Consider the following 72,089-nt stretch of genomic DNA (forward strand, 5'->3'; position numbering starts at 1 on the left):
CAAAATGTACGGAGTGCATGATGCCTCTGCAATGGGGTTTAGAATCCAGCAATATGAAAGCTTTTCCACGAGTGACACGGTGCTCCGTTGAAACATATCTCACACGCAAGATGACCTGCAACAACATTCTTTTGAACGACGATGTCCAGAAAAACAATATTGTTTTTACAGGCTCAAAAAGACTCGTGGAGACGATGTAACACAAATCATGCACATGCTTGAATAAAACTTGCTGCAGGTAGGTTGATAGCCTCTCTGTATTATACCGCCTCCTTTTTTGTCTTACATCATCTGACATTTCTTGGCTCCAATCCTCCCAGGTTTCTGCAGGATCTGCCAATAACCCTCTTCTTGTCAAAGCTCCCCAAATCCAGGCTCACTGCACTCTCCCAATCTTTTTTTCCTCTTTCTCTTGCTTGTGGAGCTAACTTGCTCAATCTGTTCAATCCAATTTTTTCCCTCCAGGAGGTCAAGTTGGCTGTTCATGCATCATCAGCCTCGTTAAAGTGTTTTCACTGTGGAGCGTTTGGACATGTGAAAAGGTTTTGCCCCAAAGTATCGTGTGTGGTGAAGCCGGTCATAATGACTGATTGCAAAAGAGAAATAATCAAGGGAGGTGTAAAGCGCCCCCTCCCTCTACGTGGAACAGCTTATCTGTATGCAACTTCAGCACAGGGACTAAAAATTCGTTTCTCGACTTCTACTGGATGAAATTGACTGCAAATTTCAGAAGTAAATCCTTTGAACGTCGAGGTAATATGTTCCAAATTTCAGCAACGCCCATTTCCGCGTTCTTGAGTTTTTAACGAAAACCCTTGAAAATCACATTGGTGTCTGTCTGTCTGTCTGTCCGTCCAAAATGTGTTGGCGCTCATATCTCAAAGGCTATTCATTGAAACGAGCTGAAACTTGTAATATACATCAGACAATACGTCTAATTAATGGCTTTCGAAAGAAATTCCACCAAAGTGCCAAAGTGTTTGATTGTTTTTGCTCATTAGCTATTAGCTCAAGTTCTTTTTTTTGTGCGGTACAAGTATGCAATGGTGGTGTTGTTAGAAGCAGAGACTCCTGCAGCAATCAATCGAAGCACGAAGTGCCCCTCCCTTTATATAAAAGGGTTTCTCTGTGTGCAACTTGAACACAGGGACTGAAAATTCCTACCCGGTAGGGGGGGGGGGCAAAATAGGAATTTGTTTTCAGTTTCTTCTCCGAAACCACAAACACAATTTTGATGAAACTTGACCACAACCTCCAATACCCATGATATACCAAATTTTGTGCATATAAAAAAAAAATTCGGGTTCAAAGAGTGTACAGTGGGTTTGCCCCCCCCCCCCAATATGGATTTGCTCTCTTCTCAGAAACCACACAATTTTGATGAAACTTGACCACAACCATCACCCATGATCTACCAAAGCGTGTTCGTGCTATTTAAAAATTTTGGGCCGAAGAGGGTTTAGAGCAGTGTTTCTCAACCTTTTTTGTCCCATGCCCCACTTTGTTTTTCAAAAAAATTGTTCGCCCCACCATGATTGGAGACACTACAGTATATTCTAAATATGTATTCAAAAGGATTTATTAAAACTTCATTGCAAATATTATTCAATTGCTACTCACTTCAATGGGAGCCCTGCCCTTGACACTGGCTGCAGATTTGTTTGATTCGAGGAACCAATTTTGTCAGTTTCAGCCTTAAATCACCACGTTTCGTGATTTCCAGTCGATTTCTCTTAGCTTGCAGCAAATCGGTAACAACACTAAATCCACATTCGACTAAATAAGATGATGGAAAATTTATCAATTCTTCCCTTGCCAAAGTAGTCGAGTTTGGGTATTTATTTTCGCTCTCCTCAGACAGCGACATCATGGTTCCTTTGATCTTGAAAAGAGTTTTCACAGACTCATCTTGTTGCAACTCGCATAACTCCTCATGTTAGGAATAACTCGCATAACTCCGCATAACTCCTAAATCCTCATGCCCCACCAAAATATTGCCACTCCCCACCTTGAGAAACACTGGTTTAGAATGTGGAAGGGGTGGAGGGGTGGGGGTTTACCCCCAAAAAAGAGGTATTTGTTATAACATTGGTTTGTTGGTGCATTTTGCTGACTACCTCCTCAGTATCATTATTCTACCAGGTGAGCACCCAGGGGTATTGCCCCTATTTTTGCTCATATGGGTGAACCCCAAAAAGTTGGACAAAGAAAAATTTCGATCTGGTAGTAAAATGGTCAATATGAGGGCTCATAACTTATGAATTGTTGGATGAAAGTTTGTGAAATTTTGAATATAAATGGAGGGACATTTGTTGAGACTTCGAAGTTACCTGCAACCGCATAATTAGGGACAAAGCAAAAATTAGGGGCACCGTAAAAGTGAACTTCGGAAAAAAATATCGGTTTTTCAGGTGCTCTGATGCTGCAAGAAAACTGGCTGAAACATGGAATACCGTATGTAATAGAGAAACCGTTCCATCCTGCATATTGTGATATATTCCGAGCATTCTCTGGGTCTTTTGCCGATGCTTTCTCCAGGATACTGTACAATAGATCATTAAGTGGCTGGCTTTGCATGATGGTGCTTTATTCTTGTAAAAAACATGACCTGGTGTGTGTTCCATTAGCAAGCGGCTTGCTCTCCTTTGCCAAGCAACTTGCTTGATTTTAAGCACTCCAACGGAACGGAGTGCTCAGCACCGCTTAATATATCGGTCTCCAATGTAAACAATGCCATTGTGGTACTCCAACAATGCTGTTTTATTCAATCATTTTCCGTGAGTTTTTTTTAATCCGTCATTTTCAGTTTTATTCAACTCTCTTGTGACAATTTCCACAAACTAATTTACTGTGTTAGCAGCGGCTACACAGTATGAGGAAGAAGGAAAGAAAGATAAATAAATGAAGTCAGAAGGAGGAGCCCCCTGCCAAGCTTATCTATGGGCCCGACCATTGTGCGCATTTTGGGGTTAAACTTCATAACAGGGGTTAAAAATAAAAGTATGAATATTCATGCTCCCTGGGTGGGCCTTTGTTCCATTTGACAGTAGAAACATACACACCAAATATGAAGCAGATTGGAGGATGTTTAGGGGTTCCTCGAGTTGGCACAATATTGTTGAAATTTGCCAAACTGTAACTGACAACTTGCCATCGAATATGCACAACACAGTACACGTCACAATTAATATGGTTGTTTGATATTTTCAAAAACCACAGCAGTCATATAGGATGAAAGAATAGTTCTTCCACGGAGACCTAGATGAGCTTTTTGACATTGCAAAATGCCCTCTCCATAATGGACATAATTGTGCCAACTTGAGGAACCCCTAAATATCATGGAATTTTGTTCATTTTTGACCTATAAGTTCTTATGGGGTATTGGAACAAAGGCAATATCAGGGAGCAGCAAAAATCAAACTTTCCTTTTTTTGGAACACCCTGGGGGGGGGGGTGAAGTGGTTTTGCATTTTTGTTGATCTTAAAGAATTAGGATGAAAAGTGTAAATAACAATAAAAGTATGAAATGTACATTTCAATAATATTATTAGGATATTATATATGTGTATATATATATTTGTGTATATGTATATGTGTGTATATGTATATATATATATATATATATACACATATATATATATATATATATATATATATATATACACATATATATATATATATACCTTCCTCAGATACCAATTGTTTCACTGGGTCTTCCTTTTTCCCCCTTTCCCTATGTTGTGCAGCAAACGTCAATATCTTTGGGGTAATTATCATTTCAGCATCAGTGGAACCTGCGTATGCAATTGCCTCTAATCCAAGTCTTTTAGAGTCTACAACTTCCGTCGAAGCGAGCGTTTCTCCCATTGCAATGTTGATCAACTTATCAGCTGCAATGGTCGGAGCGAATGGATTCCTCATATTTTCTGTCACAGTGTCTCTGATTTTAAGAACTTTTGCCATGTCATCTTTATTCACTTATTCGTGGTGGTCGAAAATTTCGGTGATATCGAAAATCTTTTTGCTATCAAGTCGAGGCATTTCTCACCATGACCCATAATTTTCAAGAGCACTGCTTCCTCATTTAGTTCCTTTGCTTTATTGTGAATTGACAGCTGTCTTTCAATGGTAGCGACAGATACTAAAGTCCCATCACCCAAGCCATCACGATCCTTCTCACACAAAAAACACATGGATTTATAGTCAATGGTGGCAGTCCGACTTGTTCGAAGAAATGGTGTTTCTCCTGCTGATGATTCACTTTCTGTTCGCAAGCGTTTTGACTCTAAATGCTATTTATGCGTGTAATTGCTGCGGCAAGCGGTGTGGATTTCTGGGTTTTTTTGGGCAAGGAATGCATCTTCCTGCTGCATGCCTACCCAAAGCCTCTTATATACTTCATCGCACTTGTCTCAACGGTATCCTTGAATGTGGAGAAACCCGTTTCGTTAATTTTGACAAAGGTCCAGGCTCAAGAGCAGTGGATTGCCAAATCAAACATTTTGAGTAATCAGTTGTTAGCCGACCTTGGCAGGAACTGGACCGCTTTCGATTTGCTGATATAAGCGGTTCCATCTTTTAAAGCAAGGAAGCAGTACCTGCAAAAAGGGATTGAGCACGTGATAAGCAAAGTGAAACGAGTAGCATGGGATTCATGGGGGTGGGGGGAGATGGGATTATGGGGTGATTGGGTGATGGGGTAAACAGTTCCAGAACTCACTAAGGGTGCTGTAAATGGACTTCAATGTACAAAACAACTGTCATCGGAAAGTTAGAAATTTCCTCAAAAAAGTGAATTTTAGCGGAGTTTCAGATTTGCGACGAACAAATCTACGGTCGGGTCATTTCATGGTAATGCCACTTTTTGAGGTGGTTTTTGTCTGGGGAAAAAATGAGAAAGTTGAGAATTGTTTCATGTTCTATTATAATGAGAACACGTATCCGAATACTATAACTAGTCATGTCACATCAGCTGCTCGTTTTGTAACACAGTATGAAGCTTATTTTCCAAGACGTTATGGGCTTGTAGCATGGTATTGTGTACACTGTGGTCCTAAATGAGGAGAAAGCTTAGAAATTGAACCCAGTTTTAATCAGATAAACAATCTTAATGTTATATAATGCCCAAGTGTCTGTGCTTTCAGAAAATGTATACTTTGCTATGGGTCCTATGGATATAGTTGCTTACAAAGCATGTTTTTTTTTATGTCAAAACATATCAAAAATGTTAGGAAGTACGTAACAAATTTCATTTACCAAGCTGCTACAAAATTACTGGTCGCTATAAGCTTGATTTTATAACCATAGAATAAGTTTACCAAGATGGCCCTATGATATAAAAATCAATACCAAAGGCCAGTTTATGTTCAGCATACAGAACATCAAAGGTCGTTAGGAAGTACGTAACGTTTTTAGGAAATCTGCACTTTTAATCCTAAGATGTTAGTTTGGTTCATCACAGCATGTATTTCTATGGTTAAGTTTATGTGCATATATATTTATGACCTGAATGAACACTGATCAATTTGATCAATTTGTTAATTTCATACGACCTTGACCTCTTTCATATGACTTTCATTTTTTGATCCCCATGTCCTGAATGTGTACATAATACCTTGCTACAAGCGGGGTCAAAGATCGACCATTGATGATCGCCTCAATTTCTGCCATCAGGGTGCGGAGGCCGTTGTTGTCAACCACCTGTTCCTGCAACAGGCTTACCCTGATCTTTCGTATGGTATGGATTTGCCTCTCCCAGACTCCTCCATGATGCGATGCACCCGTAGGGTTGAAAACCCAGGTGATGTCACGCCACTGTAAATTCTGGTTAATAGCAGCTTCATTCCAGGCAGCTGTGGCCTCACGCTTGGCACCAAAGAAGTTGGAACCATTGTCTGACCAGATCTGCTGAACTTGACCTCTCCTGAAAATGAAATGACGGAGGATATTGATGAATGCATCTGTGTTGAGGGATTCTGCAATTTCAATATCCACAGCACACATGGCCATGCAAGTAAAAACTGCCCAAATAGCGCTTAATGCTGCGACCCCGCCACACTGTTAAGGGACCAAAATAATCCAGACCCACATGGGTAAAGGGTGGGTCATCTGCCTTAAAACAGTCAGCAGGAAGGTTTGCCATCTTCTGTTCCATGGATTTGCCATGGTATAGACGGCAATCATGAGCACTGATTGAGCAATCGACGAGCCAGCGAATTGGCATGTATAATCCAAGACTTCGACCTGGTTTCCCCCACAGTGACCAACTTCTTGATGAATCTTGTGGAACAATAGCTCATAAATTGGTGAATCCTTTGGTAAGATTACAGGGAACTAGACTCCTCTGGAATTGTAGCTTGGCGGATGCGTCCCCTGATTCTGAGGATGTAGTCGATAAGCACCTTCTTCTGCCTGGATGGACCGCCCCTCATCGATTCACCGAGAGATTAGATTTCCTATGGAAAGGCTCTCCACTGTACCAGCTGGGTGATAGCAGTCTGCCCGACAAAGCTCACTCAAGCTGACAGGTGGTACCCTTGCAGCCTTGACTTATGTCGACTTCTGATAATCTACCTGGACTGCTGTTTGATTCTTAAGTCTACATCTTCTCTAATATTGGAGTTGTTTTTTCGCCCTCAGCATGAGAGCCACAAAGCGCTTCAGGCGGTGCCAGCTAGAAATGATTGATGGCTGCATCGTCACTGCAGTGCTGAGAGTCTTCTCTATCTTGACTTCAGTATCGCCAACTGGAAACCTATGGAGATTTGGCTGTTGTGGCCACTCGCTTTCTGGCAGCCAGAGGAAGATTGGTCCATCCATCCACCTCTTAGCCTCCAAGAAAGCATGCACAGGTAAACCTCTCGAATAATCATCTGCTGGGTTCTGACAAGTGTCAAAGTGCCTCCACTGTTCCAACCGGGAGAATTTGTGGCTAATGGCTAGCCGATTGGCCACAAATGTGTTGAAGCGAGCTGTTTCATTGGTGATGTAGCCGAGAACAGACATACTATCAGTCCAGAAAATGACCTCATCAATCGTAATTCCTATTTCTCGCCGGATCAATTCATTCACTCGCAAAAATATAGTGGTGGCAGCTCCAGTCGTGGGATGGTCACTTGCTTGAGGGGGGCTACTCTTGATTTACTGATAATCAAGGCACAGTGGATCCGTCCTTCTGCATTAACCAGTCTAATGTAGGAAGCTGTGCCATAGCCACTCTCGCTCGCATCAGAGAAGTGGTGAAGCTGGTCAGTCACAACTCTCCCAAGGTCTGCAGGCTTCAAACATCTGGCAATGGAGTATTCTGACAATCTCGGGAGATCTACCAGCCACCATTGCCCTTTACCCAGTAGGTCTGGGGGAATGCTGTCATCCCAATCATATTTCTGTCGGCACAGCTCGTGCACAACGCTCTTCCCTAGCAAAATGAATGGTGCACCCAACCCGAGTGGATCGTAGACAGAGCTAATTATGGAAAGAATTCCATGACGACTGGCTGGCTTGTCACTGAGGGTCACTCGAAATCCGAGTGTGTCGGACTCTATGCTCCAACGTACTTCCAAGGCTCTCTCCATAGGAAGATTTTCCGAGTCAAAATCAACGTCTTTGGCCTCTTTGGCTCGTTCTAAATCTGGAAATGATGCAAGTACATCACAGCTGTTGCTCATCCACTTTGTTAAGTGGAAGCCTCCCTTGGCAGAGATCAATGAGGGCCTTAGCCAAGACAATGGCCTTGGACTCACTTGCGACAGACTTCAGACAGTCATCCATGTTTAAACGTCCTTTCACAGTATCCATGACCTCTTGCTCAAAGTTCTCCACATTGTCATCAGCAGTCTTGTGGAGGCATAGAAGCAGTTTGCTGGAGATGAAGTTGCCCCAAACAGATGAACATCCATGCGATGGTCTACAGGATCTTGATCTAGATCATCACTAAGCCACCAGAGGAAACGCAACATATTACGGTCATCAACAGGAATACACACCTGATGGAACATGGCTTCTATGTCTGGCATCAGAACCACAGATTCCTGCTGGGATTGTATCAGCACTCCCACCAAACTGATATTTCAGTCCGGCCTCTGTAGAAGCTGGTCATTCAATGACACACTGGCAAATCGAGCTGAGCAGTCAAAAACTACTCTAATTTTTTTTTCTTCTTTTTTTCGGATGGTAGATATTGTGGCGAGGAAGATACCAAACTTTGCCATCGTCACGGTCAATCTCCTTAATGGGTACCTTGCTTGCGTAACCCTGATCGATGATGTTGCTCACGAAATGTCGTGTTACCCTTCAGCTTCTTGTGCAATTGCTCCGACCTTTGCTTCGCATGACATCTGTTATTTGGAAATTGCATGGCTCTGTCTCTGAGGGGGAGACCAATTTCATCAGAGCAAAATAGCCATTTTGCAGTTTAACCGTGCTGTCAGCTGCTTTCATAAAGCGGCTGTTGTCAACAGAATATTCAGTCCATTATTACCTCTGCCACCGAAAGTGAAGGAGGTTATGTTTTCACCCTTTTCTGTCTGTTTTTTTTTTTTTTTGCACGATATCTCAAAAAGTTGTGGACGGATCTGTAGGAAATTTTTTTGGACAGGTTGGGTGTGTGACAAGGACAAACTGATTCGATTTTGGTGAAGATTCGGATCCGGATACTGGAATTTTTTAAAGCGATTCTTCACCATTGATAGATAGGGCCAAAAACGATATTTAGCATGATATCTCAAAAAGTTGTGGACGGATTGGGATGAAACTTGGTGGACATATTGGGTGTGTGACAAAGAAGAATTGATTCGATTTTGGTGAAGATCCGAATCCAAATTCGGATCTGGACACCATAATTATTTAATTTTTAAATTGATTCTTCACGATTGAGAGATAGGGCCAAAAACGATATAGTACTGCATGGCATGGAATTTCAAAAATGTATTGGGCGCGATATGTTGGGTCGACAAATATTTGTGGCAAAGCTCCTCTTTTGGGCTTGTTTGGCAGGGGGCTCCTACAAGCACCCTTTCCCTGCCAGGTCGCCTTTCTTGCATCTCCACAGCTTGATATCCAAAGGGTGGGTTCGCGGCTACATGGGTCTCCTTTTCGATGAATTTGAAGAGCTGTGTGAAAGAAACCTTGCTGCTCTGCTCGCCCATGAATTTTGTAGAAGTTCGTGTCCAGCGTGTGTGGACATGGAAGGGAAGTTTCTCAACAATCTTGCGAAGATTGTGCTATTGCTCTATCTCTCTGAGATAATGATTGCCTTTCATTGCATTCTCGAAGCAAAATGGCAGTCATCAAGTCGTTCCGCATCTTCGGCTTTTACAACTGGCCATTTCAAGGTCCGAGTGATGTATGCATTTGCGATTTTATATTATTCGCCAAACCTGTGTTCTATTAGTTCCCTTGTTTCCTTATAACCCATAGGAGGTGGCATATGAAGGCAACTTCACACTATGTCCTTTGCCTTGCCATATGTGTACTTTTCAAGATAATGCAGGCTTTCATTCTCATATGAAGTCCTGAAACATATCCTGGTCTCCAGAGCCTTCACAAATACCCGGTAGTAGATTGGGTCGCTCCCAAACTTAGGAATGTCCGACTGCGGTCGCAGATTCTGTTGATGATGTTCCGCAGTGAGCTTGGCGAGGCCTTCTTGGTTATTATTGGTTGCATCCATATGGTGGACAACTGACAACAGTACACTATCTCTGTCTGATTGTTGTGGCATTGTGTTCATCATCGTCTGCCTGTCGGGGCATCGCTCTGCCACCAATTGCCGGTTGAGGTATGTACACGGCTGCATCAGGTTTCATATTAGAGTCTAAAAGTTTTGCCCTTCGTGTTGGATGATCAGAGCCAAGGCTGCCAAACTCTTCCCGAGCAAGGATCTTCTCCTTAGCATCTGCTGCAGCAATAGCTGTTTCAATGGCTAATTCCTCCTTCTCAAGATTAAATTTGAGCTCCATCTCGTAATAATGCTCTACAAATATTAACAGACTCGATATTGTTACGTTTGAGGGGAGGGGGTATGCATTCAAAGGGTAATTAGGATGTTTAATTAGGTATGCCATGCTGTTCGAGTTTACCAGGATCTCGATGTAATAAGTAGCAATTCAGTGGTGATAAGTTGTCTAGTAAATGTTCATTTCTTCAAGGGGGAAATGATAATTGTCACTTAATTAGATAGGGACACGGGATAGGGTAAGTGTGTCTGCGTAAACCCCTTTTAGTAGTCCCTGGAGACTGGCCGTAACGTCACAGGACAGTGCTGCGGATGGCTCCGCCCCGTGATCACGATTGGCGGAAGGCGACGGCGGTGAGCCAATAAAACGGCTCGATTGGAAGTGACGAGGACGGGAGGATAAAAAGGTTCTGTTCGGGGTCGAAAAAGAAGAGGAAGAAGATCGGGACAAAAAGATCGTGTTTTTTTTGGTGTGGAGGCTGTTGCGCGGGGAGCATCCTTGTTGTTGTGCTGATTCGATCGTGTTCTTCATCGTGTCTTGGAGCCTTGCTGAGCCTCGTGCCTCACCTTGGTTGGCTCTGGGGTTCTGCTGACTCGGAGTACGGGGTTGAACGGCGGGCGGACCTGCCTCCCTCTCCTGCTCGCAATTTGGCGCCAGAACTGGTTCCCTGGCGGCTGTGAGCGGACTTGGGCCAGGACCAGGAGGTCGACAGCACCACGGTTTCTCCTGCCCCCCCTGACGAGAGCAAGGCCAGCTCGTCCGACGCTGATCCAGGGACAGTTGCGTCCATACCACGGTCCAGCCTGACCACCAGAAGTAGCTACGTTGTGTGTGTGTGTGTGTGTGTGTGTGTGTGTGTGTGTGTGTGTGTGTGTGTGTGTGTGTGTGTGTGTGTGTGTGTGTGTGTGTGTGTGTGTGTGTGTGTACTTGGCGCCTTAGAGGGTTTGAGAATTGTATATTCATTGGAATTGTCTGTGTTTTTCCCCACGCCCGATCCCACGCCCGATCCCACACCATCCCGTCGAATCCCCCCGGATCCCTCTTCTTGCCGAGTCTTGTTATTTCTGGTTAATAATAAAAACAAATAAACATCATCAACTCAGTGAAAAGTGACTCGTGCCACCTTCCTCGTCCCGTTTGCAGTAGAGCGATTAGAACCGCCATGTTTGGGTTATAAATAAATAAACCGCCTCCATCGTTTCGGCTCATTCTACGTTGGTGGGACTGTTCAAGTCCCGTGGACGTCACAATATAATAAGGAACATTGCGCAACTCCATAAACCTCATCCTGGCCATTAGGAAAGAGATGCAGGCCACACCAATCGTTCGATAATATAATCAAAGTTATCTGACGGGCAGAAAAAGTTGCTATCACACAAAATGTATGTACATACAAGATTGCGACCGCTTTAGGGTGACGTAACGAAGGTGCAACGCAAGGGCCGGATTCACAAGATTACAAACGGCATAGAAAAAGAGTCCCCTCACTCACGAGTGACCCTGATCCAAAATGGCTGAGGGTCATGTGATGGATTAAAGGATGTGACGCGCGATCATGTGTCGCGCAGTCAGATAAAATTGTGATGCCGCGCGGTCGGTGGGATTGTCCCTGGGGCATTGTCATTTACGGCGGTGGTTCACTTGGTGCTCGTTAAATGGTGAGAATTGAGAGTATACCGGACTCCGTGCTTATGCTGGCTAATTGCTGATTTATTTTGCAGTGATCGACTGCACGTGTATTCCTTGCTGCACATGTATTTCTCGCTGCACATGTATTCCTTTATGTTTCTGTAGAATCGGCTTCAATCAAGTGAAATAAAGCCTTACACTCCGAAGGTTTTTTCCTCGCACTCACTACAATTTATTTCACTTGATTCCTTCGGCTACCTCAACCGACTATGGACAAGATCTACAAGCCGGAGAGGTTCGATGCGGACCCCAACGCTACTGACTCGGAAATGAAGTGGTCGCATTGGTTCCGTTCCTTCTCACACTATCTGACCATCATTGAAGAGGGAGCCGACAAACTGGCCGCACTTGTAAACCATGTCTTGCCCAGTGTATTCAGAGTTTTCTCTGAGTGTGACACCTACGACGCAGCGATCGACGTGCTGCGGGCGCTCTATGTGAAGCGCAAGAACGAGGTATACATACGACATCTTCTCAACACACGCAGGCAAGCAGCCAGGGAGACAATCGATCAGTTCCTGCAAGCTCTGAGGCAGTTGGGCAAAGACTGCAATTTCCGGGCTGTAACCGCCGAGGAACATGGAGATGAAGCGACCCGAGAGGCTTTCATCCAGGGGCTCCGGTCAGCCCCCATTCGGCAACGCTTACTGGAAAAAGCACAACCCGCTCTTGAAATGGTAGCTGACCAGGCCCGAGCTATGGATATGGCTCAGCAGCAATCTGAGTCATATGGGACACCGATGCTGCTAATGAACGCTGCTACGGCGGAAACTCAAGGAACCCCCCGGAACACCTTCGACACTGAGGATGGAGATAAACCCGAGGAATTGGATACCCAGACCTCGTCAAACTCCTCAGCAACTACTTCGGTTGGTAAATGTTTCTTTTGTGGGTATAAAAGATACCCTCCGTAACAAATGCCCCGCCAGGGATGCCACATGCATGAACTGTGACAAGAAGGGGCATTATGCCAGGGTATGCAAATCTACTCTTAGAAGAAATAAACCCACTTCTGCGACTCTCTACTCACAAAAGAAAGTAACAGCAGCTTCACCGGGGAATCTATCCAAAGTTATCATCAACGTACGAATTAACGGGCATATGGCTGAGGCTCTGATTGATACTGGTAGCTCTGAAAGTTTCGTCAACAGCTCGCTAGTGAAGGGCAGGAAATGGAAGATCCACCCGACAGACAATGCGGTATGCATGGCCGCCACATCACTACAGTCCCGCGTACGAGGGTATTGCAATGTTGAGTTGGATGTAAAAGGCTACACGCATCAGGATGTAAGGGTACTGGTGCTTCGTGATTTATGCGCAGATGTAATTCTGGGTCATAATGTCCTCAAGCAGCACACGAGTGTTGAAATACCCTTTGGAGGAAGCAAACCTCGTCTAATTTTAAATGCTTTGACCACCGCAGAGGTAACGTCCCCCCAGCTGTTCGCTAACTTGTCGCCGGACTGTAAACCGATTGCGATCAAATCGCGACGATACACCGCCGCCGATATGAACTTCATCGCTTCTGAGACCAAGCGATTACTGGAAGAAGGAATTATAGAACCGAGCGATTCGCCATGGCTCGCGCAGGTGTTGGTCACCACCAACCAGAACCACAAGAAACGAATGGTTGTCGATTACTCACAAACGGTCAATCGCTTCACCCAACTCGATGCCTACCCTTTGCCGCGCATAGACGAGATGGTCGAACGCGTGGCCAATTACAAAATATTCAGCACCATCGATTTGCGAAGCGCCTATCATCAAATTCCCATTCGAGAGGAAGACAAACCTTACACCGCGTTCGAGGCAGGTAGACGCCTCTATCAATTTAAGAGGATCCCATTCGGTGTCACTAATGGAGTAGTTTGCTTCCAACGAGTTATGGACGACATCATCTCAGATGAAAACTCAGACACTTTTGTTTACGTGGACAATGTCACAGTGTGCGGTAAGGATCGGGGGGAACATGATATGAATCTGGACAGATTCTTGAGCATTGCTAGGAAATATAATCTGACTCTCAACTACAACAAATGCGTATTCTCGGCAAAGTCAATTGATCTTCTCGGCTACACAATAGCCGACGGCACGATTAAGCCGGATCCTGAACGATTGTGCCCACTCCGTGAGCTATCCCCACCTCATGACCTGCAGACATTGCGTCGAGTGGTCGGAATGTTCGCTTACTACGCCAGATGGATTCCCCAATACTCCGAAAAAATACATCCCCTGGTGCATTGCAAAAACTTCCCACCAGATTCCGCTGTTGTAAAAGCTTTCCACAGCCTCAAAGATGATATCAGTAATTCCGTGGTATTATCGATCGACAGCTCGGTGCCGTTCGTGGTGGAAACGGACGCTTCCGATCACGCAATCGCCGCGACGCTCAATCAGTCCGGACAACCCGTCGCGTTCTTCTCGAGAACTCTCTCAGGAAGCGAGCAGAGACACTCGGCGATAGAGAAGGAAGTGTACGCTATTGTCGAAGCCCTACGTAAATGGAGACATTATTTACTGGGCAATCACTTGACACTTGTCACGGACCAGCGATCCGTTGCCTTCATGTTTGATGGGAAAAAATAACGGGAAAATTAAGAACGAGAAAATAATGAGATGGCGGATAGATCTATCTTGTTATAGTTATGACATTGTTTATCGGCCCGGGAGGGAAAACCCTGCTGCAGACACCTTCTCTCGGGTCTACTGTTCGGCGACAATCAGTCGGGCTTTGCAAGACCTCCATGTGTCTCTTTGCCACCCAGGGGTAACCAGAATGGCACATTTCGTGCGCAGACAAAACCTTCCCTATTCTATCGATGATATTAAACAAATGAATGCTTCTTGCCCTGTTTGTGCTGAACTAAAACCCAGATTCTATGGCGCTGCTTCTGGCAGATTGATCAAGGCCACTTCACCCTTCGAGAGACTAAATATCGACTTCAAAGGGCCCCTGCCGACCGAGACAGACAACAGATACATACTCACGGTTGTTGATGAATACTCAAGGTTCCCATTCACATTCCCGTGCTCGGATATGACCTTGGGCACTGTCATGAAATGTCTCTCTGACCTCTTTGCCATGTTTGGGAAACCGTCGTACATACATTCAGACAGAGGACCGTGTGTCATGTCGGCCGAGCTCAAACAGTTCCAATATGAACACGGCATAGCAACTAGTCGAACGACGGGTTACAACCCACAGGGTAATGGGCAGGTGGAATGGTATAATGGAGTCATTTGGAAAGCCGTAACCCTGGCGCTGAAATCGAGAGGACTGGGGCCCGAGCGGTGGGAGGTTACCCTTCTCGACGCCCTGAATTCCATACGCTCTTTGCTCTGTACGTCCATCAATGCTACTCCGCACAAACGAATGTTTACTCACCAACGACGTTATGTTGACGGCCAGTCGGTGCCCAACTGGCTAACCTATCCGGGAACAGTGTTCATGAAGCGCCCGGTACGACAAAGCAAGTATGAACCAATGGTGGAGGAGGTCAAACTCATCGATGCTAATCCTGAGTATGCTCATGTTAGACTCCTGGATGGCAGGGAGACCACTGTGTCGGTTTGCCATCTGGCTCCCGCAGGTACTCCTCCTGCAGGTACTCCTCCATCTGGTACTCCTCCCTCTGACATTCCCTCCCCAGGTGTTTCCCCCCCAGGAACTCCACCCGAGAATGGTGGCGACGGAGTTACCGCATTCCACCCGAGAGCGATCGGGGAGTCATCCCCGGCACGAGTCGAGGCTCCCCAAGAGGATCGGAAGCCTCCCCCAAGTGAAACTACCATTTACTCCCGGAGAGGTCGAAGGATAAAACCCTCTCGCCGACTCGATCTGTAAAGGGGATAATCGGCATCCCTCGATGGGACCTTACCATGCTCCTATAACTCAAAATAATCCTCACTGCTTAAAATGTATACTCCTATAGCGTTGAAGTAATCATGGTGCGCTCGTTGAGCCTCTAGTTACATTTTAAAGACGGGGAGAATGTGATGGATTAAAGGATGTGACGCGTGATCACGTGTCGCGCAGTCAGATAAAACCGTGATGCCGCGCAGTCGGTGGGATTGTCCCAGGGGCATTGTCATTTACGGCGGCGGTTCACTTGGTGCTCGTTGAATGGTGAGAATTGAGGGTATACCGGACTCCGTGCTTATGCTGGCTAATTGCTGATTTATTTTGTGGTGATCGACTGCACGTGTATTTTTTGCTGCACATGTATTCCTTGCTGCACACGTATTCCTTGCTGCACACGTATTCCTCGCTGCACATGTATTCCTTTATGCGTCTGTAGAATCGGCTTCAATCAAGTGAAATAAAGCCTTACACTCCGAAGGTTTTTTTCCTCGCACTCACTACAGGTCATGAAGCAAGATGATTGGCTGAGCGAAACACGTGACATAGCAGCCCCGCGAAACAGCAAATGCGAATAAGCAGCTGACAGATCAGAAAGCGCCGCCGTCTCATGGAAGCAGAGAAGGTTTCGACTCCAACCAGGTTTGTCAAAACGTGGCAGGATGAAATCAAGGCTGATGTACAAAGGTGCTGCAAACAGAACACACCCAAGTCGCCCACTTCTGTTAGCCAAATGGCCGCCGAAATTCGATTCAAAACGATTGGTGGCTATTTCTTCATTTCTACTGTCACAGAGGACGAGATTGAAAACTTCAGTTTAAACTTTTATTGCTACTTCTACTTTTAATCCGAATTATTTAAAATTAGGAAATACAACCCGTCACCGCTGACAGTGGTATTCGGGGGGGGGGGGGGGTAGAGAGAGAGAGAGAGAGAGAGAGAGAGAGAGAGAGAGAGAGAGAGAGAGAGAGAGAGAGAGAGAGAGAGAGAGAGAGAGAGAGAGAGAGAGAGAGAGAGAGATGAAAAAATGAGCGAGGTGAAGGGTGAGGGGTGTCGGTTGGGTTCGTAAGGAAAATGATATGTTATGCTTAATGACCGAACACACACACACAAAAACAAACTCATGTCAGAACAACTGTACACATAACGACACAACAGAGTTTATAAAGTACTCTGCTGGGACATCTGCAAAAACTTTGATGTCCCAGTTCCAGAAAATTTGTGAGAACATGAACCGAAAGCAATCACGGAAAACATGGAAGTAACTACCGCTCACGTACGAACTAATGATCCCATCGAACGTGAACATTGAAAACAAATCCCTGCGACCAGATATCATACTTAAGTACAAAAAAAAAGAGAAGAAGGCATTGCTTATTGAGGCGTTAATAGCAATGATTCTGGACTACATGATGCAGAAATCAAGAAAATGACCAAGCACCAAGACCTCCAGAATGACGTGAGAAGATCCTGGAAGCTGAAGAATGTCAAAGTTGTACCAGTGATATCTGGACCTACTGGAATAATGGCAAGGAACCTCACAGAGATATTAATCATACGGGTAATACCCCTTGGCGCTCACCTGGTAGTGGCTGGTAAGATAACCAGGCAACCACTGGGAGGCATGGATGACCCACAAAATATTTAATAGAGAAGAAAGTAAATACCTCTGGATTTTTTTTTAATGCCATGAACAAACCTTGGTACATCACGGGTGATGAAACACACACAATTCATTTGGGGAAGTTGTCACAAGACGATTTAGTAAAACTGAAAACAACCCAGACAGCATTTGCTCAAGTTGTTGTTGTTGTTGTTGTTGTTGTTGTTGTTGTTGTTGTTGTTGTTGTTGTTGTTTTGTTGTTATTTTGTGTGGAACTTGTGGCTGCTGTTTGCATCATTCTTTCGAAGCTTGGCTGTGCCGCTGATGCAGTGCCCCTGTCACCAGTCAGCTGGGTGGCACTCATTTAACCATCCTCGGAAGGTTGACAGACTGTCGACCCACCTGGTGTTACTTCAGCGGCCCATCAGGTGCTCGCACTCAAGACCACAAGATCTTCAGTCAGCCACCTGAACCGTTGAGCCAACACCAGGTTTATTTGCTGCAGTACCACGACCACGACAGCATTGCTTTCATGCATATGGCCATGTTGTTTAGTGGTTGCCGAGCGCTCCGTTCCGTTGGAGCGCTTGCTTGGACACTTTGAATCCAGCAAGCCGCTTGGCGAGCGGTAAGCAAGCCGCTTGGCGAGCGATAAGCAAGCCGCTTACTAATGGAACACAGTCACCTCGGGATTCAACATAGGTTTGGGTGGCTGCCTTGGGATCCGAGGTCCTGAATTGGAGCGTCGCCGCTGAATTAACACCAGGTGGGGTTGACGCAGTAGGTCATCCTTCCGAGGTCGGCGAAATGAGAACCAGTGTACTGGTAATAGGGGGCACTGCATCAGTGGCACAGCCGTGTTAATAACAGGTAATGCTGTAGTGTCGCTACTCGCTGCCACTCAGAACCCAGCCACCACCCTGCACACGCCGATCCGAAGATCCTCGTCAGCCAACTGTAGTGTCGTGGTAGGGGCGCTTATAAGGCAGACACGAGCGGAGGAACAGTGGAGCCCGGCTGTGGTGTACAAGCGCGAGCGCAGGCGTACTTTGCCCGCAGCTCTCCTTTATTACGTACTCAACACACTCACGAGCCGTGGCACTACGGCACCCACTACAACGCCTCAGGCGGCGCGCACTCCTTATATCCCTGGCAGACACGATGCTCACGACGACCACTCCCCCCATCATCATGCACATGTATTCCTGCGGGGCAGGGCATGATGATGGGGGGAGTGTGGTATAGCCTGCGGGCCTGCGGGGCAGGGCATGATGATGGGGGGAGTGTGGTATAGCCTGCGGGCCTGCGGGGCAGCGCATGATGATGGGGGGAGTGGTCGTCGTGAGCATCGTGTCTGCCAGGGATATAAGGAGTGCGTGCCGCCTGAGGCGTTGTAGTGGGTGCCGTAGTGCCACGGCTCGTGAGTGTGTTGAGTACGTAATAAAGGAGAGCTGCGGGCAAAGTACGCCCGCGCTCGCGCTTGTACACCACAGCCGGGCTCGACTGTTCCTCCGCTCGTGTCTGCCTTATAAGCGCCCCTACCACGACACTACAGTTGGCTGACGAGGATCTTCGGATCGGCGTGTGCAGGGTGGTGGCTGGGTTCTGAGTGGCAGCGAGTAACTCAGCGCACCTCGCGCGGTTCGAGGTTCCGGGGGAGTACGCATCGCGCTGAGCGTATCGCAGGTTCGCTCGCCGCGCGCACAGGCTCCGGAGCCAGGAGGCTCGCCAACGCGGCCAGCTCAGGCATGACAGGAAGTCGGGGCACGGCGCGCGGACACGTGCCCGCCTTCGTCGGAGTCGACTTCGGCCACGTCGAGTGGGCAACGGCCGCGCTCAGTGTTTGTTTTATTGAGGCACGACAAATCGGGGGAATGATTTCTGCAAGGCCAAGGCTAAAGAACGAGGACACGCAGTTCGGCTCGAACGCGGCGTTGGACGTCGCGCAAGCTCTGAAGAATGTCCGGGGTCTCGATGGTCGGTGCGCAGCAGATGGTCCGGAGGTCAGCGCGATGTGCCAGGCGCGCACGGCCGCGCGCACGGCCGCGCGCACGGTCTGCGGCGCGGGTCGTGGACGGCTTTTGCAATACGATCACTCGGACGGCGGTCTGAGCACTCGGGGACGTCTACGGTGTGTATGCCGAGAGTCATCGCCCATCATGACAGTCATTGGTGGCGGTGTGCGAAGCGATCCTTCCGTCCCGGGTCGAGACCTACTGCCGGTGCGGTGTTCGGTGCATGGCGTACACGGTAATGCCCCAGATCGAGTTTTGCAGGCTGGGCACAGAGATCCCAGCGACCCGGAACGGGAGAGACTGCCCATGTTGAGCCTGGTTTCAGTTAGTCCGACGGTGACAGGACCGATGCCAGTGAAGGTCGAAGTGATCGGGGCACTGATCGGGTGTCGAGTTGAGTCCACTCGTGCTGCCCTCGCATCGCACACGTATGCCGGTGAAGCGCTGCCGGCGGTTGGCGGGGCACTCGTCGTGATTGCCCAGCGGGGCCAGCGGGTTGCGTTTCCGAGGTTCGTGGTGCGAGGGGAGGGGCCCGCCCTTTTGGGTCGGGACTGGCTGGCGCACCTCGGGCTGGATCTCCAGTTCGTATCTCCAGGTGTGCCGGTGCTCTCTTCGATGCTTTCGTCGAGACCCGAGGGCGAGGTTCTGGCGGCGGGAGCCGCATCGATGCAACGGGAGCGGCCGTTCGTTGCTGCCTGCAACGGTGATGTGCGGTTCGGGAGCAGCGGGAGCCGTGCCAGCTCTCGCGATGAGTTCTCGCGCTTCGGCGGCGTTCATGAGGCAATGCGCGCCTGTGTGGTTCGGGCAGCTTTGACGGCGAGTTGCGGCGGGGCCGTCGCGTTCAAGGAAGTCACGGGTCGCAACATCGAGTCGACAACCAAGAGACGGACTCGTGATGTGGGTTATGGGTTGCTGTTCATTGCATATTTGTTTTTCATTGCTCTAGTGATGCGGTTTAACGTTGTTGAAATAAATGCCAACAGTTCCTGTGTGAGAGTGGGTTTGGCGGTGATCAATCGATGGGATTTGCATTATGATCAATGTGATGTGAAGGCTTTGGGAGCAGTGGTTGCAAATAAAGAGGTTTTATTGGCCTCCAGTTGCCCCAGGCCACGGGTAGTTGCTTTGTCATGTGCAGGGATTTTATCGAAAGAACGCGCTGTACGGAAAATTGAGTTTGCAATGGTTCCAATGATGTTCCTATTGATTTATGACGAGCCTCTGGTTGAAGTGTGGTTTGAATGGAGTTGCTACCGTCTAACTGCTGTGTGGGTCTCGGAGATCGACTCGGAGCCAGGGCTGGTGCGCTGATCGGCGTTACCCCCACCTCTGGTTTCGGCAAGGTCAGACGTGCCTGGCGCCGGGGGCGCAGCTCTCTGTGTTCGCTCAAGGCCGTTTGGACGGGCGTTGGCATCTCAACTGATTGTGGTGCGTGGGTTGTTGTGGGGCATTGGTTGCATCCAGCCAGCGGCGCTGTTCAGCGCCCCCACCCAAGGTCAATCAGGTCTGGCGCTGGCGCCACGGCTTCCAGACAGCGGGCTTCCGGCCTCGAAATGTTTATCTGTTTCAGGTCTGCCTGGGGGAGATGTGCCGCCTTGTGGGCCGGAGGCGTTTGATGGTGCCGGGGGAGGTTTGCTCGGGAGGTCGCCGCGACCTCGCCGAAGGCCATGTAAGCGTGGGCCGCCTGGGGGCGTTTTTGCTGCGTAGTGCTGCTGTGCTTCTCGCCTTGCTGCTTCATATCGGTAACGCGGTCAGAGTTTGGTCGGTGCTTTGTGCAACTCAGTCTTCGGAACCTGGCCGTTGCTGCTTCACTCGCTCGCATCCACACGTTATATGATGTGATGTGCTTTTCTACTTTGCTGTTTTCTTTTTTGTACCTTGTCTGCTTTGATGCCGTGGTATTTCGTGCTACTTATGCTTATTATGATGGTGATCATTTAATAATCATGGTTTTAGGAGGGAGAAGTGTGGTATAGCCTGCGGGCCTGCGGGGCAGGGCATGGTGGTGGGGGAGTGGTCGGCGTGGTCATCGTGTCTGCCAGGGATATAAGGAGTGCGCGCCGCCTGAGGCGTTGTAGTGGGTGCCGTAGTGCCACGGCTCGTGAGTGTGCTGAGTACGTAATAAAGGAGAGCTGCGGGCAAAGTACGCCCGCGATCGCGCTTGTACACCACAGCTGGGCTCGACTGTTCCGGGAGCGCTTGCTTGGACACTTTGAATCCAGCAAGCCGCTTGGCGAGCGGTAAGCAAGCCGCTTGGCGAGCGATAAGCAAGCCGCTTACTAATGGAACACAGTCACCTCGGGATTCAACATAGGTTTGGGTGGCTGCCTTGGGATCCGAGGTCCTGAATTGGAGCGTCGCCGCTGAATTAACACCAGGTGGGGTTGACGCAGTAGGTCATCCTTCCGAGGTCGGCGAAATGAGTACCAGTGTACTGGTAATAGGGGGCACTGCATCAGCGGCACAGCCGTGTTAATAACAGGTAATGCAACCAGCAGTATCAAGGCTGCACACGAGAGGGTGTGTAATCTGTCAATCGATGAATTAAAATCCTGAAATAATTTATTACCCTTTTTCCTTTTCTCTCGAACACACTTTTTGTTTTATATAAATCACTTTCTTCTTTAATTCCTGATGACACGCACACTCAACTCGTGTGTCACCCACGTGTAATATTGAGATACGCGACAGCTGATGTTAATATAACCCGGGTAATGTGTTGTGCGGTGTATGGTCAAAGGTGTTTTTGAAAACCGGATGTTTGGTTTTACGATGTTGTTTTTATTTTTTTTTGAAGCATGATTTCTGTATTTTAAGTTGTGAAAAAAAAATCTGTACCTCTCAAAGAAATTCAAGTAGGCAAATATCAAATTTGATACAAACGTATTATTTATGTGACGATCAACATGTGCGACTGCGGTTGTTGGATGTTGCGCAGTAATCCTGAGGTAAACGGCTGCACCTCAGTGTCAACGGAAAAACAATTCAAAATATTCGTGAACAAGACGTGAAGAGGAAGAAGATTTGTGGAAAGTGGGGTGGGGCGAGAGGGGGCGTGACGAGCACGGGACATTTGAACGTTATTTAGGTTTCACTTTGGCTCCGCCCATTCGTGAGCACGCCGGAGAGCATGGAGGGGGAAGAGGGTTCCGATGTTGGACCAGGAGTACAGAATATCTCGAGTACGAACGGGGCGCGTAAGTATATACACAGCACCCGCATCGGGCGGACTGGCGGAAAGTGTTTGAATACCGGTCGCGGTCGGATGTAGAGCGCGCCGAAACGGGTCATGAAGACCGATTCCGATGTAGAACACCACTGCAGTGTGCTGGAGTACCGGAGATGATGCGCCTGCAAGTTGCGATGTTGAATCTTCTCACGTGGTGGCAAGGTGCGATAGCACGTCCACGTGGCGGGGAATATGCGGTTCAAAACGTTCTCACCTGTATACATTCTCACCTGTATACCTGTGGTGTTTGGTTTTTTTTGTTTGTTTTTTTTGGCTGATCGTTTTTAATTCGATTCGGGCGCGCTGCCAGCGATGCAGCAATGCCGCACCCACGGCCCGTCCATCCAGTTCGGAGTGCATGAACCGAGAATACTGGTGACTTCCTCAGCTTGACTCGAGAATGCTAAGGTCATTGGTTGTGTCATTTGGGGGGTGAGGGTGCTGATGATGGGCCGACTGTAGATTGGGACAGGATTTGGGATTTTACAAACTCGACAGATAGTGATACCATCGCACTCACTCCCTCGGTTCAGTGGAATTTGTTGCTACAAATAAGTGTGAGTAGTGTGGGGTGGGGTGGGGGTGGGTTGGTGTGGTGAAGGGTGTTGTATACTGTCAGACCCCACTCAGGCCCCCCTAACAAACGGACGCTAACGTTGTCAGACGGAGTGAAAACCCGTCATTGTTGTTACAAAAACAGCTAAAATTGATGAAAAAGCGGTTGGAATTGAAACCAACACGTTTATTCTCCACAGGAGAACGGTCGTGACGGAAATTACCAATCTTGCTTCCGTTCCCCACCGTTATATTTCGGGATTGACCGTTCGTGTGGAGAATAAACGTGTTGGTTTCAATTTCGGCCGCTTCATCAATTTTAGCTGTTTTTGTAACAACAATGACGGGTTTTCATTCCGTTTGTTAGGGGGGCTGCCACTATTCGTGTAGTCGCTGGTCTATATGACCTTCTACATTCATGTATTCGAGCTTTTGTTTTTTTATTATTATTATTATTATTATTATTATTTATTAACACTTCAGGACTGGTTTCCTCCATCCATCTGGGAAGTTGGAAATCAGCCAACATGACTGCATTACATAAAAAAGGTGCAAAAACGGATCTCTTTAACTCCAGCCCAATCAGCTTCCTATACTTCCAATAATCATCAACATCATGGACTCCATCACAGTTGACGTAAAATCATTCCTTTTTTCTGACAGCCTCATCTCAGAATATCAATTTGGATTCACACCTGGTCACTCGCTCTACCTTGGACATGCTGATTCTACTATCCCAACAATGGATGGAGTCCCTCAATATCTGGCACGAGATCAGGGTCCTCTCTCTCTCGACTTATCTCGAGCTTTTATTAGTCTGGCATCCCACCTTGCTCTCCAAACCGTCTGCCTCTGGAATCCAAGGCCAACTCCACTCTTGGATTTCTGACTTCCCCCACTCTTGTAGACAACGTGTGGCTCTCAACAGAACCCTTTCATCTCTTCTCTCTCTGTCTAGACTGGAGTACCCCAAGGCAGTGTTCTCAGCACCATAATGTTGCTAATCTTCATGAATGATCTCACTGACTCTCTGGAAAATCCTCTTTATCTTTGATGACTCTGCTCTCTCCCATGACATCTCTCATCCTTCAGACAGACGGACACAGGCAGCAGCCTCTTCCCTCTGCTCAGACCTTGACAAAACCACAAACTGGTCAAACACAGTTTTGCTTATGTATCCACATTGTCCAACCTTTGAGTTTTCCCTTTGTTATCTGCATCACTTGTTTGTCTGTCTCTGACTACTTTCTCCCTCTGCCCTGCTGTTGTTGTTTCCCCTTTCTCCTGCTGTTCCCTTTTTTATGTTTTGTCCTGATTTTTCTGTGTAATCGCTCTTCCATGGGCCTCAACCATGTTTAAAAATAAATAAATAAAGCAAACAATGCCATGGCTTTCATGGCATTTTTTTTTTTTTTTTGAGGAACGTATCCCCCGTGAATCGCGGAGTCCTTGCATCGTATGTATGTATATGTATATATATATATATTGTTTTTTCTGTTTTGTTCATACCTTTTTTCCTGGCATATCTTCAATATTGGATGTGATGAAAGCTGGCCGATACCTTGGGATTGTGATTTATTTCATTGGCACGTGGTGTGGAGCATTTATTGTCTCCCTTCAGAAGAGTCTGGCTGGAAACCAGATGAGAACCTCAACAGTCTTCTGCAGAAAGCCACAGCCAATGATACCCAGGCACAGGTGGAGGTATGATGCTTATTCTTGAACACAATGTGATTTTTATTTATTTAATTAAAAATTGTATTTGGTGTTTTCTTTTTTTTAATTAAAAAAAAAGTGTGGAATAAATCCCCAAAGGAGAGGCAATGGGCTATTTTCATGTCCAATGATGTGATGAATGAGCAGTTGCTGTGATGTCCTGTCTCTGGATTGAGTGGTTTGTGTCAAAATTTGGACTTTAAGGCCTCAAGTTGGCAAATCCCTCCTTCCTCCCCCTCCTTGTGACATTTGCACGATTTATCTGATTGTCATCAGCCAGCATCATGGTGTTCGTCTGTTGCAGAATGGTCATTCATGCTTGGACAACACGGCACCATGGGTAGAATTAAAACTGCTTGGAAACCTGGTTTTCATCAAGGTGTTAAGCCAGATGTCTCATACTTGTAAATGTTATAAAAATGTTGCACGCCTTTCAAAAAGAATAGGCCAATATGTACTTTTATCCTGCAAAAAATTCTGCTTCAAACTGCTGCCGAGAAATGTATATTCTACTTCTTCTTCTTCTTCTTTCGGCTGCTCCCATAAGGGGTCGCCACAGCGGATCAACCGTCTCCATTTCGCTCTATCCTCCACATCTTCCATTGACACTCCAACCACCCGCATGTCCACCCTTACCGTATCCATGAACCTCTTCTTTGGCCTTCCTCTCCTCCTGCCTGGCGGCTCCATCTTCAACATCCTTCTCCCGATATACTCCGCTTCCCTCCTGAGCACATGTCCAAACCATCTCAATCTCGCCTCTCACTTTGTCTCCAAACCGTCCTACCAGCGCTGTCCCTCTAATATACTCATTTCTTATCCTATCCATCCTCGTCACTCCCAACGAGAATCGCAGTATCTTTAACTCTGCCACCTCCAGCTCCGCTTCCTGTCTTTGTTAGTGCCACCGCCTCCAAACCATACAATAGCTGGTCTCACTACCGTCTTATATACTTTCCCCTTCACCCTTGCAGCTACCCTTCTGTCACAAATCACTCCTGCAACTCTTCTCCACCCACTCCATCCTGCCTGCACTCTCTTTTTCACTTCTCTCCCACACTCTCTGTCACTTTGTACAGTTGATCCCAAGTATTTAAACCCATCCACCTTCCCCACCCCAACTCCTTGCAACTGCACCATACCACCACCCTCCCTCTCATTTACGCACATGTACTCTGTCTTACATGTACTGTACTGACTTCTCTCCTATATGTACTGACTATCATTCCCCTTCTCTCCAGTGTGTACCTCCACCTCTTGAGGCTCGCCTCTGCCTGCTCCCTACTCTCCCTACAGATCATGATGTCATCCGTGAACATCATAGTCCATGAAGACTCCAGTCTGATCTTGTCCGTCAACCTGTCCATCACCATTGCAAACAGGAAAGGGCTCAGAGTCGATCCTTGGTGCAATCCCACTTTAACCTTAAACCGGTCCGTCATTCCTACCGCACACCTCACCGCTGTCACACTGTCCTCATACATATCCTGCACGATCCTCACATACTTCTCCACTACTCCCGACTTCCTCATACAATGCCACAACTCCTCTCTTGGCACCCTATCATAAGCTTTCTCTAAATCCACAAACGCACAATGTAACTCCTTCTGGCCTTCCCTATACTTCTCCATCAATATTCTCAAAGCAAACATCGCATCAGTGGTGCTCTTTCCTGGCATAAACCCATATTGCTGCTCACAGATCGTCATCTCTCTTCTTAACCTAGCTTCCACTACTCTTTCCCACAACTTCATGGTGTGGCTTAACAACTTTATCCCTCTCTAATTTCCACAGCTCTGCACATCACCCTTATTCTTGAAAATCGGAACCAGTACACTTAATCTCCACTCCTCCGGCATCCTCTCACTTTCCAAGACTTCATTAAACAATCTGGTAAACAACCCCACTGCCATCTCTCATAAGCACTTCCATGCCTCCACTGGTATACCATCTGGGCCAACCGCCTTTCCACTTTTCATCTTCTTCATAGCAGTCCTCACTTCATCCTTACTGATCCACCCCACTTCCAGATTCACTATCTCCACCTCTTCCAACCTTCTCTCTCTCTCATTTTCTTCATTCATCAGCTCCTCAAAGTACTCCATCCACCTTCTCAACACACTCTCCTCGCTCGTCAGCACATTCCCATTTGCATCCTTTATCACCCTAACCTGCAGCACATCCTTCCCAGCTCGGTCCCTCTGTCTTGCCAATCGGTATAAATCCTTTTCCCTTTCTTTTGTATCCAACTTCTCATACAGCTCGTCATGTGCCTTTTCCTTGGCCTTTGCCACCTCTCTTTTTGCCTTTCGCCACCACTCCTTGTACTCCTTCCTACTTTCTTCATCTCTCTGACTATCCCACTTCTTTTTCGCCAACCCCTTCTTCCTTATACTTTCCTGTACTTCCTCATTCCACCACCAAGTCTCCTTATCTTCCTTCCTCTGTCCAGATGTCACACCAAGTACCTTCCTAGCTATCTCCCTCACAACTTCTGCTGTGGTTGCCCAATCATCCCACCCATCTTTACCACCATCCAACGCCTGTCTCACCTCCTCCCTAAATTTCACGCAACAGTCTTCCTCCTTCAGCTTCCACCATCTGGTCCTTGGTTCAGCCCTCACTCTCTTCCTTAACCTCACCTCTAAAGTCATCCTACAGACCACCAATCGATGCTGTCGAGCTACACTCTCCCCTGCCACCACCTTACAGTCACTAATCTCTTTCAGGTTGCATCTGCTGCTTAAGATGTAATCCACCTGTGTGCACTTTCCTCCACTCTTGTATGTCACCCTGTGTTCCTCCTTCCTCTTGAAATACGTATTTACCACTGACATTTCCATTATTTTGGCAAACTCTACCACCATTTGCCCTGCCACATTTCTCTTGTTGAGACCGTACTTAACCATCACCTCCTCATCCTCTTTATTCCCTTCCCCAACATGCCCATTGAAATCTGCTCCAATCACCACTCTTTCATCCTTGGATACACACTCCACCACTTCATCTAACTCACTCCAGAAATCTTCTTTATATTCCATCTCACACCCCATATGTGGGGCATATGCACTGATGACATTCATCATCACCCCTTCAATTTCCAACTTCACACTCATCACTCGGTCAGACACTCTCCTCACCTCCAATACCCTCTTGACATAATCTTCCTTCAGGATTACCCCGACGCCATTTCTCCTCCCATCCACACCATGGTAGAACAGTTTGAAACCACCTCCAATGCTCCTCGCCTTACTCCCCATCCACTTGGTCTCTTGTACACACAGTATGTCCACCTTTCTTCTCTCCATCATATCGGCCAACTCTCGCCCTTTGCCATCATCGTCCTAACATTCAGAGTTCCAACTCTCACCTGCACACTTCCACCCTTCCCCCTCTCCCACTGCTTCCAGACTCGCCTTCCCCATCTCCTTCACCTCCTTCGCCCAGCAGTAGCACAATTTCCACTGGTACCCTGCTGACCACCGGTACCGGTGGCGGTCGTTGGTAACCCGGGCCTCGACCGATCCGGTATGGAAATTCGTTTTGTTGTCCGCATAATGATTTGGCATAGGTTTTTTTTTTACGCGGGATGCCCTTCCTGACACAACCCTGGTCGCCTCTTCCGACACACAGGGATATGGTACATCTATTCTAACCGGGGCATACACCGGGCCCAGTACACTGGTAGTCATTTCGCCGACCTCGGAAGGATGGCAGGCTGAGTCATCCCCCTGGTGTTTTCGACTTGGTTTATCTATACATACATCCATATATATACATATATTAATTCAGTGTCCCAATGGGGCTTGAACTCAGGACCTTTTGGGTCCCAAGCCACTGCCCTAACCACTGTGCCAACACCAGGCTTTGAGAAATATATATAATTTTTTTTATTTTTTTTATTTTTTTTTAAAGTTGAACCACTGAGCACATCAAGCTTTGTTGAAGATTGTTCCTCATTTCAAAAGTTTAAATGTGATATGCATTTTGTGTTCGTAGGTGGCAGAGGCTTATCTCCGTCAGGCCGAGGAAATGAAAGATGACAAAATGAATGAGACCGCTGTGACCTGGCTGCTCAGGGCAGCGCGTCAGGGCAAGAAAAAGGCTGTGGTGTTGCTCCGTGATTGCCTGGCACAGAACAAAGGTGTGGTGCACTCGGAAATGCTCACGGGAACCAAGGAGTATTTAAATAATTTGTGCAGCCAAATGTGCAATGCATGGCATTCCCACCACTGCTTTACATGCTTTTTTTTTTTGCCCTCTTTGAATTCCGAAGGTATTACAGGAGCAAATGAAGTGGAAGTACAGAGGTTGACCAGCGAGGCCGAGCTCGAAAGATCATTGCGCAAAGCATCTCATCGCTTGTTTGCCTGCATCAATCCAGGGCACAAGTCGTCTCTTCCTTTATCTGAAGCACTGAGCAATGCTGACTCACTAGGGAAGACGGATGGTAAGGGCTTTATGGGGAGTGTTAGGTGATTATGGATGGATTGGAAGTGAAGAGGTGGGACAGATAACTGAATTTATACCCAAAACATAATATAGGTGTTGCATTCGTGACCTCGAATATGCTTGCCACGGATTATCGAGGAGAGGTTTTGTCTATCCAGCAACAGAATTAAATGGACAGACGTTGGCTTTGGTGTGAAAGGAAGGTGATTGTGGATGTTTTGTTGTTTGCAGGGGAAGATGCCGGCCAACATGTCATGGATAAAAAAGTTGTTGCAAAGCTAATTTCAGGTGAGATTTCAATCCTTTAATTAAAATGGACTTGAGTATATGATTCACAATTTGATTCTGGCTAATGACGTGGTAATTTTATTTATTTATTATTCCCACACTTTTTGGAGGAAAAAAAAAAAAACTGGGGGAGATATTGTTGTCTGTCTGTCCGTCACACTATCGCCTCATAAGCGGTGCAGAATTTAGGGTCACAGAGATCAGAACTGGAAAAACAATTTTTAACTCAAAATTTAATACGGGGTCTTTCCTGGTGGAACTTTATGCCATCTTTCAGCTTTGCTTTAGGTGGAAAGTGTGGGGATTTGTGATGGCATGCCATCGTCTTCGCTCTGGTTTAGATCCAGGGAACTGTGTGTGATTGTATTTATTGGTTAACAAGGGGTCATCCTGTGCTAATGGTGGAAGGTGTGTGCTTTGACTTGGACATTGCATGTTTTTCAATCCTTGGATAAAAATATATATATATATTGTTGCGGTCTTCGCGCCCGCCGGCGTGCGACGGCCACGTAACTCGAATCGCGGCACGTCGCCCACCGGACGGACAATCCAGTCGTGACCCTCTCGGACTAACGCCGGGAACCAGTCACGGGTGGACCTTTCGGTCTCACCGCGATCGAGCCAATCAGCCCCCGCGTGGGATAGGGTTGCTCGCCAAATTCGACCTACCTAAGTACCCACGCGGAGGGTAGACCGGGCGATCGCACCTCGCCGCAGGTCGACTTCGGACACGGGCCACTTAAGCGACCCGTTCCGTACTATCAGAATAACCGAGCGGTGTTATCGTCGACCTCGACGGTTCGATTAATTATCGGGCGTATTCAGCCCACTACCAACCCTTTACGTGAAGCAAGATGGGGATTCAATGGAGGAAAAGACGAAGCGAAGCGGGAGAACAGTTCAACAATAAAGCACATTTATTCGCGGCACACGGGAAGCACACAAATACAATTCCACCAAAAGCACACAAAAAAAAAGAAAACACAATTCCATTTACACAAAAAGCAAATATAAAAGCGAAGGCAATGCAGAGCTAATACCGACTACCGAGCACACGGCAACACTTATACAATTCTACTTCACAGACGGCGCCGACAACACACCCAAAACCAAGGAAAAGAAATACCTCAAGAATGAGGCGGGCCTGAGGCCGAGACCGGGTCGCGCCTACCCGTCTGGTGATGAGACGCGGAGCGGCGATGGCCCCGCAACCCGCGGGCCTCGTGGACGGTGTCTGGTAGGGGGTGGGAACGGGGCCCCCTTGGTCGCACTATCTCAGCGCGGGGGGAAACAGGAGGGGGTTGCTGATGCTCGGGGTATAGAGGATCTTTATTATCCCTGGTGTGCGTCTCCACCTCGGCCAGGTCGCGCTGCCGGCCTCCCTCGGGCGTGCAGCTCCTGGCACCGACGCGAGCACCCCCTCGTCCGACTCTCTTCAGCTTCTCCAGCCACTGCAGGCTTCGGGCTCCAGACTTCCACACTCGTCCCCTCCGTTCCGACTCGTTCTCGTTCTCGTTCTCCTTTTCGTTCTCGTTCTCCTTTTTTGACTGACGAACACCGTCCTTTTATCCCCCCGTAACTTCGCCTTTGACCCCCTCCCTTTGACCTTTCACCTCGCTCCCCATTGGCCCGAGAAAAAGTGGGCGTGAAGGCTTTTTGATCCACAAATTTGCATATATCGATCGCCCTGGGGGCGGGGCCAATTCGCCCCTCGCTCACCGATTGGACGGCAAAAAGTGGGCGTGTGTCGTTTTTGATCCGTTTTTGAAGCACAAAATCCGTGATTTTGTACACGCGGTTCGACGCACGCTCTGCACGAATCCAACACCGGTACCCACAGCGGGGCAAGAACGGTGGCGATGCTCCGGTTGCGAGGTGTGACGTGAAGGTCGTGGCGGTTGTGGTGAAGCGGTGGTTGTGGTCGGTGGTTGATGTTGTGGTTGTGATCATGGCGGTTGGTCCAAAATAAAGATAGTAAAAGAAAAACGGCTATCCTGAAGAGTCGCAGCTCGCATAAATGACATGTATTCCCACTAGACAACGGGTTTGGGCCTAACTACACATGCACTTACCGAGATACCTCACCTAAGGGACCTGAATGGTGGTTTGCGAATTTGGTAACCACAACAATATATATATATATATATATATATATATATATATATATATATATATATATATATATATATATATATATATATATATATATATATATATATATATATATATATATATATATATATATATATATATATATATATATATATATTGTCTGCAATCTCGAGTGACGCAGCTTTTTTTTTTTTTTTTTTTTTTTTTTTTTTTTTTCTTCTGACGAACGACATGACACATGTAGTCATAGAGAATACAATGGTATTTTGAGATGTCATTGGATTGAAACTTTTGGCCAGACGTTGGCCCAACTGTTCAGCTTCCAAAGATGCACGAAGCAAGGCAGCCTTATCTCCTCTTGTAGCTGAGCAGCTCATCCGGCTGAAAAGTGTACAATAGAAGTTGATTCATCAATGATCAAGCAAATGTCTGTGAATGACACACCAAGGTAGTAGGCCCTTGGATAGTAAACCCTTGAACACACCAGAACCAGATGCTACCGATTACAAGTGGAGATTTGACCATTTGCAACAACAAGCATTTTATCTGATGGTGCAATTCATAATACCTTGAGGTGAGTTTGGAAATAAATTTCTGCTATAGACTTCTATCCGAAGCCACTGTAAGGGTTAAACCGGCTCAATAAGATTGCATTCCTTTATTTTTGAACGAGTTCTAAATGGACGACTCGACTCGCTCATTCTGACTGCAACCATGCTATTTTGATCGTCAAACGCAACTTTGCCTTCAGAGATGTGTCTTTTGAAAGCTGGACTATTCTCTATGGAGCAATGACTTGGCTGTTTCCACATCGGTGTTTTGTTCTGATAAACATCCACAACCAACAACCATCAATGGCATCAACTCCAAGTAACACCCAGCAGTGGCGTCTGACTTTTTGAAGAAACTATCAACAGTGTTTGATGCAAATTGGAAAACTCATCACATCAATACAGTTTTGTTTTTTTTTTTATTTGTAATCGTCACGGAGAACATTTAGTATTTTTATATTTTGAATAGTTCCCACTCCTATATACTCTTATCAAGAATGCTTTTAATTGCTCCCCTTTGTTTTGCAAGCGGTCACACTTGTGAATCTAGTTTCTTCTTTCATGTGTTGTTGAGCTTCTTTGTTTTGTTTGTTTGTTTGTTTTTCCTCAGCCACACAGAAAGCCGAGCTTTCTGCAGAAGATATATTGGAAATGACAAAAGACTTTATCGAAGGCATTCCCTCATCTCCATCAGACTTGTTATCAACTTTTCATGACCTTGCCAAATCGAGTGACTCCAAAATACCCCAAGACTTGACCTTTCGGCAAAAGGTGAGATCCGAGTTTGCATGCCTTACAATCGACATAAAATCTAAAAATGGAACAATTGTCGATTGTACAACCAGCAATTTCTGACTCGTTCCTTCCAGCTGTTCAGGAGTGTAGATATTGTGCACACGTCTTGAATTGTCGAATGATCATGTAGTATCGATATGGTGCTTCACTTGTGTCTGTCTTGACTTTGTTGACGTATGGAAGGAAGCTGTGTTTCCATGATGACATTAATAGCATTTAAATGTAAGAATAGGAGACCAAAAACCAGTAGCGTGGCTCAACAATTACAAAATTTCAGGTAACTTGCACGATTGGTGTATTTTACCTGTTCAACAATTGTTCTAGTGTGTGTTGTGTGCATCTTTGTGTCTTTGTTTGACTTATTTATTTTTTTATTTTTAACCGTGATGCATTTGGTCATTACTTATCCTATCTTCACCAAACCTGAAGGAAGGACTAAGGGTCAAACGATGGAGGTTGGAGCAACTTTATTTGTTCCTCTTCCCCAAAGGGGTTTTCTTCCTTCTGCAAAATCCGTGTCAAGGTGCATGTCTGTTAAGATGGCCAATCATGGCATTTTTGAAAGGCTGCTTGTCATATATTAAATTTGAGAACGTAATATTAATGTTATTACAAAACTGTATTGATACAAATAATATCCCCCTCCCCAAGGGGTTTTCCTCCTTGGACAAATGCCGTGTTAACGTGTATAAATAGCTTATCGTGGCATCTCGTAGGGCAAACCTACCAGAAGTAAGAATAAATGAAAGTGTAAACCACAAACATGTTTGATTACCTTTTTTTAAAGGGACTTCCAAATGCTCAGACCTCCTTGATGCTAATCCATCCCTAGATACACCACAAAATAGATGTGGTGTCCTTTTCCAATTTGTGATTTATTAAGTCAATCTTTTTCTTCTTCTTTTTCTTCTTCTTCACGCTTAGCCTTGATGTCAACCACCATATTTGTACTGTTGATGGGTTATATTATGGTGAGATTTAACTTTAACTGGGAATAATTTTCGATTATTTTTGTGTGGATCTGATCTATCAAATGTTTGCTTTTGTGTTCAGAACATTTTATAGAGCACCGTTTTGAAACAGAGATGGCTCGATCTTGTGGTTATCCACCATGGTTTGAGAGGGGATGCCAAACCCACAATTAAGTGGAAGAAACTGCAGTCACTCGAAACTAACGCCATCTCTACCCAGCTACCAGCACATGTATATGGATGACCACTTGCCCTCCACATCCCCCCCTCCCCCACAAAACCCACCACCAGCATCCCACAATACCCAGCACCACCACCCATCCCTCCCCCATTAGCGTCTGTGCCGTGTCCGTGATGGAGTTATGTTACTGATTTATCAATTCATGCAAAATACCTTATAGTGGGGCAGATAACGGCAATTTTTGAGAGGAATCGTGCAAATGATACAAGCATCAAATTTGGCACATTTGTTCTCCAGGGGATTCTAATCAAATCTGCCTGATTGGCCATTTGAAAATCCAAATTTTGAAAATAAAAATAAAAAAAAATTCAAAAAGTCAAGATCATGAATTGATGTTGGACGCTGGCTAAGATTGGTGAATGTTTGTTTTGGAAAAATCATTAAAGATGTTCCAAGTCTGCCACGCAGTTTTCTTCCCTTTACTGCGGAAGGCAGACACGTCGTCACATCCAGTGAACGCATGGAAGTATGGGATCCCACGAGCTTTCTCAGGCCCAATTGCAGAAACTACCTCATGGACTGGAATACATCTCTGCTTAGCTCCTTGGCCAAAGGCAATCCACATGTTCTCAAGACCTAGTTCCTGTAAGGATGGCAGTGCAGATATTGCTATGACGAGTACATCCGTATCATTAGCCTTAATGATAATGGACTTGCTACCATCTGTCGATGCATCCCTGGCGTGTACAAATATTCGAGTGTCAGCTTCTTCATGACAACATGGAGACACAGTGTTGAGTGACTTCCTTGTCATCCTACGGTTGTTGAGTGACATTTGAATGAGTTGGCCATCATCCCGGTCAGTGAAGTCGTTTTCCCCCTCTGCCAGTCTGTTGCTTTGTTGTCCCCAATGTCTGCTGCTTGACCTTGTTCTCATTAACCACCGTCTTTGAAATTTTAAGGATGGAAGCAACGTGACGCTCACTGTATCCCTCTGCCAGTAAATCCAGAATTGAACCCTTCTTTTCCTCACTCAAAACTTTTCTTTTCAACTCTTTTGGCATGGTCAATAGTTTTTTTTTTTTTTTTTTTTTTTTTTTTTTTTTTTTTTCCAATTACTTTTGAGGTACTACTAGCACTCTTCTTGCCATCCAGCTGGTCCTATTCCAAGAGGATAGTGATGACCACAGCAGTGGTTTTTATACCTTTCCTTGTTAAATATGATTCGGTTCAGGTGATCACCTAATCAGTACCTCACTAAGTAGAATGAGGTGTGTCTGTTGGAATTCAACAGACACTGGAATGGAATGGCTGCCATACATGTTGAGATGCTGATTTAATTTTTTTTTGGAGTGGTGTCATTTTTTCCAGAGCTGCTATGTATGTATATATATATGTATGTATATATATGTATGTATATATATGTATGTATGTATATGTATGTATGTATATATATGTATGTATATATATGTATGTATATATATGTATGTATGTATGTATATATATATATATATATATATGTATATATATATTATACAGGGTGCCCCAAAAAATGTACTCTTTAAATGATAATAAATGTGTTGTTTATTGACTTAGAAACAAGATTAATGGATAAATGCATGTTTACAAATGCTCAAACTGACGACCATCACGTTCCAAACACAGCCGATGACGCGGACCAATGGATTAATGTTGGAATGTAACTTTTCCAATTAATTGGCTTCAAAATGCGATGGGCGCTTGATTTTGGGATTCCTGTCTCACGAGCCATTTGTCGTACAGGTTTCCGTGGGAATTGGTGGAGGGTTTCCAGCAATTGATTTTCCTTTGCGGGGGTGGTTGATGACCGTGGTCTTCCTGAACGCTCCTTATGGACGTCATGCACAGTTCCATCTGTTTCAAACTTCTTAGATCTGAGCAATGGTGCGTCACGTTGGTGGATCTTTGTGAAAATGTCTTCTAAATTGTCTTTGCACTTCCATGATGTTTTCGTGCTTCCAGTAGCACTTTATGATCAATTTTCTTTCTTCAAAACCTAGTCGTACTTCTGCCATTATTTGGGTCAATTTGATCTGATAAAAAATGAAAAATTTGAATGAGTTATGACGAGCCAAAATGTGAGTACATTTTTTGGGGACACCCTGTATGTATGTATATGTATGTATATATATATGTATATATATATATATATATATATATATATATATTACCAGTATTATTATAGTGGTGCTAGGATTCATTTAATACTAGAATTCATTAAAATTATTATTACCATTTTTAATATTTTTATTTTCATAATTTTTTTGTAATCAATAAAATACGTTTTGTGCGCACATTTTGTTTTTCATTCCTGTATACCTACGTGTGTATAATATTATTTATATATATATATATATATATATATATATATATATATATATATATATATACATATATATATATACAGTCATGCGCCACTTAACGACGGGGTTACGTTCTGAGAAATGCGTCGTCGTCGTTGTGCGAACATCTTTTTTTTTTTTTTTTTTTTTCTTTTCGTATTCGTACATCGTACTTACACAAACCTAGACACCTCGGCTATATGGTATAGCCTATTGCTCCTCGGCTACAAACCTGCACAGCATGTTACTGTCCAGAATACTGCAGGCAATTGTACCACAATGGTAATTATTTGTGTATCTAAACATGGAAAAGGTATAAAAGTTTAAAAAAAAAAAAGGTACACCTGTATAGGGTAGATTATATGTAGATTTTCTAAACACTGTACACTTGGGCTACACTAAATTAATTAAAAAAAAATTTTTTCTTTCTTCAAGAATAAATTAACCTCAGCTGACTACCTTTTTTTGAAAAAGTACAATAACGATAAAAAGTACAGTTTCGCAAATATATAAACCAGTAACATCGTTGTTTATTATCATTATCAAGTATTATGTACTGTACATAATTGTATGTGCTATTTTTATGACTGGCAGCGCCACGTCGGCTACATTACTCGGCGATAGGAATTTTTCAGCTCCATTATAATGGAGCTGGCCGATCCGTCGTATATGCGATCCATCGTTGCCCGAAACGTCGTTATGCGGCGCATGACTGTGTACATATATATATAGTTATGTGCCTGTGCACGTCACATGTTTTCGCATCCAGGAACAAAAATTTCGAACCCATTAAAACTGCACTTGCTGGCTTGAGTGAGCAACTTTAACCACTCAACCACGGTGAGCTTTGCATAATAAACCGTTTTGTTTTTTTCAAAAAAGAATTACTTAATTTTATCATGAAGAGGCCATCAAGCAGAAACGGGACTTGGATTTGGAGTGCCTCTGTAAAACAAACCTACAAGCACATTTTGTGCATTGTATATGGAATGATGAAAGTGCACCGGTAATAATGACAACTGTTATATAAGGTCCCTCATTTTTCTGGTTGGTTTACGTCATTGAGCACGGTGATTGAGATGCACATTTCAAAACTTGTACTGGATGTTTCCCCAACGCGGATTGCACATGACTGCACTGTATAAAAGGCGTAACTAAAAACGCCGGCTCGTGTTTATTTTACCTATCCCGAAACATTTCCTTCCGTCTGAGGACTGGCCCTTTGCTTGTCCTAATAATTGTCGATTTATCACAATTCAGTGACTTCAATCTGTGCATATTTCTTGCAGCTGCTGTCTTACCCATTCTCCACCCTTATTGAGGCCAAGAACTACTTGATGGAAACGGTTTGCAACATGGGCACTCGGTGGATCAAGGCTGCACTGCCGCTAAATCAGATCAACACCATCATCTTCTTCTTCATGATCAGCACATTTACCATTGACTTTCTTGGCTTTATTGTCCCCCTCTTGATATTCTACCTGGCTTTTGGTGCGATGGTAAGCATGCACCTAAAAGTTTTCTTTTCTTTGCACTGTGACTCAAATATTACATAATATATGGACTCATTTTCATTGCAATTTATTTCCAGGTAGTTTGCACATTGCGTATCGTAAGGCAAGGCCGTGATTGGGCTGAATTCCAAAAGCTCACCGATGTCTTGCGGCAATATGACCCTGACCTAAATATGGAGGAGGTTCAGTCATCGTTTTGCTGGAGCCATTTGGAGCCCTATCTGCACTTCCTCCTTGCCACCCTGCTGGCTGTCATGGCATTTCCTGTAGCTGACCAATCATGGCTTCCCTGTGCTGAGTTTGCTTTTCTCTCTTTCATTTTGGCATTGACAGGACATGGTGCTGGCCAGGTGGCAGGTGTTGTGGGGTTATTCGCGCACCATGCTGTTTTTGCCCAACTATCCTCTGCCGCCTTGCGAGGCCTTGATGGTACACTCTTACCCGAATCCATGGCCTGGATTGTGAAGCCACTTGTAAAACCATTGTTTACCATACCGCTTGGTAGCTCGATAGCTCTGATATTTGGCCTTCCTGCTGTGCCGTACATGTACCTCATTTACTGCTTCTACCGCATGGCGAGTGCCTGTGGCTTTCGTGGCATATATTCTCAACTTGTGCCACATCTGGTCACCTTCGTTTGGCTTGAGATGCTCACTGCATTCCTTCAGGTCATGGCACCTGTAGGTCTTGTCAGAGCCGCTTCTGGGTTGTTGCTCTTCTTCTTTGCATTACCGGCCTTGCTTCTCGGCCTTTTCACAGCTGCGGGATACGCAGCAGTCCACTGGATCATCGAGCTGGAGTTGACCAAGCTCGGCGTGACGCTAGCCCTTTGTTCTCTACCCCTTGTCATCCGCTATTGGAAAAATAATGCTGCACAGCGGTCTGCAGTCACAGCCAAAGACAAACCGAAGCATGATGCTGCTTGGTGAGTGAATCTCAAGCCCATGTTAATTATCTCCACTTTTGAAGTCTGTGTCCTTGCAATTTAGAAGGGATTTGTTCCACCTCTCCTTTTTAAATATGAACAAATTATTTATTTTTGTTTCCGACGAGCTGTTCTGTTGCAGCAAAAGAACAGGTTCGTCATTGTTGACCGTGATATGAAGTCTGGCAAGGATTTTATAGATTGATTGAATTATTGATCAACCTGTCATTGGCCGATAAAGATGCAATGACAACGTTTTTTTTTTTTCTCTGTGTATAAACCCAAGGTCGAATGCCTTTTCTGGCGAATGTGACATGCAGACCATTTTTGTGTTGATCTCTTCACATAGGCTCCTGCTCTTCTGGTGCGGTGCTATCATGGCTCTTTTTTTTCTAAACGTGGTGAGGTTTGAGGGTGCTGTGCATGACGACAACAGGCAGCTGACTCTGCTGCGTTACAGCACCCTTTGTGGTCCTGAAGCTTGGCAAAGCAGCAGCGTTGCTCAGACCCAGGAAAGATGTGCTCACTTGGAGGGAAACTGGTGTGTTCGGAGAGTTTTTGTTTGGCATTTATACACCACAGAACAATTCAGACATCGGTAAAGGCCGTTGGATCCGTTGGTCCTGATTTGTGCCAATTCATGGATTATTCATTTTCTAGTTGCAAAATGTATGAACGTTTTGGTAATTTTCTCCTTCTGACCCACCCATGGTGATCAACCCAGGACTATTGGGGGTATTTTTGTATGAATGGTGAATTTTAAATTTGTTTTTATTGCATGTGGGATGGTTTAATTTGCCAATACAGGTTTGTGTGTTGTGTCCACATGGTGCTCCCCCACTTACCGGTGTGGTGGGATCTTTCAAAAGATACTGTGGATCTTTTTAAAAGTCACATGGCACATACCTAGGGTCATCAGAAATACCAAATAAGGAGGAGATTGTGACCATACTCTGTGCAGAGCGCTGATGCTGCTTCAGCAGTCTCCTTGGCTATTGGGCACAATCCTGGACGGGTCGCCGCTCCGACGCAGGATACCAGCAAGCTGGCACTCATTTTGCCGACCTCAGAAGTATGACAGGCCGAGTTAACCCCACCTGGTATGAATTCAACAGCTGAGCGGGATTTGAACTCGGGACCCTAGGATCCCAAGCCCACCACCCTAACCATTAAGCCAACACCAGGCATACACCCTGACAAAGTAATGGTTGTGGCAGAAAAGGACATTGGCCCCAGTATGGCATCCTGTGGAAAAGGAAGGGGGTGGGTGGTGGTGGTGTACGGAAAGCTGATTAAAACATTTTGGAGGAAAACTCTGAAGAATGTCGAGGGGGTGGGGGGGGAGAAAAATCAGTGAGCCAGACATGATGAGGACTTTTGCCATTTGAAGATCACTTGCCAAGAAATATTTGATGCAAAATGTCATTAAAAGTCTGTGGAATGTCCACGAGTTGATTTGAGACGTGAGGCGTCTGCCTTTTGTTATTCTAGTCCCAGCATGTTCAGGGTGGAAGCCAAAACTGGTGCTTGGTGAGTCCAAGTTTTATTTATTTATTTATTTTTCCAATAATAGTTTCCACAACCTTTCAAACTATGGGGTGTTTTTCACCATTGCTGCAGGGCAAGGATAATGTGTACATCATTGTGCAGTGGACCCTCCAAGGTAAAAGCCAATATTGAGTCGTCCTTACGGACCACGGCCTGGAGGATGGCATGGACAGCTTTAGACTGATTTGTTTGAAGAGTTCAACAGGCTGTAGACTGTTTTATGAAGTCCATGACCCTTTTGTTTCAATGAACTGTAGCACAGATGTCTGCAGTTCCTGCAGTGGCTCAATAATCGAAGAAGCTCTTGGTGTTGAGGATGTGCATGTGCTATTGGTTCGCCACTTCAACTTGCGATGCAGGAATTAACGTGTCCCACAGGCGGATATTTTGTTCAGACAGGCCGCCTGACATTAAGCTTTGGAAGACTCGACGCATAACGTGTTCTAAGAGGAACAGCCAAATTGCATAACTTTATCCCAGAATATAATCAGGAAGAACATTGCCTCCACCCATAGTGTAGTAGATAGTAGAAAAATCATGCAAATTATGATACAAGCATCAAATTTGGCATTTCTGTTCTGCAGGGCTTTCTGATCAAATCTACCTGATTGGCCATTGGAAAATCCAAATTTTGAAAAATTTGAAAAAAAATAAAAACTTCAAAGAAATTTGAAGTCACAGCTGGCTGAAATTCTTGAAGCGCAAATGAACATCCCAGACAGAGAACCAAGGGGAGATGCACTCATCATTGATGGCTCAGCACTGATCAATGCCCTACCTCCACGCACTTCAAAGATATTTGATGACTATGCTAAAGAAGACATCATCCCAAACGTGGAATCCTATGGTGCCAGGTACGAGAGGGTGGACGTAGTGTTTGATGTGTACAAGAAGTCGTCTGAAGTCCGAGGCAAGGTCTAAAAGGGGGCAAGGAATCAGAAGAAGAGTGACAGGAACCAGTAAGACCCCAAGTAACTGGAGGAGCTTTCTTCGAGATGACAGCAACAAGACTGAGCTGTTTCACTTCCTTGCGGAAAAGATGTGTGAAGCACAGACGGCAAGCACAGTCATTGTCACAAAAGGAGAAGATGCTATTAGCAACACAAGGAAGTCACTGGATGCTGTGTCCCCATGTTTTCATGAAGAAGCTGACAGTCGAATATTTGTACACACCAGGGATGCAACGACGGATGGTAGCAAGTCCATTATCATTAAGGCTAATGACACGGACGTACTCGTCATATCAATATCTGTACTGCCATCCTTACAGGAACGAGGCCTTGAGAACATGTGGATTGCCTTTGGCCAAGGAGCCAAGGCGTGATGGATTCCAGTCCACGAGGTAGTTTCTGCAATTGGGCCTGAGAAAGCTCGAGGGATCCCATACTTCCATGCGTTCACTGGATGTGACGTTGTGTCTGCCTTCCGCGGTAAAGGGAAGAAAACTGCGTGGCAGACTTGGAAGGTCTTTGATGATGTTTCTGAAACATTCACCAATCTCAGCCAGCATCCAACATTGATTCGTGATCTTGACTTTTTTTTAAAGTTTATTATTTTTTTTTTCTTTCAAAATTTGGATTTTCAAATGGCCAATCAGGCAGATTTGATTAGAATCCCCTGGAGAACAAATGTGCCAAATTTGATGCTTGTATCATTTGCACCATTCCTCTCAAAAATTGCTGTTATCTGCCCCACTAATAGTGCAATATTTAGAGGTATGACTTCAATATTACACTTTACTGGATTCCAGCTCTGTTTACCTTTTGACAAAGTAAAAAATTTAAGGAGTCTTATCCTAAGTTGTTGAAATGCTCAAAAATATTGCTTTCTGGGATTGAGCGTCACTTTTGATCAGAGGAATCATCTGAGGTGTGACGTCGCTGTCCTGTCCACCATTTTGGCATTGTCTTCTGTCTTGGGTGCAGACCCTATTGTGTTCATGAACCGGTGTGATTAAGCCATCCAATGGGACCATACTCTGTGCAGAGCGTTGGTGCTGCTTAAGCAGTTTCCTTTGCTATTGGGTTCAATCCTGGATGGGTCGCCACTCCGACACGGTACCAGCATGCTGACACTCATTTTGCCGACCTCGGAAGGATGACAGGCAGAGTCAACCCCACCTGGTATTAATTTAACAGCAGGTGAGATTTGAACTCAGGATCCTGGGATCCCAAGCCCACCACCCGAACCATGAAGCCAACACCAGGCATACCGGTGCGATGTACTGCCGTTATAACCGAAATGATGTAATATGGTAATAAATCATCGTTGCTGAAGGTGATGGTTGTAACACATTTGATCACTCACCCCGCGGTGCAGCTGCTCCCATTTGCAAGTTGTTTGCCTCGGGTTGAATCGTCGTAACTTCTTTGTAGTCGACACAAACATTTGTCATCGACCATCATTGCTTTATGATGGTGGTTTTTTGTTTTTATTTTTTGCAACCGGCTTCTTTTAAAAAATCTAAATCTTTTAAAAAGCAGGTACAACCGGTGCTCTGGTTGAGTAATTTGGCACTGATCTGGTTTTAATTTGCTTCACACAAATGTCTGACAAGATGGTGCGTAGGGTTGCACACTTACTTTGAGCTTTCTCATTTGGGTTCGATTCCCAACTATAACCTGGCAAATTGGTGCCTTTGTAGGCAGAGCAGTTTCATCACAATGTGCACCCTCCTCACTTGGTTGTACCTTAAGGCGGCTGTCCTGTCTGCAAGTACAAGTTGGTGGGCGTTGAGGATCCCACGGTGTGTTTTGTGAAGTTGGTGGGTTATTGCCGGCACCCTGGAACAAATTGCACATTCCACCCCAAATCACCATTGGCCAAACGTCGTGCCTGGCCAGCCAGTATGTGCAAGGCTTCAGCCGAAAACTCTCCCTGGTCGTCCGCATGAGGTCGGGTTTGTCAGACAAACTTTCAACCTTGGACAAATCCTCTTTCACCTGTACAAACATCCAATAAACTTTTCCAAATCTGCAGGAATATCTTTTTAGAGTTAATATTTGGGGGGCAGGGGGTGTTGGCAGGAAGGTAGGCTGTAAGGGGAGGAGGCGTGTGTTGGGGGGGGGGGGTGGTTAACATTTGGACTGTAGTACTACTTCAATAGCTGTTACTGATGTTTCTGCTTTTCCACACTTCCCCTGACATGCTGCATTTTGTTGCATTATCAGGGCCATTATTATTTGCAATTGCAGTTTATTTTATTGGACTATCTATCATGTGATCGGCTTCATATAACAGGCTATGAAAACATATTTGACCAAGCCGACTATAATATAATAATCAGTGGCACGATGGATATGCCATCGAACAAATTATTGCTTAATGAGATGCGGGAAGAACGGAACCTGCTGTGTGTTGGGATTTTAATGAGATACTCGATTGACTTCTACCTGATTTCCCCCCCCCCCCCACTGTTGCGCGTCGGCAGGGTGACGTGGGTCGGCCGCTTGCATATGGTCAGCATTGTGGAGACTGAAAATTCACTGGAAACATTTCTGGAGCTGTTGCCGTCACCTGTTGCCAACTGGTTACGCTGTGTTTACGGAGAGAGGTAGTCATTTGGAGGAGAACGAATTGCCATGTGCTTTCACTTTGTGGATTGAAAGTTTAATTTGGTGTTTAAAAAAAAAAAAAAAAAAAAAATTCTGTGTAAATATCTGTCAAAGGTAGATTGGAAAGGTGTTTATAATGCATGGCCTGTCACATTGCAGGTATTCCTCTTGCAATACTGAGGAACAAAATGGTGGTGCTGACCCCACCAATGAGACTGCTTGCCAAATGAGCCACCGAGCCAGTCACGATTGCCATGTAAAGCTGCTTGGTCAGTACACGTTCGAGCTTTTGCTTGAGCCTTTGGATTCCCCAGAAGCCGAGCATGCGGCAACGGGGTCGACGGCCATTGGAGAGGTTGAGGAACCCATCAACCTGTGGGCGGCCCTGCCAAATTCCTTGGATCGCCTCGTCAGCCTTCGTGGTGGTAACGAGTTCCGGCAGCTCCTACTCCGTGTTAGAAATGGGAATCTCATTCAGGCAAGTCCTCATTAAGTTTGTCTGTTTGGTGTTCCTATCTGAACACTTTACAATGCCGGCTGCCATTCTGGGTTCAAATCCGTTATGCGATATTGATCTACCTATTGCTGAGTTTAAAAAAAAAAACAAAAAAAAAAAACCATAAGATAAAGGACCGGTTTCCCCCCTGGATGAGATGTGTAATTGAAGCCCTTTGCTAACTTGGTTTGAATTTTGAAAAATAAATCTTTGCCTCCTGTGGTTTGCACCTTAAACTTGGTGTTCAAGCTCTGGTGAATTACAGAACCCCTTGGAGGGTTATTGATTCAGGTGGCCACATATCAAATTAATTAATATGTATCGTCGCTGTTCAACTTTTTGAAATTGAGACAAATTGCTCATCATTGAACTTTGTTGAAGAATGCAAAGTGAAATGAGCAAATTGAGACAAAGTCCATTGGCAGCACAATCGACTGCATTGTGATGTCATCACTTTGGGTGTCTACCGTCGGTCATGCAGACAATTTTTGAATTTGGTACGATTGCTCTTGAAAGGAATTCACAAGCTGTATGCGGTGGCCCAACTGCTCATGAATAGTCGTGTTTTTTTTCGTAATTTTTGCATTAATTCAATTATTTTGTAACCTTGTTCTGATTTTGGAATGTACTTCCAAGCCCATGACTGTACTCATGCTGTATCATTCTGTGCCTGTCCAGCCGAACCCAATAAGACTGGTATTTTGAGCTTGGTTTAGTTTTGCAAATTGTGTTGAAGTAGAAATGTGTGTCCAAGTCTGCAGCTTTAAAATGTTGTTTTGAACTGTGCCCCCCAAGGTGGTGTTTGTTCTTTGATCTAATACGATTGTTCACCTGTTTGCTCGTTTCTCTCGTCGGATTTTTATTTGTTTTATTTACCATTGACTGACTGGTCAATCCAATGTGCTCTTTTGAGGAGCCCTCTTGCAATGTGGGGTCAAATGGTGTAGAGACAGGCCTCGGCTTGCACGTGGAAGCTCAATTTTGTCTTGCTGGAGACGTCTTCTGACACAAACATGTCCAAGAATGAAGCTCAAAGTCCATTTGGGGTTATTTTTGGAGGGATCTCGAAAAAAAAAAAAAATTGGCGTAACCTTGTTGACCAAAACAATAGATAAAAAAGGAAGCTATCCTCTTGATGAAGTCCTGTCATTCAAGCTTTTGGATCTCACTTTCTGCCATGATCTTTTCTGGGAAAGCCACATTTCTTAGCTGGTCTCCAAAGTCAGTTGCCGACTGGGCATCCTCCGTCGTGCAAAGTCCTTCCTTGGCACACCTGAGCTTCTAACCATTCACAAAACTTTCATCCAGTTTGATGGAGTACTTCTCCCCCATCTGGGGCGGTGCTCCTGCCTTACACCGAGCTCGACTTCACGCTGTCGAAACCAAAGCATTTAGGATCATTGCAATCTCTTGTGATGAAGCTGAGTCTTTGGGTCTCTTTCACCGTCAGCTCTCTGGCCTTACCCCCACCCCCCTCTATCTGTGCTCCCCCCCCCATATTTCTGCAGGGTGCTCAAGATCTGCCAGCACCCCCCTTCTTGTGAAACTCCCCAAATCAAGAATCACTGCTCACCTTCACTCTTTCATTCCTCCTCTTCTTCTCCCCCCCTACCCCCCTGCCTCTGGAACAAACTCTCACACTCTCTTCAATCTCACTCTTCCCTCCAGATCTTCAAAACAACTGTTCACCATCTCAAGTCTTCCCCCATCCAAAACCATGATCTTTTCTACCACCATTAATCCACCCCAAATCAACCTCCTTCAAACTCCCTGTTTTCCTTCCTTGAAAGTTCCTGTAGTGTCCATCGTGTTTACGCCATGTACCCTGCTCCATCTCACTCCCTTGCACACACAGATCTGATGTCCCTGTTCCCCATTGTTTTGTTTCCCTCTTGTGTCCTGCTTCCCTTGTTATATGTTCTGTGTGCAAGCTCTTCAATGTATACCAAAAAAGTGTGATGTTTTTAATACATTTGTTTTGTGCAGTCTGTGGTATGCGAGGAAGTAAAACTATTGTCAGTTCATGAAGTGTAGAGCATTCGATGAATGTCCAAACCTCTTATCTGCAGCTCAAACCCAAAAAGGTGAAATGTATGAATAAATAAATAAAAGTTTGATACCTTGGGAGCATGCTCTACTGCATGCCCCAAACAATCGGGGACGTCTTTTCCCCTTTAAGAATTTGGGGACAAGGGGCAGAGGTGTTCTGCAGGTGAAAGATTTTAGCCACGACAGCCGGCACTTGCAGCGTCATCACTCACGAGTTACTGGTACCAGACTGGCTTGTGTTCAGCCATACCTGCACAATCACTACAACATTGTACATGTACCGATTGGTAAATATAGTTTCAGGCATAAAGATGAGCACTTGAGTGCCAAGGATGCGGCCATACTAAAAAGTTTGTCAAGTCATCCAATCTCTTAAATTCCAGGTGATGCAGAAAAAGAGCTCTTGCTTCAAGTTTTGCAATTCTTCCTGGTGAGATTATAAATCTTTATAATCTTGGAGAACAATCAGATGTGCATGAGGGAATGTTTGGACAGACGTCTTACTTAGAACGAAGACTTTGTCACTATCGATGAAAATCGTGCTTCGAGAACTTGAACTTTAGTTGGGAACAGCGCACGGCATCGTCATCGAAGGTCTGGGGAAAAGAAAGATCGCTTCACGTAGTCACAGAAACGGAACTGGTTTGCCATATAGCAAGTATCTTCTGCACTTCCATCAGGAAAGTGACACGATCGTGTAACACCTCATTCTCAACCTTGCCGTCGTCCAATGCAACGTCTACAACCGGTTGGTCCCAAAAGTGTCAGGTTTTTCCTTACCCACCATGTTCACTGGATTAGTCATTCATCCTAATCTTGTTCTTCAAAATGAAAAACGAGACGTATTTTGCATCCTCTGAAGAGGTTAACACAGCCATTTCCACCATTTGAACATTTTGGACTGGTTTGATGACATCTGCGCAAAGTGGATTGAAGACGTGATTGTGTAGCATCACATGAATTCAGTTTGTCAGGTCATGTTTGTAGCTCGGGTTGACTAATGTCGGAATGACCCGATGTCTTGTGTTTTGGATAATTTAATGCTGTATAATCTTCAACTTGTCATTTTTAGGCTTCCATAATAACTTGTCCTCGGTTGTGGGAACTTTTTTTGTGTTTGTCCATGAAAGAGAGGTAACAGAGGGTGGAAGACAATATCATGGAAAGGGAATGAAATTGAGGAAGATTAAAAAAAAAGTGAGTATTGAGACAGTGGGGTATTGCTAATTTAAAACCCTGGAGGTAATAGTGATATCAAACTGATTGAAGGTGGTTCCACAGGCAGGAGAGGAGACAAGAGCAACATTAACAAAGAATGGAGATCAGCAGTGAGCCTTAATTTGGGAGATTTCACAAGGAGGAAGAGACTTGGGACCACAAACCTTTACAGACCAATCAGCCTTCTCCCAATCATCAGCAAGGTGATGGAATCCATCATCGCTTCAGACATGAAATCCTTCCTCTTCTCCAATGGCTTGATTTCCAATCATCAATTTGGTTTCAGACCAGGTCACTCTACCCTGGATATGCTGCTTCTGCTCTCCCATCAATGGATGGAGGTCCTCAATGCCAGACAGGAAATCCGAGCCGTATCCCTGGACATATCACGTGCTTTTGAGACAGTCTGGCACCCTGCCCTACTCACCAAACTCTCTGCCCATGGTATTCAAGGCCATCTCCACTCATGGCTCGCAGACTTCCTCTCCTGTCGCAGTCAACGTGTGGCCCTAAATGGAGTTCTTTCATCCCCTCTTCCTGTGCAGGCTGGAGTTCCTCAAGGTAGCGTTCTGGGCCCTGTTCTTTTTCTGGTTTTCATCAATGATCTCTCGGACTCTCTGGAAAATCCTCTATTTCTCTTTGCCGATGACTCCACCCTCTGCCGTACCATCTGTCATCCCTCAGACCGGCAAGCAGCAGCTTCTTCACTCACTGCAGATCTGGATAAAATCACAAACTGGTCCAACACGTGGAACATGTCTTTCAATCCAGACAAATCTCACACTCTCACTATGTCTCTTCGAAAGGACCGTTTACAAAACCCCCCATCCACTTTCTCAACAATCCTCTGGAAGAAGTCTTTTCTTTCAAGCTTCTGGGTCTCACTATCTGCCATGACCTTTCCTGGGAAAGTCACATTTCCAACCTCGCCTCAAAAGCCAGTCGCCGACTGGGAATCCTCCGTCGTGCAAAGTCCTTCCTCGGCCCTCTTGAGCTCCTGACCACTTACAAAGCTTTTGTCCGTAGCCTGATGGAGTACTGCTCTCCCCTCTGGGCTGGTGCTCCTGCCTCCCACCTTTCTCGGCTTCACGCTGTCGAAACCAGGGCATTTAAGATCATCGGCATCTCCCGCAATGAAGCTGAGTCTTTGGGCCTCTCACTCAATCACCGCAGGCTGGTCGGTGGTCTTTCTGTCTTCTCCCGACTCCTCTCCAGCTTTGCCCCCCTGCTCTCTCTGCGATTTGTCCCCACCACATTTCCACAGGGCGCTCAAGGTCCGCCAACAACCCCCTTCTGGTAAAACTACCAAAATCACGAATCACTGCTCATCTTCACTCTTTCATTCCTCTTTTTTTTCCCGCCTTTGGAATAAACTCCCTCACTCTATTCTTTCCCATTCTTCCCTCCAGGCTTTCAAAACAGCTGTTCACCACCACCTCTTATCTTCCCCCATCCAAATCCTCGATCTTTTCTACCCCCGATAATCCACCCAAGCCCACTTCCTTCATTTCTCCTGCTTTCCTTCCTGAAAGTCCCTGAAATGTCCATCTTCTCTTCGCCATGTTCCCCGTCCCATCCCCATCCCTCTCCCTTCCACAGTTCACCTAATGTGTCTGTTCCCCATTGTTTTGTCCCTTCCACTCCCGCCCCTCTTGTCTCATGCCTCCTTGCTGTGAGTTGTGTGTTAGCTCTCATACGAGCCTCGACCAAGGTATACAAAAAAAAAAAAAACCTGTCCTGCAATGAGCCAGCAGGCAATGTCTGTCTGCCTGTGTTGGATGTGCCACTTTATGTACTGATCCATAGTATTTTGGAGGTGATCCTGATCCTCTGAACTTGACCCTTTTATCCCCAAGCCTTTATTTTATTGTAAATCGACTGTCCGTCCATCTTAATCCATGCTATCTCCTGAATGGTTTTGCAGAAATTCACCAAACTTGGTAATTGTGATCACCATATGGACAATTTGATGTATCCATGGCAACGTTTTGAAGGTGCAAGAGAGGAATAATTTTAAGCTCCACCCACTACCCCCCCCCCCCCAGTGTGAGGTCAAAAGGTCAATTGTTAAAAAAATGCAATTCCAGACATTTTTAAATGATCAACATTGGATGCCTGATGTTTGTAACAATTTTTGGGTTTGATCCCTGGTCCATGCCCCAGGATGAGGGTTAGGGGTCAATTTTCTTTTTCTCTGTTATTTGGTAATAAATTCCTGATATCGATTTGAATAGTTCCTGGTGGAACTTTTTTTTTTTTTTCTTCCATATTTAAACTGTTTTTGGTGGGAAGTATGGGGATATGTGATGGTGTGCCACCATCAATTTCGCTCCAGTTATATTTGGAGTCACCTCAAAACATCTTGAGTACTTCAAGCCCCAGCCAGGAACAGCGAACTTCGACATAGGGTCGAGGACTATCGAGGCCGTTCCACAGGAGCACCTCAGAATGCTCTGGAAGTTTGAGCAAAGAGTGAACAAAATGATTGCAAGTGTCGGTGACTATGTAGTTTTGGTTTTCATTTTTACCGTCTGATGGTGGGTGAAATTGGGAATCCAACACTTTTTGAGGTCAAAGGTCAACTCAAGGTCAAACTTCTAATCAAATTTCATCAAAAAATCATCATTTTTCATCCAATTGACCTGAACTTTGATCAAGATTGTGAATTTTAATCTTAAATGGACAATTTGATGTATCCATGGCAATGTTTGGAGAGGGTGGTGGATTTTGCAAATATCATGCTCTGCACGATGTATTTTTCTTGTTCGTTTATTTTTGAGCCAATTGGGATGTAATATAGTTGCAGCTCTGCATACTTGTACTAAGTATTTATCCAGTGTGATTTGCCTGTTGATTTAATTGTCCTGGAGCCAGTTTTGATACTTTGTTCATTATACCAGGTTGGCATGGTGCTGACAGGTACTGACCTGGGCAAAAGGCAGCCTGTGTTCGACATCCAAACCATTCACTGCCTTGACTGTCCCGACAGCTGGGCTGGGCCTTGGCGCAAGCAGAAGTACGATTGGTATGACACGGTGCAGCGAGCCATCCGCTTTGCCTTTAACTTTTTCTTTGCACCTGTTCTTACTGCTTCGAGCAGCTAAAGCAGAATTCAGTGCTACCCCCCCCCCCCACCCCCTGCTCTCCTTAAATGCCTTGCTAATCTCGTGATTCTTGAAAAAGGTACAATGCATTGCACTTTAAGACCTTGTAGCTTACCAAGGTTTTGATAATGGTCAGGTGGTGGGCTTTTTGCTTCCATTTGCATTTTATTTAATTTTGACTCCCCCCTTGTATTCTTTACTCCCTCGATTTATTTTCCATCCTTGGTTTTTTTTTTTTTTTTTTTGGACCCTGAGTTTAGATTAATGTTGAGGAAATATTTCAACTGGTGATTAATGCACTGGATTCCTGATTGCTTGAAATGATTTCCACCGTGCAAACCTAAAAGTTGAGGTGGTGACGTACAAGGTGAGAATCTGTGACGCGCATTGTTTCCTTTGGGGGTTGACGGAGCGGTTTTGGGTGACTTGTGAGTTATTTTTTTTGGTGAATGCTGGCTAATTTTTTTTTTTATTCCCTTCACTGAAGGTTTGCCAATTTATTCAAAGCAACGAGTTGCAATTAATGTCTCGTTTCATGTAGCACTTGTGAGCAATGCAGGTGACCTTCCAGGTTAACCGGTATGGACCCTGTTTTTATACAAGAAATATGCCTTATTCATTGGGGGGCTTATTTAACCTCTTCCTTTTGTTTGGAGTTGCAATGACCTTTGACACTGGATTCATGTTTGCACTGCTTTTGCATGAGGAAGCACCAATAATATAATTGTACAAAGTGAAATTGTGATTAAAGTGGTTGAATGTGCACTTTGTTTTATACCTGTGATTATTCATCATCAAATTGACAATTTTTTTTATTTTTAATTTCAAATCAAAGTACAAGATTGATTTGTGAGGATTAATCTTCACATAAGGAAGAGTGGTTGAGTGAATCAACCCCTTGCCCCAACCACACAATCTCCTTGCCACGAGGTGGGTTTGTTGCTGCCAAAAGATTCCTGTGCCCTCAAGTACACTGGGTGGTTTGCAATTGTCTTCCCAGTGGGGAGGATTAGAATGCAGCTTAATCACCTGGGGCCAACCAAGAACCCAAGTTGCATTGCAAATCCAAACCTCACATTTATACAACTTGCAGAAAGGTAATTACCTGATCTTCAAATTCATCATTTTTATTCTGAATATTTTTTTCTGGTGGAAGCTTCTGTTTAGATCTTTCCTCCATGCAAGTTAATCCATTCATTGTAATAGCTATTACACACCTTAACATTTGCCTTTAGTCATGAGTGCCAGCACTGGTTACAGATCTCTGCAGACAGTTACAAACATCCCATCTACTTGTAACCACAAGGATATCTGGTTTTTGGTCCTCACCATTAGCCATAACTACTCAGGGGTGGTGGGGGGAGGGGGTACACTATCTTTCAGGTGGGTTTGTCTTTGCATTCTCTTCAGTGAAGTTGTCTGATCCATTGGTAAACAAACTCATCATTGGTCTGTGCTCCCCATAAGGAAATATTTTGGAGAGTTCTGCATACAAATTTGAACATGGAAGGAAGTGGGTTAAATACTGGTGACTTGTACAATGCAGCCAAAGTTGTCAAGGTATTATTCATACATGGTAATAGTCACCCTTAAATCAGAACTGTTTGAGTGATTGGGTGTGGGAAGTTTTTAATTTTCCCCCAAATGAAGATGTGTCCCCTTTCTATTTAAATCATGAATATTGGTGATTTGATGTCAAATGACCAGTAATAAAATAACATTGCTGTATACCTGGCAAAGGTTTTTATGTAAATGCCATCAAGGATTTACTGATAGGATTAGAATACCTTGAAATGTGAAGTTAAACTTCTGGATTGTGCCAAATAAACCGAGATACCCTTGTCACCTAATTTACCTGCCCACTCTCCCTTACCTGCATGGCCTCATCTACCCTTGTTGACATCCGTTTTGTGACGAATGTGCTGATGTCCCTTTTGCTGTAAACTGTCCAGTTAGCCAAACTACCACCATCTCTTGTTAATTTGCTTAATTACAATCCCATTCAATCTCAGCATGTTTATCCAATTTAGAACTCAGGGTTTTACACCAACAATTTAGATCTACATTTACTGCCTTTTCTAGTGGTCGCTTAATTGTTTGATTCTTGCTCAACTTAAATCTTAACAACCAAAAGTGGAAAAATGTTTGTTGTATCTGCACTTACCCCTTTTTAAAGGTGTCATAATATACATTTACTGACCAATTTGTTGTTTTTTTTAAGGTTGGAGGTGAATATCAAAAGGAAGTGTAAGAACCACAGTTGCCAGTTTGTGAGCTTGTGTACAGTTTTGCTAAATGTCGTGATATTTAATTTTATATTTTCGATGGTGAGTAGACACATTTAAAATGTTTTGACGACGAAGCAAAGCAATGGCAGGACAATTTGGCACTTTCCATATTTACCTTAAAACCTGAGTGAGTGCTCAGTAGTTTTAAATGGGTCTACAGAATGCAGTAACTTTCTTCACCTTGGTTTTGTTAATTTAATGTATATTCAGCTCCTCCAAAGAACACTACCCACACAGTCTTGGGGAAAAGGACTCTGGACGGGTTAAACCCTTTCCTAGCATGATCTGCGTTCGTTTGTGAACCTTGCATGATGGGTGTGGTGGTACCACAATGCTTTGCATCACCATATAATGAAGAATGCCCTTGTTTTTCATCACTTTCAAAAAAAAAATCATGCCCTGCAGGCAAAGGCAATTTGTGTTCTCAATGTTCAAGTTCAAGCATTCAATTCGAGTGGAATAAGATTTTAAAGGAAGAATGTTTTATTATCATATTTTGTGAAGTTTTCCACTGTGAATGTGGCTTTGAACACCATCTTAACATGTAACTCGTGACATCACTAAAAACTACATTTCCTGTTTGGAATGATTTTCATTTTTGTTTGAGCCAATTTACTGCAAAGCTTCAGGTTTTCTGATTCATGTTTGTAATAATCACTTTGAATGAGTTCCTCAATCATAAGACACAATTGCTAAACCCCACTTTGCTTCATGTGTTTTGGGTAATTAACTATATAAAATATAGTTCATTCATGGGGTAATCCCCTATAACTTGACACTGACCTGTGTGAGGGCTGAGATGGAGATTTCAGCTTTTTCTTTTAGTTAAAAGAAAACTTTTAATATCTTCTTTAATTAAAGATTGTTTTGCTTGTATTTAGTTTCATTAAATTCCAAGTGTTGTGGTGAAATATATATATATATATATATATATATATATATATATATATATATATATATATATATATATATATATATATATATATATATATATATATATATATATATATATATATATATATATATATATATATATATATATATATATATATATATATATATATATATATATATATATATATATATATATATATATATATATATATATATATATATATATATATATATATATATATATATATATATATATATATATATATATATATATATATATATATATATATATATATATATATATATATATATATATATATATATATATATATATATATATATATACACATATATATATATATATATATATATATATATATATATATATACACATATATATATATATATATATATATATATATATATATATATATATATACACATATATATATATATATACACACACACACGTGTTATTTCAACTGAACAAAAAGAAAATTTTTAATCCAATATAAATGACATGTTGGAAAAGATGGTTCTATCTCAAGAACTGGATATTGATTTATCAAATTATTACACAAAGGCACAGGCTGAATGACTAAAGTATAGTGAAAAATGTTTATAAATTATCCAAGCCTGACTGATGTGAATGACTGAGATCTAGTGATTTATCACTATATATCTTGAAATAAAACAGCATTTTGATAAACAAGTGGAATTTACAACCACAACACCTGGTTCAACAAACCATCCACCTTTTCTCAAATTCAATTATCCATTGTTCTGATGCTTCTTCATGATTCAGAATATAATCTTAAATTTTCTTGACAGTACAGAGATTACTTTTCCACAGCATGACTGCTGCATGCCACTTCCAAATTTTACAGAACTGCAGGGATAGTGAACTTTCCTTTCTCTAAGAGATATAATGAACATTGTTTGAAAGTGATGTCTTGTAAAAGTTCCACAATAAGGACCCTGCTGATGGTCTAAATCATTGGTCCCCAATCTGTGGCCTGTGGAGCCCTATACTGTGGTCCATGAGGACTTTCAAATCAAAACACATTTTCATGTTGCAATTTTAAAGGGGTTTACACAATGCCACTGCTGGCTGGTGCAGTGACCTGAAAACCTTTACACAATGCTGCTGCTGGTCATTGCTTGGAGGAATCAAATCAATTTGATTTTACCTTCTGGCAGTATTTAAAAATAATTACATCCTGAATGTAAATGTGTTCACAATTAGTGTGTGAACAAATGATGGATAACAAATAAAATTTATGAACTAAAAAAAACTCCAATAAAACCCAAACATTGTAACTTTCTCAACACAAATGCTGTGTGATAGTATCAAGTTTCTCAATAGAATGCATAAATTTTTTTTTTCTGGCTCCTTTCATCCTTGGGAGTAGTAAATGTGGCCTGTGGCATCAAAAGGTTGGGGACCACTGGTCTAAATTGTAGAAAGACTCCCATATACAGTGCAACTCCAAACCCATATCCTTATCAGCTGAAGCATGAGATGTGCTCTGCATGAACAAATTGAGCCATGAAATGTGCTACAATCACGAATACTGCAAAATATCTGACAAGAGCACTTTGCTGTGCAAGGTGCAAGGTTCACCGAATCAGGTTTTCAACATTTTGCAGCTTTTTACCAGTCACTCATACCACATCATGTTGATAGTGTCACTTGTAATTCAAGGTCTGGAGTTTGAGCCTCAACACCCATACATTCTCTTCCACACACACATCATCCCATTCCTTATCTCCCCATGCAGGTAAATTAATTCAAATTTGATGATTTAAACATGCACAAGCAAATGAAGAGATGTTTTGCCTGCATAGCAATTATCAAAGTGGGTATTGACAGGTAAACAAAGGTGACATACTTATCAATGCTTGTGTTGCTGGCTCACCAAACAGGACCAAGGGTAGGACATCAGATACCAAGATTCCAATTTAAAATGAAAATGCTGAAATGGCATTTTAAGGTTAACTCGACTGTTATCAACCTGAATGCAACAAGGATACTGCGATCGGCTCCTATCTGGATCAGTGCGGTTCCTACTCGAAGATCAAGTGATTTATACGACTATAAATTGCAACAATCTCCAAAAAGATGATGTGCTATGTTAAAATATAAGCCTGGTGTTGGCTTAGTGCTTTGTGTGGCAGCTTGGGATCCAAGTCGAGTTCAAGCCACGTCAGCCGCTGAATTAATACGCCAGGAGGTTGACGCAGCCTGTCATCCTTCCGAGGTCAGCAAAATGAGCACCTGTGTACGGGTAAGGGGGACACTGCATCAGCAGCACAGCCACATCCCAACCAATGATGCAACCAGCAGCCACAGGCTGCACTCGACAGATGTTGAAATCCTTTTTTTTGTGGACATGTTGCTCAAGCAATCATCTCTCTCATAGTGGAGCAGCTTAGCCCAAATATTCAAAAGAATTGTGCATTTTGTGATACAAGCACCAAATTTGGCGCAAATGTACATTAATATGTTGCGAACATTTTCAGATATTGGGCCACTTGAGATTCTCTCTTTATGTCCGCCATATTGGATTTCAAAATGGCTACCACTTGAAATCCACATTTGCTATTATCTGGACATAATGCAGCTATTGACTTGATTCTGGGATCTAAATGTATGTTTTTGGGGGCAAGGAATCCAATGGTACCATTTTCAACTTAATATTATCTATCACAGTCTGTTATATAATTTTATTTGGAAATTATCTAGGCAAATATTGGATTCAACACAATACTTTGAAAAGCATGTCTTAGTTCTGTAAATATAAATAAATAAAAAACTATACTAAATCACTAGTAACAACTCAGACAAGCTCATATATACTGGCAGTCTAAAATATAAATTCACATCAAGTGACTGCAGCAGCACTGTACATCCTGCAACTGTGCCAACAACCACTACTGTCTGGGAGAAACCAGGGATGCAGAGGACCTTCCGGAGTTTGAAGACTGGTGTTGCCAGAGAGGAGAAGACCCCCCCAGTTTCATTACTGGGCAACCGTGCTGGAACTAGAACTGTTGGTTCTAGTGTATGTGCGTTCTCTCAGGCAGGGATCGTTAATGATGTACCTCAATGCTCTGACAGAGCTGGTCCCCTGGTTCCATGCACTGGATCACACCCACTATGCTAGGTGGATACCAGTGCACCTGAAGGACATGGCTGAACTCACCATCAAACACCCAGATGTAGCCAGAAAATTCAGGTAAAGCCACTTCACCGTTCAGAAAACACAGAGGGTGTTCTCTTCAATCCTGATTGACCAGGCACATGATCAGAATAATGCCTGCATCAAAGGAGACGGTGGAGCAGTTGGGCTCACTGACAACCCTAGTGCCCTACGTCGCTGGATGGTTGCGGGACCAGAAGTTGCCAGGGTGATCGAAGAATTCCAGGATGGGAACCAACACTGGAGACGGCAAACAGCAGACACACGTCATCATGATCAGTCGCCAAGTGTACAGGCCTCATTTGTGAAAGATGTTCGCTCTCTCGTCAGTGTCATAGGGGAGATGGGCAACCCATTCGAGGAGGAGAGTCAGGATGTAGTCAAACTGGACACAAAGGAGATCACAGATCCTGCTGCGGTGGAGACCGTGATGAATGCCAAGAGGATTGGCCAAGAGCACTTCGAGGCTTTCACCAGAGAGTGTCTGTTGGACAGAACAAAGGCAGTGGACGCACCCATTCCTCGTAACAAGCTGAAGGTGTTCAGCACTTCCACTCCAAGAAGCCAGAGCATATGTCAGCAACAGCTCGCCTCCATCAAGAATGACCGTGAACTCATCGCACGCCTGTACATTGGCTGCCAGACGAGGGATGGAAACCTTGAGGAGTTCTTTTGTCACGAGAATCAGGCATGTCCTCCTGCATTGTCTGATGGTGGAAGCCTCTGCACTGGTACCAAGAGTGATCTCCTCACATGCTTGGAAGAAGTCTCCGACACAAAGACAGACTCCTGTCATGACCTGTATTGTGCTTGATGGAGCAGCCATCGTCCAGATGCTGAAGCTGGCTGCATCAAAGACCTTTGAAGAGTATGCACAACAGATCTTCATCCTATATATGTCCACGAAGCTGCAAACAGTGTCACGCCTGGATCTGATCTGGGATACTTACCTTGCTGATTCACTGAAAGGTAGTACACGTACAAAGCAGGGACAAGGTGTGCGGAGACGTGTGGTGGCTGCCGCAGCCATACCAGGAAACTGGCAGAACTTCCTACGAGTGGACAACAACAAGACCGAGCTGTTCAGGTTCCTCTCAGCAGCTCTCATGGAATGGTTTGACCAGGAGGACAAGCAACTCGTCATTACTGATGGAGAGGCAGTGCTCAGCAAGCCACTACTGCCAGATCTGACCTCATTCGCCCCATGTAACCATGAAGAAGCTGACAGTCGGATGTTGCTGCATGCATCTCACGCAGTCCAGCATGGACACCATGCAATACTCATCCGGACTGTAGACACCGATGTTGTGGTGCTGGCAGTGTCCCTGGCACAGGTGTTGCAACCAGAAGACAAACTGTGGCTGGCATTCGGAACAGGCCAGAGTTTCCGATACCGAGCAGCACACGAAATAGCAGCTGGATTGGGACGAGAGAAGGCTCGTGCACTGCCAATGTTCCACGCTCTAACTGGATGCGACACTGTGTCTAGTTTTCATAGACATGGCAAGAAGACTGCGTGGGCAGTCTGGACGGTACTGCCAGAACTCACTGAGGCGCTGCTGCTGCTGTCCTCTGCACCTCGTGACATACCAGACGATGCAATGCGCATCAGAGAGGTTCGTGATCCTTTTGTATGATCAAACCAGCAAATGCACAGACATTGACAAGGCCAGGAGGAAACTATTCGCAAGGAAGAACAATGTGCAGCTCATCCCTCCAACGAAGGCAGCTCTGGAGGAACACGTCAAGAGGGCAGTGTATCAAGGTGGACATGTGTGGGGTCAGATAATGCTGCCAGCACCAGAGCTCCCTCCACCAACCAGCTGGGGTTGGTCAAGGACTGGAGGACAGTACACACCTTACTGGACCAGGCTAACTGAGGCAGCTCACAGCTGCATTGAGCTGGTTTCTTGCAAGTGCAAGAAAGGGTGTGTGAGGTGCTGCAAGTGCAAAAAGGCTGCTCTTCAGTGCACAGCCCTCTGTGTGTGTGAAGGGGACTGCACATGACGATGAGTCAACAACATACATGTACTTGTGGCAATGCTGAACTTGTTAACATGACACTGTTTATGTACATGTATCTTCAGTACCGGTATATACCTAGCCTCAGATACCAGTACACCTAGCCTCAAATACTAGACCATGTAGCATGTCAGTATTATACCGAGGACATTTACAGAACTAAGACATTCTTTTCAAAGTATTGTGTTGAATCCAATATTTGCCTAGGTAATTTCCAAATAAAATTATATAACAGACTGTGATAGATAATATTAAGTTGAAAATGGTACCATTGGATTCCTTGCCCCCAAAAACATACATTTAGATCCCAGAATCAAGTCAATAGCTGCATTACGTCCAGAGATAATAGCAAATGTTGATTTCAAGTGGCGGCCATTCTGAAATCCAATATGGCGGACATAAAGAGAGAATCTCAAGTGGCCCAATATCTGAAAATGTTCGCAACATATTAATGTACATTTGTGCCAAATTTGGTGCTTGTATCGCAAAATACACAACAGGTTTGCTATGCTGCTACACTATCAATGGTTATAGGTCAAGGCGGGAATTTAATTTGTTCAGGATGCTGGTGATAACTTACATAATCTTCACAAAATACACCATGGGGATCTGTAACGCCCACCGATCAATGCTGGCAGACATAACATCCGGCTCTGAAGCATCACTCTGCGTGCGAAACAGGATGAGTCGTAGCTGGGCCCAGATTCAAACCCATGAGATGAGACTGCTCAAAGGCAAGTGTGCATAACTCTTAGGTTACGCTGCCAAGTCAGAAGAGTAGATGTCAAATTCTAATTGTTGAAACTTCAATGGATCTGTCAAGTTTCATGTTGGCTTAACCATTGACATGACTGCCTTAAGATCATTGTCCTGAATTTGAGCCCCGTCAGCCATTGAATTAACAGCAGGTGGAGTTGGCTGAGCCTGTTATTTTTCTTCCAAAGTCAGAAAAATAAGTACCAGCGTCCCAGTAATGGAGGGCACTGCATCACATCAGCAGCACAGCCACACTCCTAGAAAATGATGCAACCAGCAGCTACAGGCTCCACCCGGTAGCTAATGGGATCTAACGTGTTCAGGACGAGATGGAAAACCTGCACAGTGCAGTACTACCTACATAAACAAAACGAGAATATCAAAAACTTTAGATAAAAATACATTTTCAGGTAACTTTTTTATTTTCAGTACCCCCTTTACACACAGGGGTCGGGGTCTATAGTTGTTGGGGGTGTCGTGAGTTGGAAGGGGAGGGGGGGGGAAGAGGAAAGGACAGGGATCAGAGAAGAGTGGCAAAAAGGAATGTCAACATTTCCATCATTGTACGCAGTATGTTTAAGGTAGGAATAACTTCATATACAGTCTGTTCTAAACAGTGACGCTCAAACCCAAATAAAAACGAAAAGTTTGGTTCACAAACGTACATGACTTTTGAAATACAGTATCTTACAGCAAGTTCAAGCTATTCACAGGCCAAAAAGAAATAATTTTTGTTGTTTTATTATCAAATTCTAATACAAGTTACCCCAGGCAGTCCTATTTAAACTAGCAATCCAGACAAAACTTTTTGCAGATTACACATTCATCTGCTTTTCCCCACAACCATTTGGCAAAGTACGGTACAAGAACCTATCCGAGTCCAATGCTATATGGTACATGTCAGTGCTTGGCCAGCTTTGTTGGGAAGGTGGGGAGGAGAAGGAGAAGGGTGGGGAGAAAAATGAAACCACAGTACTGGACATGTTTCTATTTTTTTTTTTTTTTTTTTAAAGACAACAGCACAAGAAATTTCAAAACTTCTTTCAAAAGCAAAATCACCTGTGCTTCCATTTTTTTTTTTTCCCCCTCATCGTACCCTTCGTGCCAGCAACAATTCAAAATGCACATTTCGGAAGTCTTCAGAGACAAGTCCAAGCTTGCCAATCAGAAACTTTGTTCAAGCTCAAGGACCAACAAGCGACGTGGGTGCTCATGTATTTTTATAACCGTCTCAGAACGATTATGTGTTGGGGAAGAATGGTGAGGGGTGGATTTATTTATTTATGGTGCGCTCAAAATGGCGAGTGGAAAACAAAGGCCGAGGGGAGAGGAGGGATGGGAGGAGGAATTGCAGCGTTAACCGCAGAGGCACAAGTATTGCTGGCAAAACCAGCAGGACGTCTGTGCTCTTATTTCCGATCCGGGTAGAGACAAGACTCGTGAAGAAGAAACGAAAATATAAACGCAGCAAACTAAACTCGTGAGGACAAACTTGGGAGGTAACCAGGCCGGCAAAGTGTTCACTATGGGTTATGGGTTGCAAATAAATGTACAAAATCTCTCAGACAATCATTGAACCCTCGACCCTGAGCCTTCTCCGAGACAGATCAAAATAGGAGCACGTCCAGCGGCAATCCGTGTGTTCACTGTGGGTGGCATTTAAAATAAGAATTAAAAAACAGAAGAGCGTTTCTCGATAACCACCGTGGATAAACCCGAGTACCTGGCCTTTTAATGCAGGTAAAAGAAAAAAGATAAAATAAAATAAAAATCACACCAAAGCCTCGTGTGGAGAGAGACAGAGAGAGGAGAGAGGTTTTTTGTTTTAGCATTTCAACAGCAAATACAAGGCTCGTAAAAATGGGCAGAGGCTTTTTGGGAAGGCCAATGTTGGCACGTCTCCAAAGAGGCCAAATTATACGGCTCTAATGGGTGCAAAAAGGCTGCACATTGGATATTTTATTTTACCTTTACAAACCCCCAATAAAACATTGTAAACACTTCACGCCAACAAAACGGTAGTGCAGAAACTGCTGCGAAGTTGCCCACAGCGAAAAGTTTAATGTGGCTTTGTGAAAATTACATTCTGAATAGGAACAGAACTGTGTGGAATAAGGGGACCACAGAGCATTGCACTAATGCTAAGATACCTCTCATATCAAACGCACTCCTCCAGAAGCCGGGTCTCTCGACGAATGGCGGAGGCGATAAAACGCTTGGGGGGGGGAGGACAGAGCCACAATCTACGCCCTTGTGGAGGAGGCTTTGCAGCGTCACTCTGCCGTAAAGTGAACCATATAAATCTGCACATTACAAGGCCTTGGTGTGATGGCCAGGTTCAATTTATTAAACAAAAAGGTGGGGGAAAGGGAAGGGGGGGGGAATGGGAGGAAAGGGTGGGGAGATTACAAAAAGGAGGCAAGGCCTGACTGGCGGTGCCGTGCCACCATCAATTTGCTTCAGGGTCAAGCATTCTAAGTTTTATTCATCGATCGTTCATGTGGTATGCTGGGGCAAAAACTGCAAAAGAAAATAAAAAAAATACATCAACCACCAACAAAAGTTGCAAAATGATGTGTGCGATCGTAGCTGCCAACTGGCCTAAATACAGCCATGACAATGCTCGGCAGGGTTTGTGGTGAGGGGAATGCAAAGATAGCATACGCCACAACACCGCTTTGTACTTCGGCCAAAACAATATCAAAGTCGGACATCACAGACCCAAAAGGATCCAACATAATTGAGAGCTGTAACTACACGAGCTGGCACATCTTCCCGCGAATACAAAATTCCCCTCGACATATTCACACTCATCTTACTTGCTCAACAAATGGACGTTCAGCCTCAAAAACCTGCACAAACCTTCCTGCGATCCCGATTCACCACCAAACTAATACACTGATGACAGTCTCCACCCCAACCCCTACTCACCCAAACCCATCGCCCCCACTCCCCCAAACCCATCCCCCCACTCAACATAGCACACCGACTTTATGTTATTTAAACGAATCCTAAAACTTCTTGCAAACATAATGCCCCTCGTGTGACAAAGATTAACGGAGTCAAATACCCAAAAAGGGGCATTACATTCCATTTTGCAAACGATCTTTGCAAACACAACTAAACAAAAAGATGTCATCCTCTCCATGGCCCAATAATCACCCCCACCACCCCTTCCTCCCCTCCCCCCCAACCCCCCAAAAAAGTAAAAAAAAACCCACCAAACGATCCCACCATATTTTGCCAAACACTTGCAATCTGAAAGCTTGCATCTCTGCCTGCCTGCCTCTCTCTCTCCATCCTCTCTCTCCCCCAGTCCCCTTAGGAACCCATCCCTCTTCAGCCTTCTTCATTAACCTATCAGACAATTTCTACGGCTGCTTCAGTTTATCTTGTCCTGAAAGATATATAGATTGTTGGTGGCGGCGACCGCAATTATGTTTTCAGCTGGGTGCCAAGCTGTATGAAGGATCTTGCGGTTGAAATCCAGGCTGTCAACACTGATCTCATCCTTCTTGCGCTTGCTCCCGCCAGCGCAGACTCGTCGTGGTTTGAGAACTGCACGTGGCTTGCTGTTCTCGCGAGACGCCTCAAGTGTGACGTCACGTCTGGTTCCCCGGTCAAACATCCGGAAGAAATTGTTGTAAGAGCCGGTCATGATGACGCTGAGGAAAAAGGTTGGAGCAAGGGATCGTGGAGGAGAAACGCGATAAAGAACAGCGAAAGAAATGTCAATAATAATTGCATAATTATGGAGACAACACAAGAGGCTTTATCAACAGTGAAGAACACTGTCAAAAATAATTGGAGAAATGTTAAACAAGAGACAGCAGGACAAAATAAAAATGCTGACAACTGATGTTGAGAACTCATCAAAGCCTGAAAACAAATTTTGGTCATGATGATTGATTGCACAAGTATGGCACTGGCCCAACGGTAGTGAGGATACGGGACTGGCATCCCAAAGATTGTAGGTTCAAAATCCAGAAAGAGTAATATTAACAATTTGTATTACGAACTGTTCCCACGCTGGAACAACTGAGGCACCGCCTTCTCTCACCGACGTAACTCCCACTCAAAATTTGAGGAAAATCCACCTTCAAAATGTTCCGGGGAGGGGGGGGGGGTCGCTTTCTCATCTCACTCCAGTGTGTGGAACGGTTCGTGGAACATTGTAACATTCCCAACCAATTGTACAATTGAGAAAGACAAAAAGAAAACCAACAGGAGTAGCAAAACCCTCGTCCTGGCATTCTTTACAGATTGAAGATTTGCTGGCATCTTGAGGAGGCATCTTGAGGAGGCATCTTGCTGGCGCTTTAATCAGAAGACAATGTGCGTACACAACAGAACTGGCATTGAAAATCCGAGGAATGAAAAGATGTTCAGTCCCATTTCTCAACGCAGCCGATTTATCCAAGATGAAGCTCTGCGGAGCAATGTCAAGGATAAAAAGTGAAATCCGGAATTTGCAAACAAGCGATTGAAGGACCACAAGAGGAAACGTGGGGGTAGTGGCAAAAACAAGCCGGGAGGATGACAAATCCACGATCAGGCCTTCACGGCTCTTGCGTACATATGGTGATGAAATCGCATCACACGCACAGCCCATGATCAAATGCAAACTATCAGTTCTGACCGGGGCTCACACCACCTCAGAATGGTTCCGCTTCTTGGAATGGAATGCCTTCCATTATAAATGCGACAAAATATAATAAACCAATAAAGTCCCCAAAAATTCCATGTGCTACTGGATTGCCGGTAAACACTGAGGTGACTGCAAATAGCTGAAGGGAGGGATAATCTTCGTGCTGCTCCTTGTCTACATTTGATACGAGCCCACAAAACATTACCCAACCCTCAGGTTAACTTGGAAAAACAAAACAAAAAAACAACTAACTAAAAATACCACCAATTAAAGGAAAGCGTTTTTGCACAAAATCTACCGAAAATAACAATCATGGTTAGATATAAACCAGCAACCACAACAAACCACTCCACGAGGTACAATCACAACAAGCAATCATGGTTAGATATAAACCAGCAACCACGACGAACTAATCCACGAGGTACAATAACAACATGCAATCATGGTTAGATATAAACCAGCAACCACGACAAACTACTCCACGAGGTACAATCACAACAAGCAATCATGGTTAGATATAAACCAGCAACCATGACAAACCACTCCACGAGGTACAATCACAACATGCAATCATGGTTAGATATAAACCAGCAACCACAACAAACCACTCCACGAGGTACAATCACAACATGCAATAATGGTTAGATATAAACCTGCAACCACGACAAACCACTCCACGAGGTACAATCACAACAAGCAATCATGGTTAGATATAAACCAGCAACCACGACAAACCACTCCACGAGGTACAATCACAACATGCAATCATGGTTAGATATAAACCTGCAACCACGACAAACCACTCCATGAGGTACAATCACAACAAGCAATCATGGTTAGATATAAACGTGCAACCATGACAAACCACTCCACGAGGTACAATCACAACAAGCAATCATGGTTAGATATAAACCAGCAACCATGACAAACCACTCCACGAGGTACAATCACAACATGCAATCATGGTTAGATATAAACCAGCAACCACGACGAACTAATCCAGGAGGTACAATAACAACAAGCAATCATGGTTAGATATAAACCAGCAACCATGACAAACCACTCCACGAGGTACAATCACAACATGCAATCATGGTTAGATATAAACCAGCAACCACAACAAACCACTCCACGAGGTACAATCACAACATGCAATAATGGTTAGATATAAACCTGCAACCACGACAAACCACTCCACGAGGTACAATCACAACAAGCAATCATGGTTAGATATAAACCAGCAACCACGACAAACCACTCCACGAGGTACAATCACAACAAGCAATCATGGTTAGATATAAACCAGCAACCACGACAAACTACTCCACGAGGTACAATCACAACAAGCAATCATGGTTAGATATAAACCTGCAACCATGACAAACCACTCCACGAGGTACAATCACAACAAGCAATCATGGTTAGATATAAACGTGCAACCACGACAAACTACTCCACGAGGTACAATCACAACATGCAATCATGGTTAGATATAAACGTGCAACCATGACAAACCACTCCATGAGGTACAATCACAACAAGCAATCATGGTTAGATATAAACGTGCAACCATGACAAACCACTCCACGAGGTACAATCACAACAAGCAATCATGGTTAGATATTGTTACAGCTGTGGAAATTCGCAATGCACCATAAAGGGTCCTTAGATCAGTTATGACGCTAAGTTCATGTGCAGATAGGTCCCCACCGTTGTTTAAAGGAAATTCTTCATGTTCACCGGGCTGCGACCCTTTGAGATAGCCGTTTTTCTTTATCTATCATTATTTTGAGCCACCATTGCAACAAACCTCCACGCAAACAACAACCGATACCAACTACGCCACAACGCCCACCACGCTCACACCACCTCCACAACAATCACCACCATCTTCGCCACTACGCCCGCTTACGAACGCCATTCTTCGCGGACCACGGTAAGACGGTTTCTGCGTCGGAAACAATCCGAGAAGGATTGGCAAAACAAAAGCTCTTGTGAAGCCTGTGGGGTTTTTCCCGCCTGTTTTCCCCGCGCTTGGTGTGAAGGAAAGGGGGAGGGCAGCTCGCCGCCGATTGGTGGATGCACAGCGTGAGGCGGTCGGGGTGAGGGAACACCCCTTTTCGGGAACCTTCTCTAAGGGAAGCGTATCCCAAAACGGGGAGGAGCGAAGGGCGGATCCCCACGCGAGAAAGGCGGACCGCACGCGGGGCTCGCTCTCTCTTGGTGGTCGAGGTCGAGCTCTCTCTCCCTCCCTCTCGTCTTGGCGTTGAGCGACCTGTCGGTGAAGGCGCGGGCCGGTGGCAAGTCCGGGTGATGCCTCAGAAACACGGACGGGAGGCGCCGCAGGTGGTCTGTGGTGGACCTGCGCGTGCGGACGAGGAGAGTGCCGGAGAGGATTCACCGGCCGCAGAAGGGAGGTTTTCTTTTCTTTGGGGTTTTGTATGTGTGTTTGTGGCGCCAGTCCGTGAAGTAAACCTGTTTAAGTGCCTGTACATTTAATGCTATAGTCGGTCGCAACGTCTTTCATTTCTTGCTGTACATATTGCATGACGGCCCTTGCTTGTTTGTGTTATTTGTGTAATAAATGTGCTTGTGAAATGTTTCCCGTTCATTGCGTCCTTCCCCTCTTTTGAAAGTGCCATCTTGAATCGTGGAATGATTCGTAGTGGGTTTTAAACACCCGATAAATAATCTGAACCGTCGAGGTCGGCGATAACACCGCTCGGTTATCCCTGAAGCACGGAACGAACCGCTTAAGCGGTTCGTGTCCTAAGCCGACCTGCGGCGTGGTGCAACCCCTCGGTAGGTTACCCGCGCGGGTATTTAGGAATATCGACATTCGGCAATTCACCCTATTTCACGCGGGTAGAATGCGGACTGGGTTGTGGTGAGGTTAAACCCCTACCCGTGACTGGCTCCTGGCGGTAGTTGCAAGGATGGTCACGACTGAATGGTTCGTCCGGTGGGCTGCTATTGCAGTTACGCGGCCGATCGCACGCCAGGCGGGCCAGAATTCGTAACACTGGTGTCCGGGAGTGGGATTCAAATCCATCCCGCCTCCAACTAAATTCACGGAACCGGATCAGGGGTGAGTGAAGCGACCCACCCCCCCCCCCCCCCCGTTCCCACCAAATTACGGGTAGTTAAATTAAATTCTGAGAAATAAGATGGCTTTTCAAGGCGAACGGGTGCCGGGTAGCATAGGTATGTCTTATAATGTTGAATCCATAGCCCGGGACTGTTCCTTTTGTAATTTTAATCCACGGGGGAGCTCAACCCCATATACTGAGCACGGACTTTGCCGGCAAACGGAGTCGCACAATGGCAGCGCGATCGCACCTCGGCACGGCACGGAGCAGACGGCTATTTTTAGTGCAACGAACAGCACGACACGAGGCGAGTGCTTTCAGTCACCGCGTCAGACCATGTGGTCACGGCAGGCGCCATGGCAGGCGTGGCCGGATGCTGGAGCATGCATTGACGGGCTTCGGAGACAAGTGTCGAAGTCCTTGCAGCGGTGGAGGAATGGTGACAACTGTATAGGGGAATTGCATTCGTTTTCCTTTGAATTGGACAAGACACGGCAGCACGTAGACAGGGTTCATGAGGATTACGTGCGAACGGAGTCACAACGATGGGCCGATGTACAGGAAGAAAGGAGGGAGGAAGAACAAAGGCAAACAAAGCCAGAAAAGGAAAAATGCGAACACGATTTGGAATTAAAACAACTAAAGGAAGAAGTAAGATCAGGCAAACAGATAAATGAAAGCCTGGAACAGGAGATAAAAAGAGGAGAGAAACATCTGGAGGAAAGGAAGGAAGAATTATTGGAAAAGTCAAGACAGTTCAAAGAACTACAGGGAGAAATGAGGAAAGTAGAGTGGAGTACCCATGAATTGGAACAAGAGAAGAGCAAACTGAACGAAAGAATAGAGGAAGAGCAAATTAGTAATACCAGGGATAGAGAGAACTTAGAAGAAGAATGGAAAACCGAGCTCGAAAATAAACAAAAGGAACACGATTTGGAATTAAGACAACTGAAGGAGGAGGTCGAAGAAGGTAATCGGAAAAGAGAAAGACTAGAAAAACGATAAAAGAAGAAAAGGAGTGGCAGGAAGAACTAAAGGAATCTTCTTCTTCCTCTTTCGGCTTGCTCCCGCTAGGGGTCGCCACAGCGGACCAACTGTCTCCATTTTGCTCTATCCTCCACATCTTCCATTGACACTCCAACCACCCGCATGTCCGCCCTCACCGCATCCATGAACCTCTTCTTTGGCCTTCCTCTTCTCCTCCTGCCTGGCGGCTCCATCTTCAACATCCTTCTCCCGATATACTCCGTTTCCCTCCTGTGCACATGTCCAAACCATCTCAATCTCACCTCTCTCACTTTGTCTCCAAACCGTCCTACCTGCGCTGTCCCTCTAATACACTCATTTCTTATCCTATCCATCCTCGTCACTCCCAACGAGAATCGCAGCATCTTTAACTCTGCCACCTCCAGCTCTGCTTCCTGTCTTTTTGTTAGCGCCACCGCCTCCAAACCATACAACATAGCTGGTCTCACTACCGTCTTATATACTTTCTCCTTCACTCTTGCAGCTACCCTTCTGTCACAAATCACTCCTGCAACTCTTCTCCACCCACTCCATCCTGCCTGCACTCTCTTTTTCACTTCTCTCCCACACTCTCCGTTACTTTGGACAGTTGATCCCAAGTATTTAAACCAATCCACCTTCCCCACCTCAACTCCTTGCAACTGCACCATACCACCACCCTCCCTCTCATTTACGCACATATACTCCGTCTTACTCCTACTGACTAACATTCCCCTTCTCTCCAGTGCGTACCTCCACCTCTCAAGGCTCGATTCAGCCTGCTCCCTACTCTCCCTACAGATCATGATGTCATCCGCGAACATCATGGTCCATGGAGACTCTAGTCTGATCTCGTCCGTCAACCTGTCCATCACCATTGCAAACAGGAAAGGGCTCAGAGTCGATCCTTGGTGCAATCCCACTTTAACCTTAAACCGGTCCGTCATTCCTACCGCACACCTCACCGCTGTCACACTGTCCTCATACATATCCTGCACGATCCTCACATACTTCTCCACCACTCCCGACTTCCTCATACAATGCCACAACTCCTCTCTTGGCACCCTATCATAAGTTTTCTCTAAATCCACAAACACACAATGTAACTCTTTCTGGCCTTCCCTGTACTTCTCCATCAACATTCTCAAAGCAAACATCGCATCAGTGGTGCTCTTTCCTGGCATAAACCCATATTGCTGCTCACAGATCGTCACCTCTCCTCTCAACCGAGCTTCCACTACTCTTTCCCACAACTTCATGGTGTGGCTTAACAACTTTATCCCTCTGTAATTTCCACAGCTCTGCACATCACCCTTATTCTTGAAAATCGGAATCAGTACACTTAATCTCCACTCCTCCGGCATCCTCTCACTTTCCAAGACTTTATTAAACAATCTGGTTAACAACCCCACTGCCATCTCTCCGAAGCACTTCAATGCCTCCACTGGTATACCATCTGGGCCAACCGCCTTTCCACTTTTCATCTTCTTCATAGCAGTCCTCACTTCATCCTTACTGATCCACCCCACTTCCAGATTCACTATCTCCACCTCTTCCAACCTTCTCTCTCTCTCATTTTCTTCATTCATCAGCTCCTCAAAGTACTCCATCCACCTTCTCAACACACTCTCCTCGCTCGTCAGCACATTCCCATTTGCGTCCTTTATCACCCGAACCTGCAGCACATCCTTCCCAGCTCGGTCCCTCTGTCTTGCCAATCGGTATAAATCCTTTTCCCTTCTTTTGTATCCAGCTTCTCATACAGCTCGTCATATGCCTTTTTCCTTGGCCTTTGCCACCTCTCTTTTTGCTTTTCGACGCCACTCCTTGTACTCCTGCCGACTTTCTTCATCTCTCTGACTATCCCACTTCTTTTTAGCCAACCCCTTCTTCCTTATACTTTCCTGTACTTCCTCATTCCACCACCAAGTCTCCTTATCTTCCTTCCTCTGTCCAGATGTCACACCAAGTACCTTCCGCGCTATCTCCCTCACAACTTCTGCTGTCGTTGCCCAATCATCCCACCCATCTTTACCACCATCCAGCGCCTGTCTCACCTCCTCCCTAAATTTCACGCAACAGTCTTCCTCCTTCAGCTTCCACCATCTGGTCCTTGGTTCAGCCCTCACTCTCTTCCTCAACCTCACCTCGAAAGTCATCCTGCAGACCACCAATCGATGCTGTCGAGCTACACTCTCCCCTGCCACAACCTTACAGTCACTAATCTCTTTCAGGTTGCATCTCCTACTTAAGATGTAATCCACCTGTGTGCACTTTCCTCCACTCTTGTATGTCACCCTGTGTTCCTCCTTCTTCTTGAAATACGTGTTTACCACTGCCATTTCCATTCTTTTTGCAAACTCTACCACCATTTGCCCTTCCACATTTCTCTTGTTGAGACCGTACCTCCCCATCACCTCCTCATCCTCTTTATTCCCTTCCCCAACATGTCCATTGAAATCTGCTCCAATCACCACTCTTTCATCCTTGGATACACTCTCCACCACTTCATCTAACTCACTCCAGAAATCTTCTTTATATTCCATCTCACACCCCATATGTGGGGCATATGCACTGATGACATTCATCATCACCCCTTCAATTTCCAACTTCACACTCATCACTCGGTCAGACACCCTCCTCACCTCCAATACCTTCTTGACATGATCTTCCTTCAGGATTATCCCGACACCATTTCTCCTCCCATCCACACCATGGTAGAACAGTTTGAAACCACCTCCAATGCTCCTCGCCTTACTCCCCATCCACTTGGTCTCTTGTACACACAGTATGTCCACCTTTCTTCTCTCCATCATATCAGCCAACTCTCGCCCTTTGCCAGTCATCGTCCCAACATTCAGAGTTCCAACTCTCACCTCCACACTTCTACCCTTCCCCTCTCCCACTGCCTCCGGACTCGCCTTCCCCGTCTCCTTCTCCTCCTTCGCCCAGCAGTAGCACAATTTCCACTGGTACCCTGCTGACCACCGGTACCGGTGGCGGTCGTTGGTAACCCGGGCCTCGACCGATCCGGTATGGAAATTCGTTTTGTTGTCCGCATAATGATTTGGCATAGGTTTTTACGCCGGATGCCCTTCCTGACGCAACCCTGGTCGCCTCTTACGACACACAGGGATATGGTACACCTATTCTAACCGGGGCCTACACCGGGCCCAGTACAACTGGTGCTCATTTCGCCGACCTCGGAAGGATGGCAGGCTGGGTCAACCCCCTGGTGTTTTCGACTTGGTTTATATATATTTATATATATATATAGATATAGATATATATATATATATATATATATATATATATATATATATATATATATATATATATATATACATTATATAAATACATATATATATATATATATATATATATATATATATATATATACACATATACATACATATATTAATT

The 72,089-nt window shown here is 44.9% G+C and overlaps 2 protein-coding genes across 10 annotated transcripts in view; one reads left to right on the forward strand and one right to left on the reverse strand.

Moving 5' to 3' along the window:
- The first annotated feature begins 22,163 nt into the window (after positions 1 to 22,163).
- On the forward strand, positions 22,164 to 51,526 carry LOC147034465 (wolframin-like). Of its 6 annotated transcripts, none has more exons than XM_085883676.1 (12): positions 22,164 to 22,319; positions 24,528 to 24,610; positions 28,622 to 28,766; positions 28,899 to 29,072; positions 29,306 to 29,362; positions 32,636 to 32,796; positions 37,643 to 37,852; positions 37,945 to 38,792; positions 39,142 to 39,333; positions 43,771 to 43,893; positions 44,054 to 44,372; positions 50,558 to 51,526. In XM_085883676.1, exons 1-12 carry the CDS (start codon positions 22,253 to 22,255, stop codon positions 50,759 to 50,761), a joined length of 2,583 nt encoding a protein of 860 aa, XP_085739802.1. In that variant the 5' UTR covers positions 22,164 to 22,252; the 3' UTR covers positions 50,762 to 51,526. The 6 variants fall into 6 exon arrangements, with proteins under 6 accessions (XP_085739802.1, XP_085739816.1, XP_085739805.1 ...); XM_085883690.1 differs by lacking the exon at positions 50,558 to 51,526 and adding an exon at positions 49,993 to 50,530; XM_085883679.1 differs by having other exon boundaries at positions 22,183 to 22,319; positions 24,531 to 24,610.
- Positions 51,527 to 60,323: 8,797 nt separating this feature from the next.
- The window catches only part of LOC147034466 (serine/threonine-protein phosphatase 2A 55 kDa regulatory subunit B beta isoform), a 234,527-nt gene continuing 222,761 nt past the window's right edge, over positions 60,324 to 72,089 (reverse strand). For all 4 annotated transcript variants that reach the window (XM_085883723.1, XM_085883715.1, XM_085883707.1 and 1 more), the window contains one exon: positions 60,324 to 63,589. In XM_085883723.1, the coding sequence (XP_085739849.1) occupies positions 63,307 to 63,589 (283 nt within the window). In that variant the 3' untranslated portion in view covers positions 60,324 to 63,306. The remainder of the gene's footprint in view (positions 63,590 to 72,089) is intronic.

The sequence above is a fragment of the Eptatretus burgeri genome, chromosome 1 (assembly GCF_056783735.1).
Source record: "Eptatretus burgeri isolate ZD-2024b chromosome 1, Ebu_testis_v1, whole genome shotgun sequence".
In the NCBI taxonomy this organism is placed as follows: Eukaryota; Metazoa; Chordata; class Myxini; order Myxiniformes; family Myxinidae; genus Eptatretus; species Eptatretus burgeri.

Excerpts from the sequence above, each read along its gene's own strand:
- LOC147034465 (XM_085883676.1), top strand. The coding sequence starts at position 22,253 with ATGGAGGGGGAAGAGGGTTCCGATGTTGGACCAGGAGTACAGAATATC. Across the intron at positions 38,793-39,141 it reads CCGAAGCATGATGCTGCTTG|GCTCCTGCTCTTCTGGTGCG; the intron begins GTGAGTGAATCT and ends CTCTTCACATAG. Across the intron at positions 43,894-44,053 it reads CGCTGTGTTTACGGAGAGAG|GTATTCCTCTTGCAATACTG; the intron begins GTAGTCATTTGG and ends GTCACATTGCAG.